We start from the raw sequence: 66,830 nt of genomic DNA, 5'->3' as shown, positions 1-66,830 counted from the left end.
GGGAGCTGTTCTGCTAGGTACTGACCTAACATTTGGTGTGCTTTCGTCGTAAAGCCTTTTTGAAATTGGACATGGTGGCTGGATTTACAACAAGTTTATCTTTAAATGGTGTAAAATACTTGTATGTTTAAGGAATTTTAATTATGGGATTTCTGTTGTTTTGAATTTGGAGCCCTGCAATTTCACTGGCTGTTGGCGAGGTGGGACGCTATCGTCCCACATATCCCAGAGAGGTTAAATATCAAGGCATTAAACCCCTCTCTTAAAGCTTCTTTATACCGAAACTATCTAAATCCGAACTAGTTTCCAAGTAGGCTCCTAAGAGAGTCTGTGTGCATGTCCTAATATGACTTCTGGAATCCCTTGTGAAAAATGCACATGGGATTCCCATTGGATATCAATGGGAGTTCATAGGACCCTCATGAACTGTCATAGAACACCCTATCTGAAGGAGATAGAACTGCAATATTGGTTGGAGGAAGAGGAGGAAGAGGCACCAAAAGGCAGGGGACTAAGGGAGAAAATAAAAAAGTGTCGCAAAACTCCAGATTTCTCCTCAGACGACGAAGAAGAGGTGAAGAAGCTGTCAGTGAAAAAGGTGAAGCATGCAAGACTTCAACTCCCTCTATTTAAAGACAATACCACAGGTTTGTCACATGTTCCACTGGGCACACACTGGTTGAATCAACATTGTTTCAAAGAAATGACGTTGAACCAATGTGGAATAGACGTTGAATTGATGTCGGTGTCTAGTGGAATGGGTGCTTAATAGATGTCCTATTTCTAATAAAATAGATCACTATAGATTTCATTAGTTTATGAAAAACAACAACAAGCTGTGATCTGCGTCTCTGAAATTCTAGGTTGATCTAAGCTTTGGCGTTCAGGTGGCCAAGGAGAAGTTCCTGATTCCTCAACAACAAAAAACAAGACCTGATTTGAGGTGCTCTTCACCAGGGAGGAGATGGTGTTGTTCTCCGTGTCGGGCAGGAAATCCAACATCCTTCAAGATTCTGTGACAAAGACAGCTTTGTCAAGCATCAAAGTGCTCCGCTCTTGTTGGTATGACTCTAATGAGCTACGCTTAAAATTGTTACAGTTTGATGTAGATCTTCTTTATGACGTTTCTTTCGCATTATTAACATCTGCTAACCATGTGACAACTAACATTTGCTTTGTTTTGATTCATGAATGTAAGAGCGTGCAGGTATATTATTAATTATTAACATCTGCTAACCATGTGACAACTAACATTTGCTTTGTTTTGATTCATGAATGTAAGAGCGTGCAGGTATATTATTCAAATGATGTACAGTACGTCATGATTCATATTTGTGTTTTATACTTTTTAGCTCATGTCCAGAGATGTTTTGAGGGGGTGGACAAGACCTCAATGAGGACTGCCAGTCCTGGTCTACAAGCTACAGGACATCGTCACCCAACTGAAGCCAAAAGCAGAATAAAATAAATGAAAACAACCTATTAATAAAGCATGTTGTTTTTGTTGTGCTAGATGAAAGCTAGGTATTCATTTCTAATCCTTTGGCCATGTTGAATAAATCTCATGAAATACACACAAAAAAATCCAATGAATAACCAATGGTAATAGTATAGCAACCCCATCCAATGAATAACCCATTAACATCCAATGGGAATATGAGATAATCCTATGAAACCCCAATGATAATCTTGTTAATTGAGAGTCCCATTTACAATCCAATCCAATGGGATAGTTCCAATGAGAATCCTATGGCATTTTCCCTTTGGGAATCCATTGGGAATTTTTATAGGGGATCCAGCACATCCAGTCTGCAACTAGCCATGGAGGTTTAGAAGACAGCAGTGCGCTTGCAAGTCGGGAATTGAGGAAGTACCGCCAAAGGTTTACAGCTAGTAATGTCGCACTAGCCATTGATTTATGAGCTAGTAGCTACTAAAACAGTGGTTGTCAAATTGTTGAATATTTCGACTGAGTCTGTGTGAACCAAAAAATAAACCTATTTATTCTGATACTGGGAAAGAAGGGGAGGTGTCCCTTTATTATCCGTGGATATTTCAATTGCCACACTTGGCTGATGGTCATTATGAAAAATCTGAATTTAATGATAGGAGACATGCAATGAAGTGGATTCATCATTGGCCGAATTATCAGTGATTTACATAGCACTAAAAATACTTGGATAAGAGTAGTTTCAGACGAGAGCCATTTCCTTCCCCAAAGCATACCCCTTTTGAGTCAATTATATCAATCAAGAAAAGCATTAGTTTTATATTTTATGGTGCAGTTATTTAAGAGGGATCTATATAAATGTTACCCTTTAAACATGGTCATGATGTATTTGATGGACTAGACATTCTGTCATCACGGCATATTACACTGAACAGAAATATAAATACAACATGTAAAATGTCGGTCCCAGGGCCGCATTAATGCAGGGGCTTACTGGGCCTGAAGCCCCTGGGTCCAGGCCCATGGGGGGCCCAAAAGGAAGGGGGAAAAAAGAATAATAACATACTGAATAAAAATGTAAAGGTTGGACGTTACTCCCAAATGATCTAAAAACACTTTGGAGGTGGCTTATGGTAGAGAAATGAACATTCAATTCTCTGCCAACAACTCTGGTGGATATTCCTGCAGTTAGCATGCCAATTGCACACTCTTGACATGTTTGGCATGGTGTTATGTGACAAAACTGCACATTTTAGAGTGGCTTTTTATTGTCCCCAGCACATGGAGCACCTGTGTAATGATCGTGCTCTTTAGTCCGCTTCTTGATATGCCACACCTGTCAGGTGGATGGATTATCTTGGCAAAGGAGAAATGTTCACTAACAGGGATATGAACAAATTTGTGCACAAAATTAGAGAAAAATAAGCTTTTTGTGCATATGGAACATTTCTGGGATCTTTTATCTCAGCTCATGAAACACTTTACATGTTGCTTTTATATTTTTGTTCAGTGTAATAAAATATAATAAATGTTAAAAAATGCTAAATTAATTAAATATATAGGGTATATATTATATATACAATATATCAGTATATGCAGTATATATTTTGTCTTTTATTTTTACTCAGGAGCTGCTCTCAGGAGCCCTCTTTCAATGAGTGTAGACAGCCTGCTGCTGCCGGCTGCCACTCTGCTAATCATCAGATGGGGGGAGGAGAGGAGGTAGGGGGCCCATGTGGGTAACTGGGGGGGCCCTGTCTTGATTGGGGAACTGATTCATAAAAATAAAAACTGCATAATAAATAAATGTGACTGGTCAATTCTGTTAGTCAGGGGCTGGGCCCAAGCCCGTAGGTGAGCTCTTGAGGCAAAATGTTAAATAAATAACGTTTTTTTATTCATTATAATTATTTATCCAACAATAGGAGCCCGCTTCCCATGTTCAAAATACACCAGAGATCATAATTTAGCCCCAGAGGATCAATAGTTTATAACAAATAACTGTGGATTCAGTTTTATCGCAAGAGCATACAGGTATCTGCCAAAATAAAGGAAACACCAACATAAAATGTGTTAAAAGAGTGTTGGGCCACCAAGAGCTAGCTGCCAGAACAGCTTCAATGCACCTTGGCATAGATTATTCAAGTGGACCTAAACCATGCCAGGAAACCCCACACCATGACATACTTCGTATCCTTTGTTTACTCAAGTGTTTCCTTTATTTTGGCAGTTACCAGTATGCCTACAGATGGGAATGCTGCAGTTTAGGCAGCATGCTTGTCAAATATACAGCTTGTTGCATTGTGGTCAAAGACATATAATCAATAGAAGGGTTTTGTAACCTCTTGCCCTGTCAACTTGACTGTTAAACTCATGGGTACAATAGCAATGGATGCTAGCCCTGACTTGAATAGGAACTGACATCTATGGATTATATTTCTATGGTTGGTTGCAGCTGTTGGTTAGCCTTATGGGATTTCAAAATACAATTGGGGGATAGAACGTACAGTTTGGAAAGCAAATGCCTACTGCTAAAAAGAGGAGACTAATCTGTCTGTAGAACCAATAGAAGGAAAACAATTCTCAACAAGTCCCAATTTTTAGCTAACAGCAGCACTGTTTTTCAAAGTAGCTCATCTTGAGATAGACTACTGCCACGACGAGAGCAACAGCCATCACTGTGAGTAGCCATTGGCTTCATCTTCATAATTAGGTGAGTCAGTGTGCAACTGGAAATTGTGTTTAGTAGCCTACTGTAGCCTATGATATACTGTATATATATGTGTTCTCCTAATATTGTACAATCTGAGTCCCGGGCCTTATGATTTCTTAATCTGGCCCTGGTTGGTCCCATGTTTCATGAGCTAACAAAAAGCTTATTTCTCTCAAATGTTGTGCACAAATTGGTTTAGTTAACATTTCTCCTCTGCGAGATAATCCATCCACCTGACAGGTGTGGCATGTCAAGAAGCTAATTAAACAGCATGATCATTACAGAGGAGCACCTTGTGCTGGGCACAGTAAAAGGCCACTCTAAAAAGTGCAGTTTTGATCATCTGAGACCAGCCACCCGGACAGCTGATGAAACTGTGGGTTTTGCACAACCAAAGAATTTCTGCACAAACTGTCAGAAACCGTCTCAGGAAAGCTCATCTGCTCGTCATCCTCACCAGGGTCTTGACCTGTTCAGTGTTGTAACCGACTTCAGTGGGAAAATGCTCAACTTCGATGGCCACTCGCATGCTGGAGAAGTGTGCTCTTCACGGATGAATCCCGGTTTCAACTGTGCCGGGCAGATGGTACACAGTGTGTACAGCGTTGTGTGGGGTTTGTTGATGTCAACGTTGTGAACAGAGTGCCCCATGAGGGTGGTGGGGTTATGGTAATGACAGGCATAAGCTACAGGGAGATATGTATACTGTAGCTAAGAAAGTAATACTAAGTGTATGTTGTGTAGGAAGATGTTAGTAGCCCATGTGCCTCACCCTAATAATTTGGTCTATTTACCTCTCTTAATTTCGTCTACTGTTCTGACTGTTCTACTGTAGTCTATAACCTGTTTTGGAGAAATGTAATTATTGAATATTGTAAGAGCTTTCATTGTCTGCTTATATGCCCCCTTTATTTACCTTACGGCTCTAACTTGGTGTACAGGGAGAGCCCTGTAAGAACGGCCCATGTTCTGAATTCTGTCCCTGTACATTTCAAAAGTGCTAAACAAATAGTTATATTGACTAATGTTACGTCCGTCCTAGCTCGCTCATTGTCTTAATCGAAATTACGGATGGCCTCTTATCCGCTTGTCGTCTCCTTTTGCCATAGTTTGTACATCTCAATTGTCAGTAGAAACCACATTTGTTTAAGCAAGTCCGCCATATCAGCTATGTTTTTTTTATTTAAAGGCTGTAAACGAGTCTGAATGAATTGTTTCGCTGCCGGACAAGGCTCTGCTGATAGCCAGGTGTAGCGGTGGTACGATGTTGGGACTTTGTGTAGGCCCTAACAGTTTGTGAGCACCGTTTGTCGCCGTTATAGTGCAATTAATGTATTGTTTAGTGTTGTGATGTGCAGTGCAGTGGCTTTGCTGGCCTGCATTCCACTTTTTTTGCCCCACCAAGAATTACATGCTAAAATCGCCACTGGAAATGAGTCTCGAACGAACAAATGAATATAACGACTCGTCCTGACCATACATCCTCAGCATGAAGGTAAACCCAGGGACTTCAGTACCGGGCAGAATGCTTCAGGAAACACTGCTTTGACAGTGGAAAAGTAGCTAAGTCAGCTAGCAAGGCACTGACGTCATTTTATAACAGAAGCAGAAATGTATTTTATTTAACTAGGCAAGTCATTTAAGAACAAATTCTTATTTTCAACGACGGCCTAGGAACAGTGGGTGTTCAGGGGCAGAACGACAGATTTGTACCTTGTCAGCTCGGGGATTCGATCTTGCAACCGTTACTAGTCCAACGCTCTAACCAGTAGGCTACGCTGCCGCCCCAAAAATAAGGGAGTACTATCTCTTGTAGTTGATGTGAGTTTCTCTCCCAAACAATCCCGTGTCCTAGTACACAGCTAATAGCTAACGTTAACCAAAGCAAGTAAGCTAGCTAGCTAATGAGTGCAACCGTAAATTACAGTAAATACAGATGAAGATGAAAAATTATCAGGCTTACTGTACAACTTACTGTATGAATTATTGTTGAAAACAAATCTAGATTGAAACTGTTGCTGTTAAAATACAAGTAATGATTATTATTCTGAACTTGAATAAATTGATTGAAGCGAGATGCTTTTTGAGGCAAACACACATAGTTCTGGGTTGCTCATCATCTACAGCAGGAAGCGGTCTCCTGCCTGACTGAGAAAGCAGTAGATGTTCTGATCCAGTTTGGCACCACATACTTATGCGAGTCAGGGTTCTCAACTCTGGCATACTTAAAACACAAGTACAGAAACAGACTCCGTGCTGAGCATGACCTCCGTGTTGCACTGTCAAAACATGAGCCCAGAATAGTTATTCCAGTTCAGAATAAACACATATTTATTGTATTTTAACAGCAACAGTTCTAATTTAGACTTTTTTTTCAACAGTACTTTCTACAGTACAGTAGGCCTAATCATTTCTCATCTGTTCTGTTACTTAGGGTTGCACTATCAAAAACTGAGCCTGTGTGTGTGTTTTCTGTTCTAAATCTGTGTGATGTGATCAATCAGTTTATTCCAGTTCAGAATCAAAATGATTTAATGTATTTGAACAGAAACAGTTCCAACCTAGACAGATATGAGTGTTTTTAATGGGAAAAACAAACACGAAAAGCTATTTATATGGGTATTTCATTGCATTGTTATTTGTTCTTATCTATATTGCTTTTGTTTTAGGCATAAGGGAGATTAAATGTACCAATATTTATGCATCGTTGCATGCTTCCATAAGTCCCAGGGAAACACAACACTTGTAATGTGGGTCTCAGGCTGAAAAAGTTGAACAACCCCCGGTGTAGAGAATAATTTTACCATCAAATCCACTGTGAACTATATTTTCCATAAGCAAAAATATTGTATTTTCAGCTGGTGTACAAAACCGAAAGTAAAAGACAAAAAAAAAATCAATTTGAGAACGGGAAGCATAGAAATAATGCAGATAGAACAGATCTACCACTTCTTAGACTTGCTTTAAATGAGACTGACAGATTGTATGTGCATTTGGTCGGGTTGTCCAAAAATTTCCATATTGCACTGTTTTAGTAGCATAATCCTACATCTCTAACCTGATTTGAATTCTTTACTTTGGACCTTAATTCATTTGGACCAGGCAACATGTCATCAGATCTAAACTGAAAAGGTCAGTAGCCTCATTTATCAAGGCAAGGTGGGGCCTGGAGGAAATAGTAGTAAATTACATTTTTTTTGTGTCTAATATCACCATGAATTAAAAAGGAAATGTTGCACTTCCATCATACTTTAGCTCCAGTTTGAGATCTATACGACGGCCTTAACCATGGTTTTGCTCTGGTATTTCCAGGTCATTTCATCCACTGTAGGGAGAGTTTATATTTGTGATGCTACTTTTGAGAAAAGGAACCGCTCACCCTTTTCATATCGGTCTGAATAATTGATGATCATTTGTTTTATTGCCATCAGGGGGCAGCAGTGAGCTGAAGAGTTTCTTCTCGAGAGGCTCTGCTGAACTGAAGAGTGAAATGAGGAGACACAGAGAGCTTGGTGAGTGGGGATTTAACCACTTAGTATAACCATACAGTATATGGTATGATGACAAGGGCAATTCAATGCTGTAGTGGAACTAAGTCAAGTTATATGCTCAAAAAGCAATAGTTACAAGAAGCATTTCGCTACACCCGCCATAACATCTTCTAAATATGTGTATGTGACCAATAAAATTTGATTTTGATTTGAATGTACAGATGTAGGATCTTAATTTGACCTATATTGTCACAGCAAAATGTAAACGTTTGGTCAAAGGGTAGCGACTAGCGGCATGCTAGCTGTTCCCATAGATTTCCAATCATTCAGCCAATAACTATTCATTTAAAAGCGCATCTTGGCAGAAAATATATATATATATATATATACTGTATACTGAACAAAATGATAAAACGCAACTTGTAACAATTTCAAATATGTCACTGAGTGACAGTTCATATGTGTAAATCAGTCAATTGAAATGCATTTATTAGGCTCTACTCTATGGATTTCACATGACTGGGAATACAGATATGCATCTGTTGGTTACAGATACCTAAAAAACAATGGTCCTCAGTATCTCATCAAGGTATTTTTGTGCATTGAAATTGCCATTGAGGAAATTCAATTGTGTTCGTGGTCAGTAGCTTATGCCTGCCCATACCATAACCCCACCTCCACCATGGGGCACTCTGTTCACAATGTTGACATCAGCAAATCGCTCGGCCACAAGCCGCCACACACATGGTCTGTGGTTGTGAGGCCGGTTGGATGTACTGCCAAATTCTCAAAAACAACGTTGGAGGCATCTTATGGTAGAGAAATAAACATTAAATTCTCTGGCAACAACTCTGGTGGGCATCCCTGCAGTCAGAATGCCAAATGCACGCTCCCGCAAAACTTGAGTTATCTGTGGCATAATGTTGTGTGACAAAACTGCACCTTTTAGAGTGGGATTTTATTGTCGCCAGCACAAGGTGCACCTGTGTAATGATCATGCTGTTCAAATTTATGCACAGCATTTTAGAGAAATAAGCTTTCTGTGCGTATGGAACATTTCTGGAAACTTTCATTTCAGCTCATGAAACATGGGACAAACACTTTACATGTTGCGTTTATATTTCGGTTCAATGTACAGTACCAGTCAAATGTTTGGACACACCTACTCATTCCAGGGTATTTCTTTATTTTTACTATTTTCTACATTGTGGAATAATAGTGAAGACATCAAAACTATGAAATAACACATATGGAATCATGCTGTAACCAAAAATGTGTTAATCAAATCTAAATATTTTTTACATTTGAGATTGCCTTGATGACAGCTTTGCACATTCATGGCATTCTCTCAACCAACTTCATGAGGTAGTCACCTGGAATGCATTTCAATTAACAGGTGTGCCTTGTTAAAAGTGAATTTGTGGAATTTCTTTCCTTCTTAATGCGTTTGAGACAGTCAGTTGTGACAAGGTAGGGGTGGTATACAGAAGATAGCCCTATTTAGTAAAATACCAAGTCCATATTATGGCAAGAACAAATAAGCAAAGAGAAATGACAGTCCATCATTCCTTTAAGACATGAAGGTCAGTCAATGCAGAACATTTCAAGAACTTTGAGAGTTTCTTCAAGTGCACTCGCAAAAACCATCAAGCGCTATGATGAAACTGGCTCTCATGAGGACCGTCACAGGAAAATAATACCCAGAGTACCTTGCTGCAGAGGATACATTAATGAGAGTTATCTGCACCTCAGATTACAGCCCAAATAAAAGCTTCACAGAGTTCAAATAACAGACACATCTCAACATCAACTGTTCAGAGGTGACAGTGTTAATCAGGCCTTCATGATTGAATTGCTGCAAAGAAACCACTACTAAAGAACACCAATAAGAAGAAGAGACTTGCCAAGAAACACAAGCAATGGACAATAGACCGGTGAAAATCTGTCCTTTGGTCTAATGAGTCCAAATTTGAGACTTTTGGTTCCAACCGCCGTGTCTTTGTGAGATGCAGAGTAGATGAACGGATGATCTCCATATATGTGGTTCCCACCGTGAAGCATGGAGGAGGAGTGATGGTGTGGGGGTGATTTGCTGGTGACACTGTAGCGATAAGCCATCCCATTTGGTAAGCGCTTAGTTGGACTATAGTTTGTTTTTCAACAGGACAATGACCCAACACACTTCCAGGCTGTGTAAGGGCTATTTGACCAAGACGGAGGGTGATGGAGTGCTGCATCAGATGACCTGGCCTCCACAATCACCCGACCTCAACCCAATTGAGATGGTTTGGGATGAATTGTAACGCAGAGTGAAGGAAAAGCAGCCAACGGTGCTTAGCATATGTGGGAACTCCTTCAAGACTGTTGGAAAAGCATTCCAGGTGAAGCAGGTTGAGAGAATGCCAAGAGTGTGCAAAGCTGTCATCAAGGCAGTGTGGATTTGTAAAAAAAAAAAAATTGGGTTACTACAACAAAAGAGTGATCAAATTAAGATCCCACATCTGTACATGGCAAATGTTTAGTTTAGTTTTTGAAACTGGATTGAGCTACTTACGTTTCATGGGTAGTTAGTCGGGGCCAGGGGTTAGTTAGGGCAAATAAATGGTTGTAAAACATTTGATTTCACCTCACTTTCTATTTGTCAGTGTGCTTGTTGTTGTGCAGATTTGTTATGAAATTTGGAACATGTATTTTCAGCATCCAAAGCAGAGTCCTGTCTCAGAGTGGATGATGCTGGCCAGAGTTGTTTGCAAGGTAATTGGTACTCTAATTGTGCAATGAACTTATAAATAGTGTTTAGGGAAACAATACTTTATATTGACACAATTATATTGTCTCAGAGTATTTTCTTCAAAGTGTGTTCGGGGGGGGGGGGGGTGTTTACAGCTTTAATTAACATTTTATGATCAGATAATATGCTCCGAGGAAGGACAGTAAGGGCCAAAAACATTAGCAGCATTTCAAATAAAAACTGATAACAGTGTGTTGACGCCTCTCCTTTTGACCAATCAGATAACAACACCTATAACACTAATAGTTGCATTGTCTCTAATGTTCTTGTCCATGACATTTAGATCAGTGACGTTCTGAATTGGTTCAAATTAGATTGTTATTATGATGGTGACCTGATTCCATAAATGAGGGGACAGTGATTTTTTTTTTGGGGGGGGGGGGGGTTTCCACTGACTGATGATAGGGGTGTGATGGTTTTCGAATGCAGTCAACTGGACAGGCTGAAGGTTCCAAGACATGATCTACTGGGCCTTGATCTATTGATTGATTGATCTATTACTTGGGCCTTGATCTATTGATTGATTGATTGATCTATTGATCTCTGATCTATTACTTGGCTCATTTAATCCCAATATGTGTTTATTTTTCCAATAAAAAAGAATCTTTGGAGAAAAACAACATTTTGTTTTCGTAACACAAACAAGTAATTTGCTGTTTGTCATTGTCGATTTCCCAGGCAGATAATTCATTTGGTTATTAGGCACACATTATGCCTCCGGAAAAGCTATACTTGTGCTCCAATCACATAATGGTGATTTGTGGAAAATGAATAGGGGGATTGTCAGGGAAAGTCGGGCTTGTTTTCCGATAAGGTCATTAGAAATGGTTTTAATTATTAACAGTGAAGAAGTCTAACATACACTGTATACACAAAAAGTATGTGGACACCCCTTCAAATGAGTGGAATGGGCTATTTCAGCCACATTCGTTGCTGACATGTGTATAAAATCAAGCACACAGCCATGCAATCTCCATAGATACAAACATTGGAAGTAGAATGGACTTACTAAAGAGCTCAGTGACTTTCAACGTGGCACCGTTATAGGATGCCACCTTTCCAACCAGTCAGTTCGTCAAATGTCTGTCCTGCTAGAGCTGCTCCGGTCAACTGTAAGTGCTGTTATTGTGAACTGGAAACGTCTAGGAGCAACAACGGCGAAGTGGTAGGCCACACAAGCTCACAGACCGAGACCGCCGAGTGCTGAAGCACGTAGAGTGTAAAAATCGTCTGTCCTCGGTTGCATCACTCACTACCGAGTTCCAAACTGCTTCTGGAACCAACATCTGCACAAGAAGTGTTCGTCGGGAGCTTCATGAAATGGGTTTCCATGGCTGAGCAGCCACACACAAGCCTAAGATCACCATGCTCAATGCCAAGCGCCGGCTGCAGTGGTGTAAAGCTCTGGAGCAGTGGAAACGGGTTCTCTGGCAGACGGATGAATCTGAGTTTGGTGGATCCCAGGAGAACGCTACCTGCCCCAATGCATAGTACCAACTGTAAAGTTTGGTGGAGGAGGAATACAGTTTGGAGCTGTTTTTCATGGTTCGGGCTACACCCCTTAGTTCCAGTGAAGGAAAATCTTAACGCTACAGCATACAATGACATTCTAGACAATTCTGTGCTTCCCACTTTGTGGCAACAGTTTGGGGAAGGCCCTTTCCTGTTTCAGCATGACAATGCCCCCGTGCACAAAGCGAGGTCCATATAGAAATGGTTTGTCGAGATCTGTGTGGAAGAACTCGACCGGCCTGCACATAGCTCTGACCTTAAACCCATCGAACACTTTTGGGATGAATTGGAACGCGAGCCAGGCCTAATCGCCCAACATCAGTTCCCGACCTCACTAATACTCTTGTGGCTGAATGGAAGCAAGTCCCCGCAGCAATGTTCCAACATCTAGTGGAAAGCCTTTCTAGAAGAGTGGAGGCTGTAATAGCAGGGGGGGCACTCCATCAATGAGATGTTCGACGAGCAGGCGTCCACATACTTATGGTCATGTAGTGTATGTGTTGCTTTGTCAAATGTAAAACAATGAATATATCATATGGTGGAGCATGACGTTTACTGTTTGTGCATAAACCCCCTTATAAACAACAAAGTTTACAACGTCAAAGTCCATAGCTCAAGGGAGGAGAATCGCTCCCCTGTTGCCTTGAGACACACGTTTAAAATAAACACGCTGTTATTCAATTCAGAGGAAGTGGAGTGCTGGCACATATCTGTGCTGTGGAGGGAGCATGAAATCCAGACAGATGATGGTGATCGTGTCATGGAGCCTGACGGAGGCATGGTTCTGCTGCCCAGTGTCAAATGTTTGTTTAGACTTGACGCTTGCGGCATTCAGGCGCTGGGTTCACGTGCTAAATGCATGGAGAGGTGTAAGGAAGCTGTGTTGAAAAGGGTAACTGCTTTGTCATGCTGACTGCGTTCTTCTGGACCTGCATCACATCTATAGCTATTTTTATTTATTTAGCAGACGTGACTGACAACTCAGTTATGACCAGTAGGCTACATTTAAGAGTGCACTCAAGCGCTTAATATTTAGTCAACTGGGCAAAACTGGTTGAATCAACGTTGTTTCCACATAATTACAACAACAAGAATCTACGCCATGACGTTGAATCAATGTGGACAACCGATTGGATTTGCAAAGTCATCAACGTAAGGGCCTTTCGTCTTTTTATCACCCAACTATTAACCTAAGTCCAATTTAGTTTGTTAGTTGTTGATTTCACATTGAATTCATGTTAGTTGACAAACTCAACCAAATGTAAATCAAATATAGACGTTGATCTGACGTCTGTGTCCAGTGGGAGAGATGGCTGTTGAAGATGGCAACTGCTGTGACAGATTGTTAACTCGAGAGCCTCTCACGAACATCCTTTCTTGGGTTACTGAAGGTTTGCCTATTTGTTTTTCAGGAAGAGATGGGTAAAACACAGTACTTATAGCAGTAGTATTAGCCTGGCAAGCCACTGATCCTGTAAGCTTACATGAATGTTTTCTGCATGGATATCCACCCGGCGAACATTCATGTACGCTTGCGGGATCGGCGGCTTGCCAGGCCAGGTGAGTAAGTCAATGTGACGTAATGTCAGCTTTCCCCCGAGGACCTCGCCAGAATGATTGATCTCCTCTAATTACCTGTCAGCCTTTCATGTCGTCAGTTAGTCCACAATGAATACAATGGCATACAAATCTGATTTGGTGAACCCGATTATTCCGCCTGCACTTTCCAGGAAAAGCTGTCGGGCTGCTATAAAGCAAACAAACAGTTCTAGTGAAGAAGAAGAAATGGACCCATTCGGGTCAAAACGATGCAGTTCCGTTAACTCTCGGACTAATTCACATAACAGAGGGTCATATTGGTAGTAGGTGCCCGGGCGCACCAGCTAACTTGACACAACTATGGGAAGCATTGGAGTCAACATAGGCCAGCATCCCTATGGAACACTTTTGACACCTTGTAGAGTCCATGCCCTGATGAATTGAGGCTGTTCTGAGGGCAAAAGGTGGTGCAAGTCAATATTAGGAATAAGGAAATGTTTGATATACTCAGTGTATATCTACGGTGTGACAGAGAACCCTAGCCAGCCCTGGAGACGAAGAGTCACCTCAGTGTTACCTGAGCCGTGTGGAGATGACACAAGCTCTTCTTAGATCTGGACTGTAAACCCTGACACTGTCTAAGGGGCCAAGCGAAGCCTCAAGCAGCTCAGTGCCAGGGCAGGACATACATACTGCCAAGGCAGCCGGGTCAATCGACAAGGATATTTTAGCATTGACGGCCAAAACCTCTGAAGCCACTTCACTTCCCCCCATTTGGTCCTTCCTCCTTCCCTCTTTAGTTACAGACAGTAGCAAGCAGCGCCCTTTTTAAAAATCTTCTTTCTTCAAAGTGCCCCGGGCCCGTGGTGTTGAGAAGCGATTAACGGCCATTCTTTTTAAAAGGTTAAAGAAAATTTGGTAAGCATTCTGGAGAAGTCACTTTTCGTGAGCATTCAGGCTCTGCCCAGTCTTTTACAAATACACCAGGAGGAAGGACACCTGCCTGTACTGTATGTGCTGATAGCTACAGAATTGAAAAGAGAAGGCCATAATCATTGTGAGATAAGTTCCCCTCAGCAGAAGGTATTGATTATTTGTGTGTGGTTAGATTTGGAAAATTCAATTAAAGGAGTTGTGCAAAGGATGAATAAATTCTCCCCCTTCCAACCCATACAGAGACTTTGTTATGTTTTAAATCGATGTTGCACTTTTTATATTTTCTTAGGAGGATAGAAAATAAATAACATTTAAACAGTTCTGCTTACGACAGAAACACATTTTAGTTTCTCAGAAACATTTAGTCACGGGCAACCCAACAACGTGTGGACATCTTCTGGGCAGTAACCGATTTTTACTGTCATTTTCCCATAAGAAAACCCTATATAATATGAATTTTCAGATGACAAAATGAGGAGAAAGGGGACGGCTCAGCAGTATAAAAATTGATCAGGCCATAGATGGGTCCATGTTGAGGAAGATTTGTATGTCAGCAGTAATGGGGTGTATTAAAGAAAGGATTCCTTAAATGTAATAAAAGCGATGAGATGGGCTGGTGTTTCCAGGGCCAGGGATAAGGCCCAGGCTTCACCACTATCTGCCACATCAATCCTCTCTCCTCCTCCTCAGACCCAATGCCACCTGTTTGGGAGGAGTTTTATGCTTTTTGATTTAAAAAAAAGGCTGCAAAAAGGAGCAGAGCTGTATATTATTTTAGTGAAACTTAAGCCTGCTTGCAGAGCTGCAGCCTTTAGTTCGATCGCCCCCAGAGGCTTCCTTCAGAGATGATTTCTGACACATGACTATGTCGTTGTATTTTCCAGTTCTCCAGTGAAGGAGAACTATGATTTTACGTTATTGTCAATCAATTAGGTGTGTATTTAAAAACAAAAAAAAATGAAGATCTTTATCTCACTGCTAAATCAAACCACTTGGGCCCTCAGATTTGTCCGTTTGGGATGTGAGTTGCAGTGTCAGTTGTAATTTTCCTCTGAAAGCGGTAACTGTATTTAATCTCTAAATGTGAAGTAGTATCTGATAACATTTTGTTCTCTACAGGTATTGTCTGGCAGCTCCTCTGATTTGATGAAATCCATAATGGCCTTTATAAAAGTAAGTTATTATAGAGCCTACAACTTTATCTCAAAGTGGTGATATTACTGTGTGACAGACAGCAGGGTTACGCTCATGTTTTCCTCTCTGATATCCTCCTGTAGGTTACCGACGGCAACTGGAACAGCTACTCTCTCCTCTTCCTCGGAGATGGCCAGTTGATGAATATAGAACCCGAGCTGTCAGTTGTGAGGCGGAGAGACGTCTCGGAGGTTTGCCTGTCAGTCATTGGGGGAACATGTCAGGAAGTGAAAAGGCAGCGTTAAGACATCAGACACATTTACATTGAGCCCTGTCTCCTATAGAAAGCCTCTCCCTCGCCAGTGACTAATGTTGATTCTACAATAACGGCCGCGACGCAGCGCTGCGAAAATCTTTTTCTTTCAGCGAGCAAACCCCCTTCGTCCTATTAGACCTGATGCTGTGTGAAATCCACCCTCACCATTTCCTCTAGCTACATGGAAAAGTAAAGAAACATGAATACGGGCTCCGAGGAGAGGCTACAATATTCACGTACGTGTACACACACTCAGGCACACACTTCAGTCTCCGGCTCTTTATTTGTCTGTGCCTGGGAAGGCCGAGGCCTCTTGCAGCCCAAGCGACCTAAGCAACAGCTGGTGTGCACAGACACATTTCCTATTTCTGCCCAAGGTGGATCATATAACTCTCACTTTATCACCCTTGGAGGCCATGTGAAGGACAAAATGAGCACGCCCATAAACAAAACTAATGTTTTCATTCTGGCCCTCTGGAGGTGGTAGAAGGGGCCCTTGGCGAGCCAACACCCCCCCACCACCACTCCCGCTAATCCAACCCACCTCCGGCTTGGCTCCTACCCGTGTCAACTTATACCTCGACCCCACCAACCCTTTCCTCTTCGAGCGTCCCACTTTCCTTCGGTCTCACCCCCCGTCTCCAGCCCACTACCCATCATGACACAGGCCACTTAGGCCAGCACTATGGCGATGCTTTGAATGTGGTGCATGAATTTATGAATTTATACAATTTTCTATATGTAATCTCTAGTCATAAATACAATAGGCCTGGTATGCATTTATGAAAATGACAGCGTTTTGGTAATTGTTTTTTTCTTCATCTGTTGTCCCCTTCCTCCCAGTCCTTCCACAGTAGTACTTCTAAAGGCACAGGCCTCTGGATATCTCGCCCTTCCCTCTCCTATCTCGAGTGTTATTGGCTGCAGGGCCAGCGGCTGCAGATACACAGCATAGCAGCCGGCCCTCAGTGACCCGATAACATTTATCGTTGTAATGGATTTTTTTTTATGCCTGTCATTAACTCACAGGCAGAGGGGGAAAAAGATTGCTTGTACCATTTTCTTTCTGTGGTATTTCGACTTTATGACATTATGTTCAGATATGTAATCTTCCTAGTTTTAGGGCCTGTCTGACCTGTCACTGCTTTCTGTGTTTAAATGCATAGCCCTTTGTGTGCTGTGTGGACTCTCCTTGTATCTAGCTATTGTAATGAATATTTTATGAAGCTAAATTAAAATGGTTGAAAGACATGGTTTGGCTAATTATTGTCTGGCTACGACACAGTGCAACACTATTACCGCCAGTGATTTAGCTAGCTGAAGACTTGGAGAAGGTGGACACTTTACGAGGGGCTTATTTGAAACTGCTTCCGACGGATATAATATATGTGCTGGCAATACGGCTGTAAAAATCGAGGTTCATCGAAAAGTCATATCTGAGGTGATTTAATTTTTCAAGAAAAATACAGTTTGTACAAAATAATTGTAATGATGGAACAAACATTTGGAAATATTGAAAAACAATTCAAGTTAAAAACAAAACATAAAAATGTAAGTTTGATGTACATAATTAGGCATTGACAAAACACCAACCATTCATGTTGACAGGAGGATTATCCCTACAATAAAGATTATACACTAGTAGCATTTCTCCATGAGTCCTATTGGTCCTTGGTGGTCAGTGACTGAGGCACTGTGCATAGTTTGCTTTTCAGTAAGTTTTCTTTCTACCGGGTAGCGACTACTCTGATTCTTACTCCCAGGTGGAGGCGGCTCGGCAATCTGGACAAGGTTGAAGTAGAAGAGGAGGCCCGGGAAGTGGTGGAAAAGAACACTGACACCAGGAGAGGAAACAAATCAGGCAGCCTGGCCAGAGGGGCCAGCGCCATGCTCATAAAGCACAAACCAGCCATGGCCACGATGGAGATGTAGAACTGCAGGAGAGATTGAGAGAGAGAGAGATGGAGAGAGATTTTTCAGGTCTATAGTTTTCTAAGGGAGTTAAGCCGTCACAGTTAGACCACGAGCCAAATCAGAAACTGATTTTGACATGCCATTCAAATTGATAATGTCCTAATGACATTTTACATGAATAGATTTTAGATTAATTAAGGGCTGGATTCTATCAGATCCGCGAAAGCCGATACCAGCATAGCAGGTTTTTTGGGGGGTAGTGTTGGAGGTGGAACTGGGTTAGAGCGGTCAAATCTACAAGTGTTATCCTGCATTATACCTAAAGCAGACATCGCAATTGGCTGCACGGAGTAAGTAGCACGAAGAGAAATCTCCATTCCAGTTCGAACACTGGAAGGTGAGACGTAATCTCCAACTCAATTAGGCTGGTAGACATCCTCATTACTTCATTTAATGATTTTCAATTTCAAATATTTCTGTATAGCCTACACTTTCTCGTTCTGAACTGCTAACGTGAGTGGGATGGGTGTGGCTTAGTCATAATAACTATTCAAAGTAGACAAGATCAAAAATAAAATGAGGCATTGCATGACGATCCCGCATCACAGGACACTCCCTCATCACAAGCTGACATTTATGTTGCCTCGGCCGGTGCGTCCCGAACAGAAAGGCAAACAGTGTTGGTAGCAGGATCAACATTAACATGTCTATTTGGGACCTACGGGCCAAGGGATCAGTGAGGGTAGGTTGCGTAAGCGTCTCCGTATGAGACCAACCCTATTAAACCCTAGCCCCAACTCCGGGCCTCCTTATTTATGCCTCTTGTGTAAATAAATATATCTAGGCAAAACTTGTGTTAATGACTCTATAAAAAGACACCACTTCCTTCTCGTGATCTCCCACACCGCACAGCACCGCCCAGTAGCGGTGTCACTGGCTACGTCCCAATCCCAAATGGCACCCTTTTCCCTATACAGTGCACTACTTTTTTTACCAGAGCCCTACAGTCAAAAGTAGTGCACTATAGGGAGTAGGGTGACATTTGGGATGCACCCCATTTCTGTCGCTAAGGGAGGGGAGGGTGCAGCTGTAGAGCTGGGCAGGGCCAGGAAGCCATGTCAGACGCCTGCATCTTAAATAAGTGATAAATAATACTTGGGGCCTGGCAGTGGCTTTCATCCCAGGCAGCTTACACAGCTTACAGTCCGTGGCACATTATATTTATTTATACAGTTGCAGAGATATGCATCTTCTCACGATGATGCAATTCAGGCTATGAAATTACTGTAGCTAGGTTTCCATCCAATAGGTGACAGATTTTCATGCAAATGTTTAAAAAATCTGCATAAAGAAAATATGCCCATTTCCCACCAGTGGTGTTTCCACCAATCAAACTTCGGTGCGTGATGACGTAGTCGACACAACATGTACTGTTTCACTTCATTTGTCATGTACGGAAAAAAACAATGTAAAGTTCTACGTGTTTCCATTGTACTAAAACATTGTTATATAGTTAAATAGCAAACTCTGGTCTTGACATGTGCATTCTAGCCAACAGCTTGCTGATACTGTGCGGGTAGGCTAGTCTACATGATGAGATTATTATGGATAAAAGACCGAATATTTTTTTTTTGTCAAACGGCAGTCAAGCATCGATCATCGTGTCACCAGAATAAGACCCTTGATATTTATTGGAAAGGAGCATCAACAACACGTTCACCACCCTGTGAAGTTCAGCGTAACTTATTTCATCCGTAGCCTAATAAACTGCATGCTTTCCCCGAGTCATAGTGGGAGGACCACACACCATATTATGCAGTGGACAACAGCTCATAATAATGTCCGGAACGGAGCAAGTGGAATGGCATCAAACACCTGGAAACCTTGTGTTGGACGTTTTTGATGCCATTCCACTGATTCCGCTCCAGTCATTACGAGCCCGTCCTCCCAAATGAAGGTGCCACCAACCTCCTGTGATATCATCGCGTGACTCCAAGTTTCACTTCGATATGAATGGTTATTATATTCATATTTGCGCATAAAAGACGTTTCCACCGCCATTCAGCACATCATTTATTTTATAGACACAAAAAGACCCCACCAATCTCCCTGTTTCCGTCACAGCTGTCGTGATTTGTTTGTTTTCTACGGTATGACTTTACATCAAAACTGTGGATGGAAACGTGGTTAGTGACAACAACCTTCTGAAATTACCATGAAATTACTGTGACAAAAACCTCCAGCTCATCTTCCCACCGGGTGGCTGTGAACATTTTTTTTTTACATATCTGAAGTAACTTGAGTAAGGTAAAGAAAATATTGGGCAACCCCTGCCCTACCCACTACTAGAACAGACAACATTGCAACTATCTGCCTGGTAAAGAACGCAATCTGTGTTGTCTTTGCAATCGGATAAATGTTTCGATATGAATGGATGAATGAATACTTTAGCATTTCCATTTCACAGAGAGACATAGAGGTGGTCCATGCTGGGCATACGGATGGGGCGGTGGTCGGGCCCCAGGCGCAGCTCGTCTACTGAGCAATGCTCCGAGGGCGGAAAAGCAGGTATACGCTGACGAACAGGAAGGCCAGGGAGGTGACCACGTACCAACAGACCTTCCTTCAGTAACAATGGCAGCATACTGCGGAGGAAAGATAGAGGGGCAGCACAAGAACAATGTAGTCTCTCAGAAACACATATCTCCATCCAATAAACTCTGACTATGCCACATAAAGACAGACGTGTGTTTACAATTCAGACAGCCGTAGTAGGGCCTTCTTAAATCCAACAAAACCCCATCTATTCATTGGCAAAATAAATGCCCATCACATTTCTTTTTTAAATACATACTTCGCCAGTTCAACAAAGCCAGCACATTCAGACGCTCTTACAATAACTGTGCTTAAGAAACCATTTGACTAAATTATGCAATTATGTCTTCAATTTACCCAAACAAAAGATGTATGTCTCCATCAATGGGTGGAGTGGAGATGCACAATGCGGGCCCTGTCAGTTAGACTGTACTAGAGTTGATACACAGAATGACTTGCTGTCCCTATACAAGACATGCTTAGAGGAGAGGTATGCTGGCAATGCAGTGTAATCCACAGACATCCCTATACTAAACCACACGCACAGCAATTAGTACTGCTGGAAGAAGTTAACGACAGCTGGTGAAAGTTAGTCCGTTTCGCTTCCTCTCCGACTGTTCCCTTCATACCGACATCATTTGAATCTTTACGTGACTCTTCCGGGAATAAAACCATCCATAGAACATCAACACAAACATTCATCTGACAAAGCATCCTATACTTTCCGAGGATTTGTCCAACAGCGATTTTAGGAGTTTACATTCAATGGACAGGATTGTACTTTTTTTTTTGAATAGTCTCTCCTATGACCTTTAACCTGGTCTGTTGGTCTGCTATTATTGGCCAGTATACTTTCTCCATCAGTGGTTCCCCCTACTGTAGCTTCTTACGTGAACAGGGAGGCCTGTAAAAAACAGATGGCTGGCAGAGGGAGGTCATTCAGTAGTAGGCAAACGTGGTCTAGGGGAAGACAGAAAGCATTGGAGGAGAACAGGTTAAACACCCCTAAATTATACACATTTCATTGAACAATAAACACCCTACGGGCCCTGGTCAAAAGTAGTGCACTACATAGGGATTAGGGTGCCCATATGGACGCGGCCCTTCCCTCCCCGATTGTATAACCACAGTGGTACTCTTTGCGCATCCAGTTACACTCCTTCCTATAGCCCCGAGAATTGATCAACCACAAACAGAGCCCTCCTCTGCTCCACATCCCGGCGTTCCTCCCTAAGCCATGGACATTGCTGATTGGTCCAGGGACAGACAGGTGGGAGATAGAACTCAATCGTTAACGCAGCAACAGATCAGCAAAATCTGGAACCAAATCCCACTGTGCAGTAAAACCTAGATAACCTATAGCGCTTAGAGTTGCCTGTTTCTGTTTTATATACTGCACTGCGGTTGGTGAGGTAAATGATTAGCAACCGCATGCAGGCAGGAAGGCACACACACACACACACACACACACACACACACACACACACACACGTGAGCACGCACACCCCTACTCCCCTCTACTCACAAGGCAGGCAGGATGATTGATTTTTCGTGAACTTGGAAGGAGAAGAGGAAGAATGCCCGAGAGGAATTTACCTCAAATGGAATCAAACATCAGAAAACAAGACAAGAATAGTCACTTACCAAGGGAAGTTCGAACTGCCAATGAGTAGTGTTCACCAATAGTTTGATTGACATAGGCAGGATAGCCAGGAGAGTGTTGGCCAAACTGAAAAGAAAACAATAACAGAGAAGAATGACGTAATCTATCATCATTCATAGAAACAATGCTATGATAAATCGGACCAAATAGTGAATGGCCCAGCCCAGAAACCTAAACCTCATGGTGAAACCGAACTGTGCGGCTGCTGGCTCGTTACACCCATAAGACCACCAGCTATGTGGGAAATGTATCAAATACTGGCCCGCTTAGGGCACCCCAGCATTAGTTTAACCCTTGAATTGTCACTCACTGGGGATAGACAGAGGAAGGGAGGGGTGAGAGGGGAGGGGACCAGAGGGGTACCTCCACTCCGGCTGAAGGGGTAGGGATAGGGTAAGGTAGGGCAGCACATGAGTGAGAGGTGAGGGCAGCTGTGTCATGGGCCCCATTAAGGCCTAAAGGGCCCCTGGGGAAAAGGGGCAACAGGGCCCCCAACATGGGGCAAGAGGAGTGCTTAGAGGGGTAATGGATGGGTGGGCTATGGAAGTGGGCTGGAGGGTCAGGGTGATTTAGAGTACAGTTCACAGATAATTTTCTGGGGTTGTTGAGAACAATTTAGTGGTATTCCACAACCATAAACCATCAACTGTAACAGTAAGGTGACCAGTGATACCAGGCCATAGAAAGACGTATACCCTTCCTCCCCTCACAACATACAGTTATTATAATATTCACCCATGACCAACAATATCTAGTGTTTTCATTTCTGTTAAATACGCTGCAGTCACAGAACTCCCAGTTAATCCCTGGTCTTAACAGTCTGGCAGGAACTTGTCCATCCTGTTCAGAGTGCACACCCCTAAATATAGCCCCACGGGTTATTCAAGCACACACCACCATGACGATGAGAGAAGGGTTCTATGACTGACTGTAGCCTCTCCTCATTCATGTGGACCTTAGGGGAGAATAATCTTTGACGCCACAGAAAAGTTAGCTGTATCTTGCTTTCCCCACCCCCCAAACAGAAATGGTTCAAATAGTTTATTGTGGATTTCCAAATCTGAAATCTCATCAGCAAATTGCCAACAGTTGTCAGAGGGCCGATAAAAGCCCATAGCAGCTGGTAGCGCTCAGTATTCAGAAGCTGCTCTCGCATATTATTGCAAGGGATAATCTTCATTTCACTCTGCTATAACACAGAGGCTCTCGTGTGAGGCTTCTCAGAGAGCGAGAGAGAGAGAGAGAGAGAGAGAGAGAGAGAGAGAGTAGGGACAGAAAGAAAGATAATGAAATGGAGTGAGAGAGAACGATAAAGAGATGGAGAGGGGGATTACCCGAGGTAGAGCTGGGTATCAGTGGACAGGATGGTCTTGATCTTTATCAGGCCGTTCAAGCTGCACCCATGTGTTGGCCACTTGATCCTGTCAACACACACACACACACACACACACACACACACACCTTTAAATACGAAAATAGCTCACTTCCTATACCGATATACTTTTTATTTTGAATGAAGTGTTGATAATCCATGTGAATCAAATACAATGTGTTACAAAACTCATCACAAGCCAAGTGTTTCAAATGTAGAAACTCACATATATGGTATTGCAGTATGCAATGTTTTGAAGAGAAGCAAACAAGTGGCGTTGCTCCAAGTAAAAATGGCCCAACTGAAAGTGCAATAAAAATCCCTTCTGTGCATTCCACAGTGTATTGACACAGGATATGCTTCGGGAAGCATTACCAGCCTCATAAATCGCCCTTGCCAGGGTCATGGGATGTCACTAGAAGCAATGCACTTATTTGTACACTTGGGGACAGAGGGTTAAATGTTCAAAAGATAATCACATTACAACAACTTCCGCATACTTTGGCACATTCACATTCAGACCACCCCATAGAAGACCACTGTAGTGTCACAGTGTCCACCCATCACACCCACCTAAGGCAGATGGAGTTAGGACCGTTGTGATTTAAGTGCCCTAGAAGTTGTTCTGGGATCAGATATTAAGGCCCCCTGCTGTTTCTGTGATATTAAACAATGTAGAAATGCAATGCATAGATCAGTGTAACCCAGGGTTTCCCAAACCTGGTCCTCTAGTACCCCAACAGCACAAATTTTTATTGTAACCCTGGACAAGCACACCTGATTCAACCTGACAAGTAATCATCAAGCCCTCGATGAGCTGAATGAGGTGTGTTTGTCCAGGACTACAACAAAAGTGTGTACTGTTGGGGGTACTGGAGGACCAGGGTTAGGAAACACTGGTCTAACCGTGTCTTGCGACAGTGTGGTCCCTTCTATAGTGTGAATTTCTACGAGGTCCTCTGGGCCTTGCTACAGCTGCTAAGAGCACAGCTGTGTGTGTGTGGAGGTTACGGACAGGCCCAGTCAGCAGGCAGGCCGTATTGCCGACATCTAGGCCTCATCTCTGCTCGAACACCCCCCCCCCCCTCCTATAGCCTCGCCAAATAAGTACCCTACCGGAATGTCCCCCCAATGCCGCCTGGGCTGAGTTCAACACATGAACCATGGGGTTCGGCAGCAAATGTGGGTTAATGCCGTTGGTGGCGCTCCTCACCTATAAGCCTCTGTGGAATGTCACAGGCTGCAGCATTTGGTGCCATTTTTGTGAAGCAGGAAAACTGAGATGGCCAGAGTGCTGTTTGATGGGTAAACTTACAACTTATCCTCCCGCCCCGCCCCTCCCCTCCTCACCCCCGATCCCCTCCTCCTCACCCTCCCACCACTTCTCGCCATGTCCGCTTTTCTTGGCCCAGCTTCCGCACAATTTCACAATTAGTTCAGAGAGGCTTCACCTGGAGCCCCTCGCACCGCGGCCCCGTAGGGCTATGGAGTCGCTCACACCCTGTGTATTATGTTTGTATCGTTTCATAAACAAACAACTGCCATGCATACTGCCATCCTGACCAGCCTCACAGAATTTTCAATTACTTCTCACTTCACCGCACCTTGGGTGCCACCTCCGGGAATGGGTAGGTCTACAGGACACGTCGGGCATAGGGGAGGTTTCAAAAAGCTGAGCCGCGAGCCTTGGCCTCAGCTGCCGACCCCCTCTACACCCCCCGACCCCCCCCTCATCCTCCTCCCCCATAACAGTGTTACTTTACCTCAGCACCTCGATCATGACTCGCTTTCAACAGTGCCGCGGAAGTGTTTGCGATGCTGCTCTCACTAATGTCCCCCGTGTGATCCATCATTGTCCGTTCGTCTTTAATTTCCTCCCCCCTCTCCTGCCCTCCCTCGTTCTTTCTCCCTTCTCTTCCAGTGTGGCCTCGCTGTGTGTACATACACACGTGTAAGTTCACTTATCAAGGACGCAGCGGTTTGGCTGACAACATTTTGCACAACGAATGGATGAACTCTGACACGGATAGCATTGGACCCTGGCACCACATCACATGGCTAAAACATGGCCCCACAATGATGTGCTGAAATGACCCTGGCAGTAAATTAGCTAGATTTATCTGTACCCCCCCACCTAGTCCCCCCCCCCGACCATTCAACATTGTATTCCTCTGTTTTCTACGATCCTGCATGGGATCCATTTCCAATTTGCTAAGCACAGAGGAATTGAGTGTGTGTGTGTGTATGCGTGCGTGTGTGTGTGTGTGAGTGAGAGAGAGCATGTAGGCTGTGGTTTAAAGAACAGGGGGCACGGCGCACCACTCCGGTCTATAAGGGGCAGCACTGTGTTAACTACCTGTAGGCTGTGGTTTACTCCGGTCTATAAGGGGCAGCACTGGCTACCTGTAGGCTGTGGTTTAAAGAACAGGGGGCACGGCGCACCACTCCGGTCTATAAGGGGCAGCACTGTGTTAACTACCTGTAGGCTGTGGTTTAAAGAACAGGGGGCACGGCGCACCACTCCGGTCTATAAGGGGCAGCACTGTGTTAACTACCTGTAGGCTGTGGTTTAAAGAACAGGGGGCACGGCGCACCACTCCGGTCTATAAGGGGCAGCACTGTGTTAACTACCTGTAGGCTGTGGTTTAAAGAACAGGGGGCACGGCTCACCACTCCGGTCTATAAGGGGCAGCACTGTGTTAACTACCTTAGCCCCCTCGTCTTTCTACCACCAACTGATTTCAACTTGGCAGATATTGTGGTCCCTCAGGTAAAAAACGCAGTTATCACTGTAGATCACGACAGTCTCCTAAACGATGGGTACATCCTAAATCAGGGCTATTCATACAGGGGTGGAGCAGCAGAGGTAATCCTCAAATGTTTTTTGTTTTTTGATTGAATATCACTAGCGACAACAGAATAAATCGATTTTGAATTACATACCTACAGTAGAAAACAGGAAAATATTTGATTTCTAATGATGTCAACTTAATAGCTAATTACACTGGAGTAATCTGACATAGGCTTTGAAAAAGCACCCGCGCTTCACTAGTCGTGGCAAGTGCTGTTGCTTTCTCGACCAAAACATGGCTAACCTTTATTTAACCAGCGGCTGCTATTAGCTAGGAATGTGTTTGGCGTTATATTACCTTTCTAATAGGCTATGTTAGAGACTACACTTCATCTTCCGATTATAGAACTGTGGGGATGTCAAAATAATGAAAAGCTATCTACCAAATATCGTCATATTAAAATGTTGATTACTTCTTCCCATTATCATTCACCTGATGATAATACAAGATGTTAAAAAAGTGTTTTGCTAACATATGATGGGGGGTCCCTGTGTTACCAGTTTGCCTGGGCAGGGGCAGTGTTGTAAATGAACTGAGTAAAAATATTTTGAAGTACTACTTAAGTCATTTTTTTGGGGTACTTTATTATTTATATTTTTTTTTACAACTTTTACGCCAATACACTCCTTAAGAAAATATGCACTTTTTACACCCATACATTTTTCCTGACACTCAAAAGTACTTGTTACATTTTGAAGGCTTAGTAGGACAGGAAAATGGTCCAATTCACACACTTATCAAGAGAAAAGTGTGGTCATCACTACTGCTCCCTGATCTGGCGGACTCAAAAAACTGAAATGCTTCTTTTGTAAATGATGTCTGAGCGTTGAAGCCCCTGGCTATTTGTAAAAAAAAGAGAAGAAGAAAATCGTACTGTCTGGTTTGCTTAATAAAAGGAATTTGAAATTATTTATAACATTTACTTTTACTTGTGATACTTAAGTATATTTAAAAACCAAATACTTTTAGACTTTTACTCAAGTAGTATATTACTATGTTCTATTAAGGTATCTTTACTTTTACTCAAACATGACATTTGGGTACTTTTCCCGCCACTGGGCGGGGTTCCCTAGGCAACAAAAGTCTGAAAACTCATGTCTTACATCCATCTTTATGTCAAAAGACTGGGCTGTGGATGAAGAACCTGGTTTGGTCACCACAACATTCCAGAACAGGGATCTAGATTCAGCCGTGGGACGATTTTGGTTGGAGAACCGGAACATAATTATAATTATTTGTTGCACTGCAAATTTCCCAAAAATAGATTGTACTTGAAAATAACAATCATTTGATACCTTGAGACACGATCATGTCTCTTGATTTATTTGTGGGAATACATGGTGAACAGGCTTCCTAAATTAAACACACGTTTAGCTGAAATCCTGGTGAATTTAGTAAAAGAACATTTTAACTAAAACTTTGGGGGGGCCAAAAAACATAATTTACTGTTGTCGACCCGTTCTAGAAACTTTAGGTGACTCACATCGCAGGATATTAGGGAAAGAACTTGACCCTGTGTGGTTCTGTTGGTAAAGCATGATGCTTGCAACGCCCGGGTCGTGGGTTCGATTCCCACGGGGGAACCAGTACGAAAATGTATGCACTCACTACTGTAAGTCGCTCTGGATAAGAGCGTCTGCTTAATTATGTAAAACGTCAACTTGAGAGTATGACTAAGTGGCTTGAACACTGAAACATGTTGGGGACAGTATCAATTACACAGTATGTACCTCGAAGAGGCCCCACTCCACAGGAAAGAGGCAGTACAGGGCCTGTCTGGGGTCAGACAGGAATGGCAGCCAGCAAACATCACCAGGACTGTTACAGTGATCTTTACTAGCAGGAACAACCTCGGTAGAAGGTGGGTGAGAAGACAAATGATAAAGTACACCGAACCTTGAAATGGAACCCTTATCTACTGCACCAGAGTCAGATTAACTTGTGGATACCATTTGTATTACTCTGTGTCCAGTATGAAGGAAGTTAGAGGTAGTTTCGCAAGCCAATGCTAACTAGCGTTACTGCAATGACTGGAAGTCTATGGGTATCTGCTAGGTCATTGCGCTAGAGCTAGTTAGCAACTTCCTTCAAAGTGCATGCAGACACATAAAAATGGTATCCACTAGTTCATCTGACTGAGGAAAATCCCGAAGTATCACTTTAAAACGGTCAAATACCCCAAACATAAACTCACTCGGGCACTGTCTGTACATTAACTCTAAATTAAATCCATGTTTATTTGTCACATGCGCCGAATACAACAGGCGTCGGTAGACCTTACCATGAAATCCTTACAAGCCCTTAACCATTAAGCACTATAAATGCACTTGTAAAGCAGTAAAACGTTCAAATGAATATTATCAACCGTATGCAGGGGCTGAATTTCAGCTCTCTCTCTGTTGTTCTCTCTCACATGTTCCTCTGAGATTGATGTAGCGGACACCAAAAAGACAACAGCTGTGTACCATGACTGTCCGTGCATCCCAAGTTAGTCAATGTATGTTGTGAAGACCATGCATCAGCTAAAAGTATTTCACAGTAGGTCAGCTGTAGAAGTTGTGTGGTGGTAAAGTTGCACACACAGGAATAGCTGAGGAGCTTGGGCATGGCGATAGTGTCATCTGGACATATCTTCCCCTACCCATCTAATCCAGCTATCCATTTGCTACCAGATGCCCTTGGTACATTGTTACTAGATAAACAAATGTGAGGACACTAGTAACAGTCATCCAACCGGATTGCCTCGCCTCAATAACTCTGCTACTCTGTTTGGGAGAGTGGCAGAGTAGACATAGTATAGGCTACTTCATGGGGCCATGTTTTGTCCACTGGCTACAGGAAGTTGTGGATTCAGAGTATTTCTTGAAAAAGAATCATTCTGACTGTGATTCAGAGTTAATGAAAATAATCTGATCTTTGATGCTTTTTTCCCCATCAGACTTGATGGTAAACTGATTGTCTGATTGATTAATTTTATAGAGTGAAATCATACATTCTCTGCTGGCTCTCAACACAACATCTTTCCACACACACAAACCTCCTTAGCCAGGGCTGTAAGTCTAAGTCAGCTAACTCACCCTCGGCCTGCCAGGTCCTGCTTGAAACACTTGCCCAGTGAGTAGCAGAAGAAGGGCAGGGAGTGGTAGAGCTCCATCTGTTTATAGTTGAGGGGCCAGGACGAAGGCCCAGGCCCAGACCCAGGCCCACCACACCCCATAGGGCCCAGGCCCAGGCTTACACTGTTGTATTTCACGCCAGGTTAAAGAATATAGACATGACGACACGGTTAACCCCGAGAACACGTGGACATTGGTCAATATGGATCGGGCCAAATTGAAATGTTTCCAACAGAAGAAACTATAAAAAGCATACGCATGACCATGGTAGTAATTGAAACAGAACACTTTGGAGATGATGGAGAAAGGATCAGTCCAAAGGGGAAGACACAACAGTTCACCCTGACACAAGACTGAATCCAAACATTATACACGGTTGATTGTTTGTGCATTTTACATTTACTGGACTTTACACAGCATTTGTCAATAGCGAAATCGGAAAATAATCCTGACACATTCAGAAACATTATAAAAAATATGACTTGAAATGTTGGAGTGGGTGCAAGATAAGAAGATACGATGACAAGGGTTTGAAGGACAAGTCTAAGTGGTGTTTCCAAGTGGCCACACACCTCTCCAAAGTGTACCCAGTACATAAGTCCTTTCAATGCACTTTTATGACTCAATGAAAGAGCCTTCAACTATCAGATGCTTTTTTGAGCTCTCCTAGCTTTGCCATTGAGGGACTAAAGGAAGCACACTTGTCGTTTTTTTTGGTCTGGAACACAGCCCTGTGTCCCCAACATCCCAAAATAAATCACAATCTGTTGACCGCTTATCCTATTGCCGACATGCTATAAAATACAATCTTACAGCATTATGCTTACCAAAGGCACATCAGACAAACAGATTGTAATTTTGGTGCGCATAGAATGGAGTCACGAGTGCATTCAAGTGTGTGTTTGGCGCCTCATTTTCCCCACAATACGACAAACACAGGCTCATTGTGTTCAGGACAACCCAGGGTATATCACCTGTCCTCCTTATAACTGTAGATCCATCACAGTGATGATAAAACGTTGATCATGTAAATGACATGAGTTTTCAAATATGGGACTGTTAACATTTGGGCTCAGGGGTGTGTGGTTTGCTTGTATGACGTCGAAGCAGTATTTATTATACTCCTCACTGTCTGCAGCAATTCCCTCATTCAACCTGACCTCTGATGTCATGTACACCATGTTGCTGTACAGCCGCTGCGATCCAACGTAGGAGCTTATCAATGACAACATTTTCAACCCGTATATGGGATGACAGGGGCTGTGAGTGGAAAGGGCTACAGTTCATAGAGTTTCTAACGCTGGTCAGTCAGAATCTGTAGTGCAGTGACAGAGACAGCTTTGGTTTTTAAAAGACAACTGGAAATGCCCGAGGTCGATGAGAATAAGGCCTGGATAGAGCAGGATACGGGACTGTAATCCTCTTCATTTTTCTAGTTCTACAGATTCTTTGCTTTTCTAGATTGAGTATCTTTGTTTTTCTAGTAACGTTTTAGTTACAAGCAAACAGAGGACATGTACATGACAGAATTCTGCCTTACCTTCTCTTGTTCGATCCTTCACTGAGGTAAAAAAGAAAAGAAAAATGAAGTAAAGCACAACGGCAGGAACATATATCAGCAGATCTGCAACAGGAACTGAGAAAATATACATGTATTATTCAGTCCCCAAAAAGATGAATATTAAGTGAATCATCCTATTCATTGTCTTCCGACAGGTGGCGTCTTCCGACAGGTGGCGTCTTCCGACAGGTGGCGTCTTCCAACAACTCTTCGACGCTCGTCCCTCAACCGACAGTTAATGCCGAGGGAGTCGTAATGCTATCTGATGTAAGACATTGCTTCCTCTTGTGATAAATGAATGACATACAGTACAATCAGTATGTATATTCTCAGACAGGATAGAAATGTGCAGAAAGAAAGCAAATTCTTCATATCGAGCCATGAAATGAGTCCCTTTTTTGCGTTCCTTTGATATTTTTTGGGTAGAAATAATGCACCAATTCTGTATTTTAAAAGCCTGATATACAGGGCGCTCCGACTGTATTGGGACAGTGACACATTTTCTGTTGGTTTTGTCTCTGTGCTCCAGAACGTTGGATTTGAAATGATACAATGACTATGAGGTTAAAGTGCAGACTGTCAGCTTTAATTTGAGGGTATTTTCATCCATAACGGGTGAAACGTTTAAAAATGACATCCCTTTGGTACATAATCCACCCATTTCAGAGGACCAAAGTATTGGGACAAATTCACTTATGTGCATTAAAGTAGTCAAATGTTTAGTATTTGGTCCCATATTCCAAGCACGCAATGATTACATCAAGCTTGTGACTCTACAAACTTGTTGGATGCATTTTCTGTTTGTTTTGGTTGTGTTTCAGAGTATTTTGTGCCCAATAGAAATGAATGAATGGTAAATCATTTCTAAACACTTCTACATAAATGTGGACGCTACCATGATTACGGAATGTCCAGAATGAATCGTTAATAATGACGAGTGAGAAAGTTGCAGTCTCACAAATATCATATTTGTGCATAATCATGGTAGCATCCATATTAATGCCCCTGAACAAGGCAGTTAACCCACTGTTCCTAGGCGTAGATGATGATATTGAAAACCACAAAGGGGGGGGGTTTAACAGCTGTTTGATACCTGTCCTTCAGTAGTCTTAGCTGTGGCTCTCGTAAACATCTTATGGGCTAAGCTTTCATAGCCTTGAGACGTGTGCAGTTCCACCCACTCTGGGTATATCCGCTTGGCTCTGCAGGGAAGCACATAGACATGGTGACATAGTGTTAGAAATAACTTGTGTGCGTGTGTGTGTACAAACAGACTTAGACATGAGCACAGAGTAGGCTATGTTAGGCTGTTAGGAGGGGGGGGGGGGCAGTCTAAACCCCAGCATTTCAAGTTGTTGAAGTACCTGGATGGATAAAGAAGAATGAGTTCCTTAGCTATTGCTAAAAACCCATACAAATGCAAGACAATAGCATAGGCTATTGGACAGGTGCATCAAGACCAGCCTACCATTCATAAACAGGCAGATTATATGTCACTTCTTGCCAGTGCCGTTGAGTTTCGCCCCTTACATAGGTGGTTTGCCAGCCACTGGAAATAAGATAAATATGTGAATATGCTGCTAAATGATAATATCTACTAGCTAGCTACAGCAATAATATGCAGAGGAAGAGAGCACAGTCATGCTGCTGAAGAGTGGCAGCAAGCTGACTCTCATATTTTTGTTCGTCTAATGGCCATAATAATTGCACCAAAATACCGGCTGCCTTTCACCACTCAAAATCAGCAATTTGATACGTTTACAATGACACGCTAGCTAGCTAGCTATGTTCGGAACTGAGAGCTGTCAGTGAGCACTGCAGGTGCAGCATTAGCACAAATAAAGCTAGCTAGTCCACTTCCTACCTGAATACGAGTTCAAGGATTTACAGCCCATCTCGCCGTAAAACCGAGCAAAACACAAAGGGATACAAGACTCCAGTTCTCCATGCCCGCGAGCATAAAATAGCTTTATTATCGGCAACAAAATGCTTTAATTTTCGGTGCATGTTGCAGATTCCTGCAGGATTGTTGTTTACACTTCATGGACACGTCAGAGCAGGCGCTGGGTGATGACGTCCCTCTCTTCCTCTGTGCCTTTTGGATTAGAGATGGATGATGCTGAATGAGGTCGATATATAGAATATTCGATCCTCATCAAAATTGGCATAAACCGACATGTTCACATCATGTGTCAAAAATGCACAGGTAAGAGGTTGAAAAAGCAGAGATAGTAAAGGATGTATCCATTTTATTTGATCATTTGTGATTTGGAGATTTATGGAACCAGTTTTCCACAAATGTCCTTTTAAAATGGCAGTGGTAGGCACACATGAGTTTGAACGCTTAGCAACCGTTTCCAGGTGTTGGTCCAAATGATAAACGAATGCCTAGTCTGAACATTAGACTGACTTATTTTCATACAAATGATTAGCCTGAAACGTCTGTGATGAGTGCTATGAAAGCCATGATTCTCTCTGGAGGATTGACATAAAGGAGAGAGGCTATAGACTAATCACAACAATATGTGACAACAATATGAGGTAATTTATGAATATCAAAATACTGTAGCAGATTATACTGTGTCACCAAGGTGCTTGTTGTCACCTTCAGTCCAGTTACTTTCTGCCAGAGGCACATCCTGTATGACCTTTCAATCCAGTGACATCTACATTACAACCATGTCTCTGTTTCCATTCTGAGGGGTAAGAAGGTATTGGATAAAACACATCACTTCTTTGTGGTTCACGCATCAATTATTTATAAATAATAATAACCTCGGACAACTGCTGATTTGCAATGACTTTCATTACAATGAGAAGCCTATAACTCATTGATGGCCATTAGTTATTAATACCCTGGTGTGCCAGCTTTACTTTGTCATTTATTGCTTAATCTCTGTGCCTTTTAAATATTCAGTAACTGCTGTATCTACATTTACTGTCTATGATCTGGCCTGGCTTGTCACCCCTGCTATAATTCTATATTGAAGGCTTTCCAGGTCTTGCCTGACCATGCACTGTGTCTGAACTGGCACCCTATTCCCTAATGCACTATATAGTGCCATTTCAAATGCAGACCCAGTCGTGGGTTATTCCTTTACCCATGTCTCGAATGCATAGAAAAGAGTAGGCAATGGTTGTGGAGAAGGAAGTGAAGCAATGCAGCCTTGTTCTTTGCTTGCCAATGCCACTTGAGTCTATATGTTTTTTTGACTATACCTATGTTTCCTACCAATCCAATAGAGTGGGAAATGGATGTGGAACGGAAACAGCTTAAGCTGGGGTACTCTTATCATCATCACCATCATCAGGGTGACCAATGACTGAAGGTGCTGCTGCTGGACTCTAGTGGACGCTTGTCTGTTTGCCCTTAGGGGATGAAGGGATCAATTAAGTAATGAAGTAACTCTATCCAATAGGTGACACTTGTTGTTGCCACAGCACAGTATTATGACAATAACAACATTGTAATGGCACAATGGCAGTGGTAGCTAAATGCAACAACCAGGTATGCAACCATATAATAATAATAATAATAATAATAATAATAATAATAATATGCAACCATTTTGTTTTGTTTGCACAGTTAATATAATTATTGACCATTTGCCATAGATAGTAGGTAATTATTGAAATGTATTTGTAGATTTCATTACACACACACACACACACACACACACACATACACATTCCCAGTAAATTGCACTTTGGATAAACTGAAATACCTTGGAAATGGATCAATAAAGTATTCTCATTTTTAAGAAACAGTGGGAAATAGGCCTACAAAACAGAGATATAATTTTGGGAATGTCACCTGGAATATTAGCTATGTGTCACCTGGAAAATGGATCAATAAAGTATTCTTCGTCGTATAAAAATAGGCTACAGAAATCGTAGCCTACATTCCCAACTGAAACACCTTTTATAGCTAATAAAGTAGGCAGTACAAAACAGAGTGATCATCATGGGAATCGGTCATTTGCAATATTAGAGGTCCGAGTTCCATATTAGAGCATTTATTTTATATGGTGAATCAATGTGTGTCAACCAGATGACACAGGCCAGTATAAGGCCCTTATGTGCAACTATATGGGAAATGTGTTCCTTGTTTTCTCTGTTGTAGGCCTAGTACATGTCAAATACAAACATTTAGAACACCTTTATACACAGACACAACTGTAAATAAACGTAAATAATAAGTGAGGCTATACTGTAATATTGCTATTAGTATTACTCAATCTTCACTCAAAATGCCTTGCTATATACTGTATACTCAGCTTTCATTTACAGTCCAAATTTGATTTTATATAGACCTACTGTATTAATGCAAGACTCTTTTTATTTGATTTATGTCAAGTATACGAGAGAATCTCTGTGGTGTTCCATGCTGACTGTGCTGTCAGTATTGAGAGAGTGTTAAAGGGGTTGTGGGAACCGCTTGTCCTCGCTATCCATACACCCCACCTGTGCAGGGCGAGAGAGCAGGTGCAGCTGCAAAGGTCAACGTCGTGTGTGATTGTGAGCCCCGCGCAATCTACTAAGCGCAGCAACTTTCAACAGAGCTCTATAGGATTTTTAGGCCACCCGAAAACGGAAACGCGTCCAAACATTTGTGCGCAGGTGATCATTCTTCCCGTGTTGTAAGCCGTTTCGTTGGAGAAGACGTGGCTATGTCAGTATGAATATTAGCCTATTCATCATATTTGACATATAGTAGCTTACTATATACCCTATCTATACGGCAAAACCTTAAAACCTTCAAAATGGCTAAACCAGGCTTGTGGGATGCGTCATTTCCATCCAAAAACGTATTTGATCGAGACCTGTAATAAATATGAATGTCTAAATACCAATTTGAAGTTTATTCATATAACTAATATCTATACATATTATCGTTATTGTTGTCCATAAATAGGTTATGCTTGTTTTTTCGTCTTAATTCAAGTCAAAATAGTTTTATTATAGTAGCTTATTTTTCATATCGGCTCCGATTTGTTTTTCTAACAAAGTATTATGGGAAAGACAATTATTTAATTGTGCACAATATTTAAAGACTTACATATTGTGCACAACAATTCGTCAAAGCAACCTGAGACTGCAACAAGAATAAAAAAGTATATTAACTTTGTCCTGGTATTTAAGCTTACATTATGCAGCCAATTATTTTGAGGATTGTGATTGTCAAAACGAGTTGGCAGCCCCTGTCAGTCTGCTTAAGGAGCTCTGGTGGTCCACGGTTGCAATACCCATCGAAGGTTACTACTTGACGTCAGGTATATAAAAAGCATGGGATCTATTATAACCTTGCACTTGTTAAAGAGTCAACTATTTCCCACCAGCTGCCCCTAAAATAGACACACTATTAAATCCCGTTGAATCCAAACAATGTCACAGTGTCCCTATTCCAAGATAAATAACATCTACCAAATCCCTCCAGTATAGGAACCTACTTATTCTAACAGAACAGTAGCCCCTGATGAAAGTCACCCATATAATGCCCCAGGGCAGATATTTAGGACTTGCCTTATGTTTCTCTGTGTTTAAATTGCTTTGCACAAGAATACAGGTGTCAATAAACGCCACCTAGCGATGTTCACAAGTCATTGCTGTTACGCGGTCATATGTGTATGTTATTTGTGTGTTACATTCTCAACAGTGAACACAGACCAGGCAGATCCGAAAAAGACAGATCCGGAATGGCTCCATCGAATAAAAGCCATATTCTTAACGAACTAAAGCCTACCGGTATTGCATGACAATATAGACTGTAGACCTATGTAGGCTTAAGTGTTCTCAATTGCTGATGTTTTTGTTTAGCTAGAGATTAATTGTTATACTGCCTGCTTAATTAAAAATGTATCACTCTTACTTAAGACATAATAGAGAACATGGTAATAATTATGATACACATACCCACATTGCGTCAGTCAGAGTTTTTGGGAAAATAACCAGCTTGCCAATTAAAATTAAACATTTTAATGAACAACCGTCGGTTGATAAGAGTTTGTTTATTAATGCACACATTTCAATGAGACATTACAGCCTAATATACCATCAACAATCGCCTATCGAAGTGATTGTAGGCCTTACAAATCTCCCCTCACAAGAAGTCCCAAGGTCTACATTTTTACTACAGTATTTTTCCTCGAAAGCCAGTAGACCTGGGCTTATATGGCATCATATTAGATATACGTCTTCTAAGAGAAGCCTCTGCATCGCTACGTCCTGTAAATCATCGGAGGTATGTGATATCAAATCGGAGCAATGCGCATAACAATGTAGTCTCATCTGAATGAATAAGAAGTCAGTCGTGGAATGGGCGCCCCGTTATCCAGTGTCATTGAGAAGCACTGCCTCAGCAGCTTCTTCAGACTGAAAGTGAATTCAAGTAGATAGCCCTTTCTCTGTTCACATGAGTATCCGTTAAAAAATACCCCCAACCCTTGTGCACTGCACCGGCCACACACACCATCCACCATTTGCTGTTGGTGTAAAACTGATTAGCCAGACACAACTGTGAAACTAAGTGTTACTTTTATAGTAGCGACATGCAGACATGTTTATATCTACTTAGTTTCTCTTGTAATAGGACACCTTAATGTCTCGACATCTGCACTGCATAAGCTTTCTCATTATGAAATCCAGTTTCATTTTCAAGTTAATAATGTCAGTGAAAACATTAGAAACAACTTATTTGATAATATAGTATTTTACTATTTTGAGACACCAAAATCTTTTGCAAACCGGCTCTATAATGCTTCTATGTTTGTTTCAAGTTTTACCTTTATATAACTAGGGAAGTCAGTTTTAAGAACAAATTCTTATTTTCAATTCGTTTTTTACCTTGTCCGCTCGGGGATTCGATCTTGCAACATTTCCGTTACTAGCCCAACGCTAGGCTACCTTCCGCCCCAGGTAGTGACAAGGAGGCAGAATGTTGAATCGAGCGTTCTGTGGCCTTATCATTTCAAGACATCAGAGTAGCCTAATTTCTGATTTGTGTTTAGGCCTATATTCTATTCCTGTTCAAATATATTTAATTGTTTTCACATCTGTAAATAAGCCATCATAAGGCACTAGCACAAATAGGCTATAATGATATAGTTATTGTCATGCGAAATTCTAAGATGATATCATAATAACAAGCCACAAACTACTTTTAAAAACAGTTGAATTTAGGCCTAACTGTAAATTGATATTGATAATGAAGGGATATTAAATTAAATAAAAATTTCCTCATTTGTAATATCAATAAGGCATATTTTATATCGATATTACATTTTAACTTTAGCTAATTACCTGTGTTTTAAGTTACTAATTTATTACTTGCTCGCGGTAATAAACACGTCACGACCCTCTCACCTAATTATCATAAGCATGGCAGTAGAAATATTGAACTACCTTAATTATTGGCCTTCAATTAAATGCACCGGTTTGCAATCTGTTTTAATTGTTAAATATGTTTACATTTTTATCTAGGCTATTTGCTTACAAATCCATACTGATAGTTTATCATATCCAAGTCTACGTTCAGATTATTTCCAACTATTAAAATGGTTTTAATTAGAGACGTTTCAATAGTAATTATCACACAGCAGAACTATATCAGATCATTCAAAAACTACATAAAGAAAATGAATACTGTTAATGCTTATTTTTTTGTGGATTTATTAACAAATGAATCCATTTTACAACACAATAGAGCTACATAGAATACATATATTTGAATTTATAGACAGACTATTTGTCCAGACTTAGAATAAGAACATGTTGTATCTTGTATGAAAAATCAAAGCAAAATAGTTAATCGTTTTGAACTAAGAGTGAGCTCCCATACAAAAGAAAATAGAAAATTAATATCAGGAACACTCGTCTAACTACAACTGTTGTACAGTTCAAACACCAAAGAGAAAATAGGTAAAAGGTCAAACAAGTCAAATTCTTTATTTTTTACAAATATGTACAAATATTACCTGTACAAAAAGCATTCCTTTTCTCTCTTTTTTTGTTGTTTTTACATGGCTACAGATTGGCGGACGTCAGAGTCCAGTGCTGCTTATATCGTGCTGTATACAGTCCCTCCAAGTCTCTAGAAAAATGTAAGTCTTTTATTGAGAAGGCCATTTGGACACTGCTGACGTTACTGAGGGTAAAAACTGTCCCGACATGATATTAGATGGCATGCTAAGAATTGGTGCAATAGCTGCTGTTGTCCTGGTTAGGCCATGTGCGCTCAACAACGCAGACTGAACAGTCACCGGAGGCCGCATGAAAGTCTGTGCACTCGAGGACGTGGATACCCCGATGATGTTTTCTATACTGAAAGACGGTCTACTGGAGGGCTCGGACTTGATCATAGACGCTGTGCTAAGGCTGTTAAGCTGCATCTGAAGGCTGGGGCTGAGCTGGGAGTTGAAGGCTTTTCTGTTCAGCTCAGCGGAGGACAAAAGAGGGACAGTCGGGGGGAGCATGGGACCTACCGGGTGCATGTAAGGGTACATCCCCGCTGGATGGGTGTAGGCTGGGTGAATTCCATAGTGACGTCCGTAAGGATTCCCAATACTGTAAGCCCCAAAACTTTGCATCATGAGGGCTGTCTGGTCCCTGAGAATATCTGGCTGGTGCCTCTTGAAACGTTTCCTCCTCCGGAGGAAGCTGCCGTTGTCAAACATATCTTCCGATTGTGGGTCCAGGGTCCAGTAGTTGCCTTTGCCAGGGTTGCCCGGCTCCCGGGGGATTTTCACGAAGCAGTCGTTCAGCGACAGGTTGTGGCGGATGGAGTTCTGCCAGGCTGGAAACTTCTCCCGGTAATACGGGAACCGGCTGCTGATAAACTCGCAGATCCCGCTGAGTGTGAGTTTCTTCTGTGGGCTCTGGAGTATAGACATGGTGATGAGCGCGATGTAGGAGTAGGGTGGCTTCACCAGGCTGTTTTTTGGCTTGCTGCTTATGGAACCCGACGCGCTTTCCGTGCCGTCTGCTTTGGTCTCTCCCTCCCCGGCGCTCTCGCAGGGACTCCCGGACCTCTCCTTCACTTCTATCTCCTCCACCTCCTCGGAGCGCTCGTGCATGCCTCCCTGGCTGTCGCAGTCGCTGTCCCGCTCCATTCCCTCATCGCATTCGCCGACCACGTCGATATCCACATCCTCGGCAGTGAGCACTGTCTGACCGGACATGTCGTTGGCACTGTTGCCACCAGACAGGGTCATCACAACTTACTTTACCGAGAAACAACCAGGGATCTAGGTGCGTGGGTGCGCACGCGGCACGTAGCGGTTAGATCAGATGTCGCCGGATTCTAAATGCAGGTCGGACCGGCCTGCCAGAGAAACTTAAACGTCTGAAAATATTTATCCAGTTTACTAGGCTACGAAGCGTCTTCTTCTTTAGGGTTTGGTGTGGGTGCGCTTCACGCCACGATGTCCTTCAGCCGCTATTTCATAGTAAGAGTGATTTTTGAGTGCGAAGTTTAGATGACAAGTGCTTTTAAAGCCAATGTTAAGGACTGTCTGAAAGATTACTTTTTCAGTTTAAGATATACTATCAGTCCTGCCACGTGATTGGGTGACGTCAGACGTCCCCCTGCTAAACCATGCAAACTGAAGTTGTTTCATGGATTTGTCAACAAAGGGACAACAGTAATGCTGCTTTCCACTTTCTGGCTGTGTTCGTCCGTCATAGACAATTTAACCGTAGCTGGGGGAAGCAAAAAATAAAATTGGCCTGCGTGATTGAAAAATCTGATGCGCATTAACTCGGGGCTGCGCTAAATCCAAATCTTAATTTTGCTTAAAACAAATTGCTTGTGTTGAAAGCTGCTGAATGAAAACGTCGACAGCTAAGTTAATTGAATCTCTTCTAGTTATTGTTGTGTATGCATTGAATATAATAATGTTATTTAATTGGGAAATAGGCTATTGGGCTAGTCTATAATGTTTACTTGCTCAGTACTCACATTACTTTATGCATTATTATTACTTTAGGCATAAGACTAATTTGGTAAAATACATACTTATTTTACTGTCTATAAGAAAAACTATTATAGGCCTACTAAAAATATCAAGTTTCACTTTCACGCTGGATTTTGCAAATAGAACCAGATAATGTGTTGGCAAATATTCAGTCGATGAATTCAGTGGATTTGTCAAAGGTGAGAAGGGTATTAGGCAACAACAATGGAAAATAATGAATAAAGAATTGTTAGCCGATTTTGCCAGAGGTGTTAAGACCTAATCATTGTAAGTGTTGTCATATGAATAAGTAGGAAATACGGGACCGGGTGAACGCAAAAGTTTCATTCACAACCATGAAGATGCGCGGTATATGTGGACTGTTCTCATGAAAGAAGATATAAACCAATAGAGAAGTTTCCTGCGTCTTATGAGAAAATGTTGCCCTATGTCATTGTAGCGAGCGGATGGGGCTGATCAGGAGAAGTATGTGTTATTACCATTCATGTTCTGATAATAGCGCGCAAACAGCCTGATGATGGTCGGACAAAAAGCACTGTTTATCTATTCAAAAGATGAATGGTCCATTGCTCATTTATTAGGTCTGCCGTTGCATGGTTTGTTTAGAATAAATTTAAAAGGAGAATCTTCCTATCTTACATGTTCTATGTGCACAAGCAATATAAAGTCCTATTGATTCGGTCTGAAACCCACCTCCTGCCTTAATGAAAATATATTTAATTGACAACAGAATCAATTATTCTTACCACCCCTCCATTAGAACTAACAAAAATGTGTAAATTACTTTACGATGGGAACGGAGTAGCAGTTAACCATGACAAGGTCTATTTCGCTCAGTTCAAAGCCCTTCGTCTGGCCTCCAAATCTAAACAGCAATTGATGTTGCAACTCCCTCAGACAGCACATAGCCCTAATACTTTGATTATTTGCGTATAAAACACTATTATGTAGACAACATCATCTTTATTTAGGTCTTAAAATGAAACTATTATTAATACTCAATTTGGCCTATTGTTAATAATAATATACCTAATTATAATACCTGAATGTTATAATTTTGCAATATTATTACAATATTATAACCATTATATTTATAGGCTATATTTTACATTGTTATCGAGAAACCGTCCAAATGATTTTATTTCAAACAATATGCTCTTATAGGCTATACGTAAATCGAAAATAGACCTTTACCAAGGCATAAAGGAAACCTATTCTACAATTTGAGGATCTAATATTAGGCTACATAATTTCTGGCATCATTAGATTCCTCATTCCCGAGCCTGTATTTTGTTATCGAGGGTTTGGATGATATTTAATCTGAAAACAGGCGCCTCGCTGCCGCGACCTCGGTCTTCTCTCTATCCTTTAATTCTCCCTGGCATTCTCCCTGGCTCGTGCCTAGTGGTGCACCTATGACGCGTCTGCTCCTTTTGTTGAATAAAAGTCGTATTAATTCAATCATATCGTTAATAATTGTGTCATAGTGAAAAGGGACAAGGCCCTCCGATTAGACATGCATTCAGCTAATCTTCAACTCTTGCAAGCATCCGGTGACCTGTGTGATGTGTAGTCTATCAATACTGGGCTATTTAGCAGATGAAATCACAGCACACCAACTCATTTCTATAGCCTATCTAGCTACCAATGACACCACACAACTATTTGCGTAACATGTTTGTTTCCCTTTTCACAAGGTAGTTTTTATGTTTATATCATATTGTTTTTTTGGGGGGGGGGGATACTTTTCTTTTTATTTGTGCATTATTGACTAGATTTGGGCATCTTAGAAACATTTAGAGACAGGTCTAGGCTATCCTAAAAGGCTCATTTTAAAAATATCCGACGTGCAGCATGGTTATTACGATATTACAGCAAAAAGGGGGTTCAAACCCCTCATCCCTGTGATCTTTCGAAGCCTCATAAATCCGCTTTTATACCTTCGCAGTTTAATAATAAAATGTAGCCTACATTTAAAGCACATGCACGGCTTAGCCCGACAAAAACCTTTTTAGAATAATAAGCTAACTCTCTCACTATGAACCATTAGAGGACGCAGCAGCGATAGCAGATAGCAGTTGACAGACCGTATACAGTCGCCGCGTCGCTGCGTTGCAATGTGATTACCAAGCAAGGTCAGAAACAAATGCCACCCTATACGGCAAAACCGTGTAGAATTTCTGCCTAATTAAATTGCTTAAATAAAAAAGATAAGGTTGAAATTGAAAGGTGTGGCAGAGAGAGAGCGAGAGAGCGAGAGAATGTGTGCTCTGAAGAAAAATACATTCCTAGAATGGAAACGGGAAGGGGTGTAGAAGGCTGCACTTGAAGCAAGAACGGCGCGTAATAGTTACGCACGGCTACATATTTAATTACGCACAGCCATATATTCCCGCACTGTACTTGTATACGCCATAATGCTCCATTATTTTCACTATTAATTAATATCATACACAATTAAAACATCCTAAACATCGAATAATGTGTTATTGTCTGCAGAGGAAAAATAATCAGAAGACTCGGCGCGTTCTTGGTGAACTGTGCATAATCGCTTTAGTGGTGGCTACAGAATCAAAGGATGCTCTCTCCTCTGTTTAAACCCTTCCCTTCCAGGAAAATGTGGAGCTGGAGCTGCCGCAGATTAAGGGCTATGGCTCCTGTTATTAGCCTGATGCTTGTGAGTCTGTTTGGCGTTCACCACGTTTCGTTTCAGCGTTTCAGACTGTATTTTGGAGATTTATTTTATCCAAGGTTGAGATTATTGGAATCAATCTAATCAAGATGGTTTTATACATCAATCTGACGTGAAAATGTTGGTTTGGCCCAATGACTCGTTTCAAAATATTTCCAGTTGGTGTTCTGGTTGATATAGCAGTGTATTGTCGATAAGGTTCATTTAACGATTTGTACAACTTGACTAGGCCACTGATCTTATATTTTTAAAAATTGGTCCATTTCGCTAATAACATGAGGGGCCTTTTGTCAGAGTGTGATACAACAAGGATGTAGGCGTTCAATGGGTACACAAAAGGTGCAGGAAATAACCATTGTTATAATGAAGAAGATTGACAGCAAAAATGCGAAGTTAGAATTTGTTCAAGTGTGCAAAGAGCTACTCCTGAAAAACAGATTTTTGAAAGGCAACTGATTTAATTAATTATCGGAGAGCAGTTGGGGGCAGCAAGCGAGTAAAACGGTATGATAAATTAATGCCATTGTTAGCGGTCTTTTAATTACGGCTATTATGTTAATTATTTTACATCACTGCCGAATGATCAGCTCGTCACGTGCCATTCTCTGGAAAACTGTTCTTTTCATCTAGGAAAAAGAAAAAGGAAGGTGTCATGTTATAGGCTACTTGAGTGAAGAAAAAAAAAACTTTTAATTTAAACGCAATCTCAAATTAAGATTTTTCACGGTAGACACGGCGATTCCCTCAAGGCTATAAACTACCCACCAGAAGGCAGGATCTCAGCCGTTCCTTTTTGGGGGAATTCGCCATTTCACCCCGTTGAAGAATCCACTCTATCAAGCTGCAACTTTCTGTCAAACAATATGATGTAGCCCATTTTTAACCGTCCCTTTCGTAGAATCATCGCAGAGCCTCGCACCGTCATAACAATGCATTAAAGTGGCCAAAACAGAGAATGTGTGTCGCGCTCTGCAGATGCGCCGGAATGATAACGACAAAATTGCTTTGGTAGGCCTATACAAAATACAACATGACAGGATGATACTGTTAACAGCCAAGAGGAAACAACATGGACAATCTGTAATATCACGGCCTGTAAACTGGTCTATGGCTGATTTATCGAATGGACACCTGAGTTAGAACACCTTAAATGTAGAGCTGGCAGCACTGATGATGGATATGAAAGGGATTTGCTATGGACACATGATCAATTGATCACGATAATATCACACATTACAATATGATTCTAGGCCTTCACTTTCGATGCATGAATTTGCTTCATATTGCTCTTCTTCCATACCTTTTGATAGATAATGTCCTCCTGGTCCCTAAAATAACAATTTTAAGTTGCATCATATTTTCAGTTATTTAGTCAATATTGTCTGAAATTTAAGTTCATTTCACTCAATTTGTGTGCATTGAAATAGGACATTTGAGTGTCGTTTTTCGCTTTATCCTCAACATTTGACAAATCCATTGACAGATTTTTGTAACGAAATATACACTGAGTGTACAAAAAATTAGGAGCACCTTCCTAATATTGAGTTGCACCCCCCGTTGTCCTCAGAACAGCATCAATTCATCGGTGCGTGGACTCTGCAAGGTATCGAAAAAGCGTTCCCCAGGGATAATGCCCCGTCTTCACTCCAATCCTTCCCACAGTTGTGTTATGTTTGCTGGATATCCTTTTGGGTGATGGACCATACTTGATTCACACGGGAATCTATTGAGCGTGAAAAACCCAGCAGCGTTGAAGTTCTTGACACAAACCATACCACTTTCAAAGGCACTTAAATCTTTTGTCTTGCCCATTCACCCTCTGAATGGCTGGCGCACACACACACACACACACACACACACACACACACACACACACACACACACACACACACACACACACACACACACACACACACACACACACACACACACACACACACACACACACACACACACGTCTCAATTGTCTCGAGGCATACAATCCTATATTTTGTCTCCTCCCCTTCATCTACATTGACTGAAGTGGATTTAACAGGTGACCTTAATAAGGGATCACAGCTTTCACCTGGACTCACCTGGTCAATCTGTCATTGAAATCAGGTGTTCCTAATGTTTTGTACACTCAGTGTACTCAAGGTTATTGTTATTCATTTTTGACTTCATTGCTGGGTAATCATTACTTTATTTTTATTTACCCAGCAGTGGGTAATTTCTTACTCTCTTGCTGGGTTATATTTTTTCTACCTTCTTTCTATTACAGAACCTGATCATTTGTAAAAGTACAAATACTTCTAGCAATAACAATGTTGCAACGTTAATACACAGTCTAGAAGAAATTCATAATGACATAATGGCCAATCATGACAAATTGTAGGTAAAACACAAACATGTACATTTTCAGTTATTCATTTCCAGATACAAACTGGAGTCATGCAAAAGATAAACAACAAATAAGGGACACACAAATAAGCAAACCATTTAGAAGCACAATTCATCATTTAAAATCACAGTAGCCCTGCCAATTAAAGCTGAGGAATGGGGCTGAAGAAAAGTAAACACTTGCACTTTCATTTATGTAAAACAACAAAGAAAACACAATGTCTTCTGCTCCAGAGCCATTCATGATGGTGAATAGTAGCGATTGTCCCCGGGAGTCAGAATGAATGATTGGGGTTAGAGGTCTTCACCGGTACACCCGAACCCGAATACCTGAAAACCGACCTGGGACCCGAGCCGGTCTGGGTCCAAAATTAAAACCTGTCCCTCAGGGGTGGATCGGGTCCTGTTTGATTATCATGGGGTCATGGGTCTATTTAACTGCAGCTGATAAACCAGAGTGGACCCTAATGGCCCCGACCATGGCTCTGCATAGCCTATATCATATTTATTTTACACTAATAAGGTGAATTTATTAACTTATAGAAGACCTATCCAACATATAAAGACCTAGTCATTAACCAGAAGAGCAACTTGGCTCATAAAGATCATTTTTGGTCACTCGGTTCCCATCGGGTCTGGTCTAGACCAGGAACTGTTAGGGTACAGGTCGGGTCTAGGTCGGGTTGTCCTCGGGTCCGTTCTGGTCTAGGTACACATTTTTGGACCTGATAAAACCTCTAGTTCTGCTCTCTAATTTTTCTGGTCGCCTGGTGGAGATATTCAGCCATGTTGGTTTCAAACCAGCGATTAGAGAATATGATTACAACATGTTGAACAATAATCAAGCCACACAACACTTTTTGCACAAGCTTGCGCGCACGCACACACACGAATTGTGGCCTTTCCTATTGCTCAGGGCCTCTTTTCCCAGTTGCACTGTAACTTAAGCATTATGAGAATCGAACCAGGTGCATCGTTATTTACAAACCAACTTTGTTTCCCAAACAAGCAAGTAGAGTGAATATTCGCTAGGTTCGTCGTTATACCACGTGTCGATATTTATAGGATCCATTCAAATCTTACCTAGAATTATTCCACAATAAGTCTACTGTCAACGGATCAGCTCCTAGAGAGATATTAGGCCTACCATCTATGGCTACAAATAGGTTATTGAGGCTGATTATTACGCCTACCCAATAATAACGCACCAAATCACAGATTGGGCACATCATTGCGCACATTTGATCAGACATCATGAAACACATTGAGGCAAAAAATTACAGACAGTAGCCTAGTTACGCAATACAACTCAATTGATTGAACATGACATTGACTTCAATATGATTGAAATAGCCTATGTATCTTTTAATGTGGTCATCTCGGTTTTCATTTGAAGCATCATTTTACCCTTCACTCGTTTGTAACCGTTGCAAATACTTTGGCAACTTTGTGATCGTAGACAACTTCTTTCCGAAGTTATCGGCAGTCACAATCAGACAGATAACCTAAACATCTTGATTCTATGTTTAGCTGAGAGATCATCTATGAATGAAGTGACGCGGAAATGCAAAAAAAAACATGTACTGAGTTTCTGCACTTTGGTTGCCCTTGGCGTGGTTTTGATCACTCATAGATATGCAAAGGTTTTTAAGAGCCATGCACGTTACTAACGAAGACTCCGGGAAACACCTCGGCTACTGAAGATACATCAGAAGAAGATTCGGTAACACGTTACTTGACATTCAGCGTCTGTTGTGACATATATTGCATTACTTTATGGCTGGTTATGACAGCTACATAAGAGCGTAAAATACCACACAACCTACCAGGTAGTTATTTTATAGCTAGTTATGACACCTACATAAGAGCGCCAAAACCAACATAACCTACCACACAAGGCAAAACATTCCATTACACTATAGTCTAAAGGTGTCAACAATATGTGTATGTTATATATACAGTATCAGTCAACATTTTGGACACATCTACTCATTCCAGGGTTTTTCTTTATTTGTACTATTTTCGACATTGCAGAATAATAGTGAAGACATCAAAACTATGAAATATCACATGGAATCATGTAATTAACAAATTAAAATATATTTTAGATTATTCAAAGTAGCCACCCTTTGCCTTGATGGCAGCTTTGCACATTCTTGGCATTCTCTCAACCAGCTTCATCAGGTAGTCACCCGGAATGCATTTAAATGAAAAGGTGTGCCTTGTTAAAAGTTCCTTTGTGGAATTTATTTCATTCTTAATGTGTTTGAGCCAATCAGTTGTGTTGTGACAAGGTAGGGGGGTATACAGAAGATAGCCCTATTTGGTAAAAGACCGAGTGTCACGCATAGGTGTAATAGGTGGCAGGGAAGTCAGGCTCAGGAGAGTCAAATGGAGTTTAAATATGGAATCTTTTAATAAAGTTCCACGAGTATGCTCCATAACAATAAATGTACAAACAAACAAAACATGGGTACGAAGACCCGACGCGCACCTATACAAACAAGCACACTACACAGACAACAAATCAATCTCTGACAAAGACATGAGGGGAAACAGAGGGTTAAATACACAACAGGTAATGAATGGGATTGAAAACAGGTGTGTGGGAAGACAAGACAAAACCAATGGAAAATGAAAAAAGGATCAATGATGGCTAGAAGACTGGTGACGTCGAACGCCGAGCACCGCCCGAACAAGGAGAGGCAACGACTTCGGCAGAAGTCGTGACACCGAGTCTATATTATGGCAAGAACAGCTCAAATAAGCAAAGCGAAATGACAGTCCATTAATTTAAGACATGAAGGTCAGTCAATGTAGAACATTTCAAGAACTTTGAGAGTTTCTTCAAGTGCAGTCGCAAACGGCATCAAGTGCTATCATTTAACTGGCTCTCATGAGGACCGCCACAGGAAAGGAAGACCAAGAGTGATCTCTGCTGCAGAGGATAAGTTCATTCGAGTTACCAACCTCAGAAATTGCAGCTCAAATAAATGCTTCACAGAGTTCAAGTAACAGACACATCTCAACATTACTGTTCAGAGGAGACTGCGTGAATCAGGACTTTATCAGCCTTTATGGTCGTATTACTGCCAAGAAACTACAACTAAAGGACAACAGTAAGAAAAAGAGACTTGCATGGGCCAAGAAACACAAGCAATGGACATTAGACTGGTGGAAATCTGTCCTTAGGTTTGATGAGTCCAAATGTGAGATTTTTGATTACAACTGCCATGTCTTTGTAGGTGAACGGATGATCTCTGCATGTATGGTTCCCACCGTGAAGCATGGAGGAGGTGTGAGCCAGTTAAATGATAGCACTTGATGGTGTTTGCGACTGCACTTGAAGAAGCTTTCAAAGATCTTGAAATTTTCCGCATTGACTGACTTTCATGTCTTAAAGTAATGATGGGCTGTCGTTTCTCTTTGCTTATTTGAGCAGTTCTTGCCATAATATGGACTTGGTCTTTTACCAAATAGGGCTATCTTCTGTATACCACCCCTACCTTGACACAACACAACTAATTGGCTCAAATGCATGAAGGAAATAAATTACACAAATTAACTTTTAACAAGGCAAACCTGTTAACTGAAATGTATTCCAGATGACTACCTCATAAAGCTGGTGGAGAGAATGCCAAGGGTGTGCAAAGGTCTTATCAAAGCAAAGTGTGGCTACCCTCCTACTTTTTTCCATTTCCGCCTGAAGACATACCCAAATCTAACAGCCTGTAGCTCAGGCACAGAACCAAGGATATGCATATTCTTGGTACCATTTGAAAGTAAACACTCTGAAGTTTGTGTAAACGTGAATTGAATGTAGGAGAATATAACAAAATAGATCTGGTTTAGATAATACAATGAAAAAAAACATACGTTGTTTTCTTTTTATTGTTGTATCATCATCTTTAAAATGAACAAGATAAAACAAACATTCAGATAGGATGATGGGGACAATTTCAGTGAAAAACACAAGAGGGCAACAGTACTTGTGCAAAGTTTCAGAATGATAACTTCCAAAATGAGTGTGCTCCAAAAAAAATGGAGAAAAAGCATGAAAAAAAAAATACATTTACAAAATAACACTTCCAATACTTGGAAGACCCTCAGTCCTCTACACAATATTATGCTGCTGATGCCAGGTGCCATAGCACATCCATGCCTGCAGAAATACATTTGGGCAGATGAACACCACTTGTGGCAGGAGCTGGATGAACCAGCTTCAGTGGGGGATGGACACCTTGGCACTGGGGGCTCCCATTCAGAGTCAGTGTCACTGTGAAAGAAAATGTTCAGTTAGAATAGTTTCACATATGAGCCCTGTATCAACAGGTATAATAAACATATATATATATATATAGAGAGAGTACAGGGAACATAAGGTTGAATATATTATTATCGACCTGCTAGATGTCTCATTTATATAATGACATTTCAGCTAGATCTACTGTCTCTATTATATTATGACAGACCAGCTAGATCTACTGTCTTTATTATATTACAACAGACCAGCTGTATCTACTGTCTCCATTTCACTTTGGCCATTGTTGTGGGCCTGCCCTCCCATCAACAGCCTCAAAGAGGCTATTTCATTCCACAAATAATATTTTATATTATTAATTTCAAACAACAGCATTAGCATGAGAAGAACTTACCAGTCCAAAACGATGTCCTCTCCGTTCAAAACATATTCCTCCATTTGGGAATCGCTAAATGAATCGTCCTCGATCAATTTCTTCGAAAATTGTGTGTACATCTGTATATTTAGACTTAGATTGAGCTTTCCCTGACTTAGTCGCCATACTGATTGATATATAAACAGCTGAATATGCGCTTTACCAAAACAATGCTGTGCGTAACATGCGTTGCTCCTTCCGGTATGAAACTTCAATGGCGAATTATCCTCTTTACACCGGAGTTTACGACATGGGTTGGTCTTCCAACACATAAACATTACATATTGCCGTTTACCTCAGCTCATTGGCTATCTACCCAGCTAGATTTCAAGACGATCAGTGGTCATTGGGTTAAAATACAGTCAATCAACGAAACAGCGGGAAAATCATTGGTGCACAATGATTTCATTACTTGTCTTCAAATTGGTTTCTTTCAGTCAATACATCCCGCGAAATGACCCATCAGGTTTGGTTGTGTTACAAACAAACCAGTTGATTGCAATGAAACCAAACATAACTGGAAAAGTCACATTCTATGTGTGTATTTACCTCGAGTGTGTCGTCGAAAATGGAATGAGACGGAATTAACGACACAAGCGGTTCACAAAATGTTTTGTGTTAGGCTATAAAAATGGATTTTATCAAACAAAAGACCATTCATTGTGTAACAATGAGCATTGGGATTGCAAACAGAGGAAGATCGTCAAAGGTAAACTATTTATTTTATTGCAGTTTGTGATTTTGTTACGCTTGTGCTGGTTAATATAGTTGTTTTTATGGGGCTCTATCCTCAGATAATCGCATCGTATTCTTTCGCAGTAAATCCTTTTTTAAATCTGACAACGCAGTTGGATTAGCAAGATTCTAGGCTTTCGAAACATGTGAGACACTTCTATTTTCATTAATGTTTAATATTACTATTTATGTAGCGATCACCGTATGTTGTCGAATTTCATCCCGCTAACGGGTTCGGTGCGCAGAGGTTAACAAGGCAAACCTGTTAACTGAAATGTAATTCCAGATGACTGCCTGATGAAGCTGGTGGAGAGAATGCCAAGGGCGTGCAAAGCTGTTATCAAAGCAAAGTGTGGCTACTTTGAAGAATCTCAAATATAAAATATGTTTGAATTTATTTAACACATTTTTTTGGTTACTACATGATTCCATATGTGTTATTTCATAGTTCTGATGTCTTTACTATTATTCTACAATGTAGAAAATAGTAAACATAAAGGAAACCCTGGAATGAGTAGTTGTCCAAACTTTTGACTGGTATTGTATATATACAGTGCATTTGGAAAGTATTCAGATCCCTTTGACAAAGCAAAAAGTTTAAAAAAGAATATTTGCAAATGTTTAAAAAATAAACTGAAATAGTATATTTACATACATATTCAGACCCTTTACTCAGTGCTTTGTTGAAGCACCTTTGGGCAGCGAATTCAGCTTCAAAGTCTTCTTGGGTATGACGCTACAAGCTTGGCACACCTATATTTGGGGAGTTTCTCCTGTTCTTCTCTGCAGGTCCTCTCAAGCTCTGTTAGGTTGGATGGGGAGGGTCACTGTACAGCTATTTTCAGGTCTCTCCAGAGATGTTAGATCGGGTTCAAGTCCTTGCTTTGACTGGGCCACTCAAGGACATTCAGAGACTTGTCCCAAAGCCACTCCTGCATTGTCTTGGCTGTGTTCTTAGAGTCATTGTCCTGTTGAAAGGCGAACCTTCGCCCCCAGTCTGAGGTGTTGAGCCCCCTGGAGTAGGTTTTCAACAAGGATCTTTCTGTACTTTGCTACATTCATCTTTCCATTGATCCTGACTAGTCTCACAGTCCCTGCCTCTGAAAAACATCCCACAGCATGATGCTGCCACAACCATGCTTCACCATAGGGGGATGGTGCAAGGTTTCCTCCAGACGTGACGCTTGGCATTCAGGCGAAAGAGTTCAATCTTGGTTTCATGGCAAACTCCATGCGGGCTGTCATGTGCCTTTACTCGAGGAGTGGCTTCTGTCTGGCCACTCTACCATAAAGGCCTAATTGGTGTAGTTCTGCAGAGATGGTTGTCCTTTTGGAAGGTTCTCGCATCTCCACAGAGGAACTCTGGACCTCTATCAGAGTGACAATCGGGTTCTTGGTCAACTCCCTGACCAAGGCCCTTCTCCCCAGATTGCTCAGTTTGGCCTGGCGGCCAGTTCTAGGAAGAGTCTTGGGGGTTCCAAACTTTTTCCATTTAAGAATGATGGGGGTCACTGTATTCTTGGGGACCTTCAATGCTTCAGAAATGTTTTGGTACCCTTCCCCAGATCTGTGCCTCAACATAATCCTGTCTCAGAGCTCTACGGTCCATTCCTTTGACCTCACGGCTTGGTTTTTGCTCTGACATGCACTGTCAACTGGGGGACCTTATATAGACAGGTGTGTGCCTTTCCAGATCATGTCCAATCAATTGAATTTACCACAGGTGGACTCCAATCAAGTTGTAGAAACATCTCAGGGATGATCAATGGAAACAGGATGCACCTGAGCTCATTTTTCGAGTCTCATAGCAAAGGTTCTGAATACTTATGTAAATAAGTAAGTAAGTAAATAAGTAAATAAGGTATTTATGTTTTTTATTTTTAATACATTTGGAAACCTTTCTGAAAACATGTTTTCAATGTGTCATTATGGGGTAGACTGATGAGGAACATTTTTTATTTAATCCATTTTAGGATAAGGCTGTAACGTAACAAAATGTGGAAAAAGGGGAAGGGGTCTGAATACTTTCTGAATGCATTGTATGTATTTAATTGACCTTAATAAATTATCATTATAATTGCGCACACATTAATGTCAGACATGTACCTACTCCGATGCTCTGTTGCTGATGACTGGGATGAATGCAGGAGCAGATTTCAGGACCAGGACAAGACACCTTATTTTTGACAGATGACTGATATATGGGCATGTACGTGATAGGCCTATCTGGCTTATATGATTATGACATTTATAATGCTTCTTGACAGTGTCTTAAAATGTATTTTCTTAGTCCAAGTAAAGTGAAACAGGATGGTTATAATGTTTCATGACAGTGTCGTGAAGTGTATTTTCTACAAGTTATTTCAAATATGATGAAAAAACATGACTAAAGAATTCATTAAAACATCAAAGGATTTAAGAAACAAACTTTTAAACAATAGGAAACCTCTTGGCAGGGACAAAACTAAATTTGAATAAATGTGGGTTTTGACACTTACATAGGTGTGATAACCAGCCATGATATAACGCAATATATGTCGCAACAGTTGTAAATATATGGGTCATGAAAGTGTTATGAACATATTATGAGAAGTTATGTCAGCTGTTATGACATATTATGACATGGTTATGAATATGTCATAAGGCGTTATGTCAAGTAAAGTGTTGCCGAAGATTCTAATGACATTCTTAACGCTATTTTAAGAAAACATTCCATAAAAAAACACTAGAAAACTTTGGTAACATTCAGAGAACATCTAAGAATGTTATTTTAAAACATATACATTCCGTTCTCAGTAACAAAACTCTCTCTATCCTCTATCTTGTTAAGTGTGTTCAGGTGTGTTGGCCGTGCCTACTAATTGACCCCACCTGATCTTTAATGAGTGCTTGTTTCCTTTGAAATGGGGTCTGTTTGAATAGACTAAAATGAACAGTTTTGTATGTGTAAAAAATAACATGGCATGCTAGCTTCACCTTGGTGGCTTAGTGGATTAATTCCAGCAAAAGATTATAGGGTCGAATCTCACTGATGACATGTCACAATAAAAAATAAAAAATGTGTTTGCATGAGTAATGCCTAAGGAAATTAATTTCCATGTGTCCTATCTGTGCTTGGAGTTAAAAAAAAGTTAACCCCAAATAAGCTAGCAGTGTTAATACAACTTCTTATTGAAACAGTGAGGGAAAGTTAAGTTAAAACCCTCATTTCTTATTGAAACAGTGAGGGAAAGTTAAGTTAAAACCCTCATTTCTTATTGAAACAGTGAGGGAAAGTTAAGTTAAAACCCTCATTTCTTATTGAAACAGTGAGGGAAAGTTAAAAAGTTAAAACCCTCATTTCTTATTGAAACAGTGAGGGAAAGTTAGTGAGTTAAAACCCTCATTTCTTATTGAAACAGTGAGGGAAAGTTAAGTTAAAACCCTCATTTCTTATTGAAACAGTGAGGGGGAAAGTTAAGTTAAAACCCTCATTTCTTATTGAAACAGTGAGGGAAAGTTAAGTTAAAACCCTCATTTCTTATTGAAACAGTGAGGGAAAGTTAAGTTAAAACCCTCATTTCTTATTGAAACAGTGAGGGAAAGTTAAGTTAAAACCCTCATTTCTTATTGAAACAGTGAGGGAAAGTTAAGTTAAAACCCTCATTTCTTATTGAAACAGTGAGGGAAAGTTAAGTTAAAACCCTCATTTCTTATTGAAACAGTGAGGGAAAGTTAAGTTAAAACCCTCATTTCTTATTGAAACAGTGAGGGAAAGTTAAGTTAAAACCCTCATTTCCGTTCTCACAACATTAATAAAACCTTACAGGAAAACTTTAAAGGAGTAAAACGTTCTCAGAACCTCACTGCAGGGGGGTTTGAACAGACCCACTGCTGTTGGAGATCACACATACTGACTCAAGGTAGTTTGGGGAATGGGTAGGGGAACTGGACAATAATAATGATGATACTAATAAGGATGTTTCCACTACCTCTATGCACTGGCGACCCGTCATTCAGGACAGATGGGACAGAGCCCCACCTGTTTTAAGCCAAACATGTTTTGAATGTCAACTTGGCATTAATACGAGTCACTTATCAGTTTGCAAACAATCTCCTTTTTGCATTATTGAGTAAGGCAGCTCCAAAATGCAGGTGTTTCAGCCTAGCTCAGTGCTTTCTGTGGTGGAGGGGCAGCCAGCGGAAAATACAGAGCGTAGGGGTTGGTAATGTTCTCTAGTTGCGCCGTGATTGGCTCAGTGTTCTGTCACTCATGGGGACACTACGTCACCCACCTTTAGTAAGGGTAGACATCAAGAATGTGAGCCCTTTGGGTGGGGTAAATGATCACCGTTCTTATGATCATTTTGACCCAACGGGGTGAGATCTTGCGTGGAGCCCCAAATCGAGGGAGATTATCAGTGGTCTTGTATGTCTTCCATTTCCTAATAATTGCACCCACAGTTGATTTCTTCAAACCAAGCTGCTTACCTATTGCAGATTCAGTCTTCCCAGCCTGGTGCAGGTCGACAAATTTTGTTTCTGGTGTCCTTTGACAGCTCTTTGGTCTTGGCCATAGTGGAGTTTGGAGTGTGACTGTTTGAGGTTGTGGACAGGTGTCTTTTATACTGATAACAAGTTCAAACAGGTGCCATTAATACAGGTAACGAGTGGAGGACAGAGGAGCCTCTTAAAGAAGAAGTTACAGGTCTGTGAGAGCCAGAAATCTTGCTTGTTTGTAGGTGACCAAATACTTATTTTCCACCATAATTTGCAAAAAAATGCATTAAAAATCCTACAATGTGATTTTCTGGATTTCTTTTCTCATTTTGTCCGTCATAGTTGAAGTGTACCTATGATGAAAATTACAGGCCTCTCTCGTCTTTTTAAGTGGGAGAACTTACACAATTGGTGGCTGACTAAATACTTTTTTGCTCCACTGTAAGAATTTGATACATCAGTAAAGCAGAACTTAACATTTGGTACAGAAACCTTTTTTTGCAATTACAGAGATCATACGTTTCCTGTAGTTCTTGACCAGGTTTGCACACACTGCAGCAGGGATTTTGGCCCACTCCTCCATATAGACCTTCTCCAGATCCTTCAAGTTTCGGGTCTGTTTCTGGGCAATACGGACTTTCAGCTCCCTCCAAAGATTTTCTATTGGGTTCAGGTCTGGAGACTGGTTAGGCCACTCCAGGACCTTGAGATGCTTCTTACGGTGCCACTCCTTAGTTGCCCTGGCTGTGTGTTTCGGGTCGTTGTCATGCTGGAAGACCCAGCCACGACCCATCTTCAATGCTCTTACTGAGGGAAGGAGGTTGTTGGCCAAGATCTCGCGATACATGGCCCCATCCATCCTCCCCTGAATACGGTGCAGTCGTCCTGTCCCCTTTGCAGAAAAGCATCCCCAAAGAATGATGTTTCCACCTCCATGCTTCACGGTTGGAATGTGATGTTCTTGTGGGTGTACTCATCCTTCTTCCTCCAAACACAGCAAGTGGAGTTTAGACCAAAAAGCTCTATTTTTGTCTCATCAGACCACATGACCTTCTCCCATTCCTCCTCTGGATCATCCAGATGGTCATTGGCAAACTTCAGACGGGCCTGGACATGCGCTGGCTTGAGCAGGGGGACCTTGCGTGCGCTGCAGGATTTTAATCCATGACGGCGTAGTGTGTTACTAAAGGTTTTCTTTGAGACTGTGGTCCCAGCTCTCTTCAGTTCATTAACCAGGTCCTGCCGTGTAGTTCTGGGCTGATCCCTCACCTTCCTCATGATCATTGATGCCCCACGAGGTGAGATCTTGCATGGAGCCCCAGACCGAGGGTGATAGACCGTCATCTTGAACTTCTTCCATTTTCTAATAATTGCGTCAACAGTTGATGCCTTCTCACCAAGCTGTTTGCCTATTGTCCTGTAGCCCATCCCAGCCTTGTGCAGGTCTACAATTTTATCCCTGATGTCCTTACACAGCTCTCTGGTCTTGGCCATTGTGGAGAGGTTGGAGTCTGTTTGTTTGTGTGTGTGGACAGGTGTCTTTTATACAGGTAACGAGTTCAAACCGGTGCAGTTATTACAGGTAATGAGTGGAGAACAGGAGGGCTTCTTAAAGAAAAACTAACAGGTCTGTGAGAGTCAATTCTTACTGGTTGGTAGGTGATCAAATACTTGTGTCATGCAATAAAATGCAAATTAATTACTTAAAAATCGTACAATGTGATATTCTGGATCTTTGTTTTAGATTCCGTCTCTCACAGTTGAAGAGTACCTATGATAAAAATTACAGACCTCTACATGCGTTGTATGTAGGAAAACCTGCAAAATCGGCAGTGTATCAAATACTTGTTCTCCCCACTGTATTTACATGCATGTTTTTAGCCATATACTTTGTGTGTGTTACAGGCTTATACTCCCCTAAAGCAACAACACATGTTGAGTAACAAAAGGCATTACCTAAACGGATCCATATAGAGTCCAAAGTCACTCACAAGACCATCAGCATTTTATTTCACCCCAGCTTTCCCTTCAAAGATGCAATTCACGACTTTAAGGACCACACATTTAAATGGGTTTAGAATATTTACTGAAGAAATTGAATGGATGTGAGAATGAGGATTCAGGAGGGGAATGGGACCGGATGAAGCAGAGGGCTGCAGATTAAAAGCCAATTTATGCTTAATCTGGAAATGTGGAACAGAGGCTCCATATGTGTGATGCAATCGCGAAGACTCCAGAGGCTTGCTGTGGCCAAATCAAGCATTGCTGTGCGCCTTCCACATTTTGTAACAATGCTGAGGGCTCCATATAGCTCTGCATTGACATGATTGGTTGAAGGTAGACGCGGGTGGCTTACATCCTGTATAAAACACAAATTCACTTCCATGACAAACATGGATACTTTTGTGGGAAGGATAACAAGTTTACAAAAAATAAATAAAAATTGATACGCATTTCAAAGACACCTAAATTAGTTTGAACTCCTGGAAAGAGATCGGGGACGTAATGGTGATACATGCTTTATAAACAAACAAACTCCCGTATAAACAGAAACTCACTACCTTAAATTGATAATTTTGAGGAAAGGCTACTAGAAAAAATATCTTTATGATGAGGTTTAGGGATTTCAAAGACAACAATTTGTTTGAACTACTGGAAAGAGATCGGGAAGGCAACGGGGATGCGATAAAGAAATCGATAGAGTTAAATAAACGTTAAATCCACGTTAACAGTGGATATTTGTCAAATCCGTCATTGTAACAGGCCCACAATGATTTGGATATATTTGGCTGTTTTTGATGCGTAACATTTAGAAGTTTCCAGATTTAAAAGTGACTACTAAATGCTAACTCCCATTCATATAAGCTGGTAGCATAGCTAGCATACAGAAATAGGTGTTGGTAGTTAACTGTAGTTTAAAAAAAACCTGTAATGCAGTTGATTAATGACATGAACATGTATTGGAGTTGACATCCGTACAAGCATTATACTCCGTTTTCTACCTCAACATGTGAAATACACATAAACAGCCTAAATGTAGGCACATTTTTCTAGGGAGCAATGGTTAGATTTGCATTGGGATGCTGGTGGGAAAACGGTGCAGTCCTCCTACGTCATGCGCTCTTGGGTGAGCTATTACGTCAAGCACTAGGAAAATGACACCACATCTCAGATGAGGTAAGGTCTTGTCTTTTAGCTAGTTGTTTGTAGATTAGCCCTGAATCATTGCGAGTGGTGCGGTGCAGACGAAATTATTGGATGTTTAGGACAGCGCTCCTAAGCACAAGACGTTTGAGCTCTTCGACTTCTGTACAGCCACTGCAATGCAGTGTCCTGCAATGCAAAAGAGAGGACTGTTAGTTTGGTCAGGGGTGTAAATCTTTACTCCAAACAGTTCCAGTTTGCAACGAAAAAAACGAGTTTCTATTGGTTGAGCAAACAGGGAGGGACCTACCTTAAATCTCTCCAACAGAAACGCGAGTAGAAACTGTTTGAAATAATGATGACATTTAAAATGTAAATCATTTAGCAGATGCTCTTATCCAGAATGCCTTACAGGACCAATTAGGGTTTGCTCAAGGGCAGAGCGACAGATTTTTCACCTAGTTGAATCAGTTACTGATCCCATTGCTCTTAACCACTAGGCTGGCTACCTGCCGCCCCAGGTTTAAGTAAGGCGGTAGTTGTGATTAAGGAGAGTGAGGACAGGTGTGGAGGCTGATTAGCAATGAGCTGATGCTTGTTGAGGAGCTCTGTTCAAGTCAACTAGTTAAAGTGTTGCAAACAGGCATGGAGGCTGGCTGATTGGCAATTAGTAGCAGCTGGTGCTTGTTGAGTTGCTATCGAGCTGCGTTCAAGGCAACTAGTTTAGTGTTGCTTTCAAGTCTGGCCCTCTCCTGAATTTTTGTTCATTCTTAACACCATTCAATGATCTATTCAACACCCATGTCTTCTATGGCCTTTGTCATTAACCAATAATTATACTCTATTCAGTCCCATATAACTTCACTGGCTCTGTACTTTTACAAATTCCTTTAGGCTATAAATACTAATGAAATCTCTTTGCTTAATTAGATTTTGCTGGTACACTTGCAGTTATGGCTGAACTTTCCCACGAGAGGGGCTGATTGAATGGCTCTCCAGTCCGTATGGAAGCGGGAAAACATTCTGCAGAACCGGGGAGATCATTTCCATAATTACCCCTGTCTATCAGCCCTAATGACCTTTGCAACAATAAAAAAAAATCTATTGTTAATTCCATCTCATACTGCTGACATGCAAGCGATTCCTATCTTTTACATGTTTGAGGGGGTTCACAAGATAACAAGTGTAGGCCTACTTCTTTTTCTTCTTTCTCCCCCATTTCAGCTCCAAAGAGCAGTCGATTCAATTAGCCCCGACACTTCACAGCCAGGGTCGAGACTGGGGCTGCTGACGGAGGGTATAGGCAATGAAAGAGATCCACTTGTGCCTCCCCATCCACGCCTCATCCCCTATATGGACCAAAGTTGTATAATTTATGGGCCTGGGAGATTTTTTAAAGATGGATCTTCATAGCAATCCATATTCATGTTGCGTTTTGAATGGTGGGATAGAAAATGAAGTACAGAATAATTAAAAAGATCACAAGTCCCCCCTCGCAGGTAATTATGTCTAAGTCCCAAATGGCACCCTATTCCTATTTAGTGCACTAGTTTGGAATAGGGCCCAAAGCAGAAAGTAGGCTTACTACACTGAAGCTGCAGATGTTTCCCTTTCATAACACAAAGCACATTGGCCAGTGTTAATTAGTGTTGCTTTTTCAGTGTAACATTTCTCCTGTTGATTCAGGTGTTAAATGATCACTCAGTGGTGTAAAATAACCGCAGTGTTGGTGTTAATAACCAGAGTTGAATCAAAACCACACCCATCATTGTCATATTTCCCAGTGTGCTCTATTGTAAGTTGTTTAAAAAAAATAGTTTGTTCCTGTTTACTGTCTATCCTGCTGCCGAGTCACTTTATCCTACAGTGCATTTGGAACATATTCAGACACCTTAACTTATTCCACATTTTGTTACCTTAAAGCCTTATTCTAAAATGGATTGATGAGGGGGAAAAAAACAATCTACACACAATACACCATAAATGCTGTCACCACCATGCTTCACCGTAGGGATGGTGCCAGGTTTTCTCCAGACGTGATGCTTGGCATTCAGGTCAAAGAGTTCAATCTTGGTTTCATTCTCAGTCTTTAGGTGCCCTTTGGCAAACTCCCAGCGGGCTGTCATGTGCCATTTTACTGAGGAGTAGCTTCCATCTGGCCACTCTACCATAAAGGACAGATTTGTGGAGTGCTCTAGAGAGGATTGTCCTTCTGGAAGGTTTGCCCATCTCCACAGAGGAACTGGAGCCCTGTCAGAGTGTGGCGGCAGGGTAGCCTAGTGGTTAGAGTGTTGGACTAGTAACCGGAAGGTTGCAAGTTCAAACCCCTGAGCTGACAAGCTACAAATCTGTCATTCTGCCCCTGAACAGGCAGTTAACCCCCTAGGCTGTCATTGAAAATAAGAATTTTGTTCTTAACTGACTTACCTAGTTAAATAAAGGTACAAAAAAAACACTGTTGCCAAAGAAAACAATACTAAAGCACACATTTACTGATAGAAATATAAGCAAAATTGTTATATGCTGTCATTGAAAATAAGAATTTTGTTCTTAACTGACTTACCTAGTTAAATAAAGGTACAAAAAAAACACTGTTGCCAAAGAAAACAATACTAAAGCACACATTTACTGATAGAAATATAAGCAAAATTGTTATATGCAAATTCATACTTTCTCATCTTTTGGTTGCTAGAGATGCAACCCAGTTGTTTGTTCAATATTTATGGACGCGACCCAGTCATTTGTCCTTTATGGGCAATGTTTTTATCCCTTGCTAGCTAGCTAGCCAACTAGCTAATGTTACAGCTACACAGTCACAACCTCTGTAGCCAGAACACAAAAAAAATATTTTCTCAAATTCTGTGCACAAAGTTCTTTACATTCATGTTAGTGAGCATTTCTCCTTTGCCAAGATAATCCATCCACCTGGCATATCAATAAGCTAATTAAACAGCGTTATCATTACACAGATGCACCTTGAGCTGGGGACAAAAGGCCACTCTAAAATGTGCAGTTTCACACAACACAATGCCACAGGTGTCTCAAGTTGAGGGAGTGTGCAATTGGCAAGCTGACTGTAGAAATGTCCACTAGAGCTGTTGCCAGATAATTTATTATTAATTTCTCTACCATAAGCCGCCTCCAACGTAGTTTTAGAGAATTTGGCAGTACGTCCAACTGGCCTCACAACCGCAGACCACATGTAAGCATGCCAGCCCAGGACCTCCACATCCGGCTTCTATCACGTTTCAGGTATGACCCAGATGCAGACAGTGTCGAAGAAACAAATGTGTATTTATTATACAGGGGCAGGCAAACGACAGAAACAGGAGCAAGAAACAGACAGGCGCAGGGGAACAAACACTGGTAGGTTTCCACAAACAAAACAAACTGGCAACAGACAAACAGAACACAAGTCTAAATACACAGGGGATAATGGGGAAGATGAGCGACACCTGGAAGGGGGTGGAGACAAGCACAAAGACGGGTGAAACAGATCAGGTTGTGACAGCTTCTTCACCTGCGGGATCGTCTGAGACCAGCTACCCGGACAGTTGATGAAACTGAGGAGTATTTATGTCTGTAATAAAGCCCTTTTGTGGTGAAAACCTAATTCTGATTGGCTGGGACTGGCTCCCCCAGTGGATGGGCCTATGCCCTCCCAGGCCCACCGATGGTTGCACCCCTGCCCAGTCATGTGAAATCCATAGATTAGGGCATAATTCATTTATTTCAAATGACTGATTTCCTTATATGAACTGTAACTCAGTAAAATCATTGAAATTGTTCCATGTTGTGTTTATATTTTTGTTCAGTATAGTTTGTTGCTAGCAAACCTGCCAATATGATAACCAAATTAAAAATACCAGTTGCTGAAAACCGCTGACCAAACTAGAAACATGGGTGGATTTGAGAGCATAGCACCACTTGCATCATGACTGCAACAGTAGGGACCAGAGACATTTATTTTCATCACTCACCACGTTAGGTCATCAGATGCTCCCCAAAAATGTTTCTGAAAAGACAAATACACTACATGACCAAAAGTATGTGGACACCTGCTTGTCGAACATCATGACCATTAATATGGAATTGGTTCCCCCTTTGCTGCTATAACAGCCTTCACTCTTCTGGTAAGCCATTCCACTAGATGTTAGAACACTTATTTCCATTCAGCCCCAAGAGCATTAGTGAGGTCGGGCACTGATTTTGGGTGATTTGGACTGACTCACAGTCGGCGTTCCAATTCATCCCAAAAGTGAATGGACCTCGCTTTGTGCACGGGGGCATTGTCATGCTAAAACAGGAAGGGGCCTTCCCCAAACTGTTTCCACAAAGTTGGAAACACAGAATTGTCTAGAATTTCTTTGGGTGCTGTAACATTAAGATTTCCCTAAGGGGTCTTGCCCAAACTATGAAAAACAGCCCCAGACCATTATTCCCCCTCCACCAAACTTTACAGTTGGCATTATGCATTCAGGCAAGCAGTGTTCTTCTGGCATTTGACAAACCCAGATTCTTCCGTGAGTGATTCGTCACTCCATAGAGCGCATTTCGACTGCTCTAGAGTACAATGACGGTGAGCTGTACACCACTCCAGCCGATGCTTGGCATTGCACATGGTGATCTGAGGCTTGTTTGCGGCTGCTCGGCCATGGAAACCCATTTCATGAAGCTCCCGACAAATTATTATTGTGCTGACGTTGATTCCAGAGGTAGTTTGGAACTCAGTAGGACAGACCATTTTTATTTTATTCTTATTTTTTTTCACCTTTATTTAACCAGGTAGGCCAGTTGAGAACAAGTTACCATTTACAACTGTGACCTGGCCAAGATAAAGCAAAGCAGTGCGATTAAAAACAACACAGAGTTACACATAAACAAACGTACAGTCAATAACACAATAGAAAATAAAGATGTTTCTACTTACGTTCAGTGTGTGCGAATGTAAAAGAGTAGGGAGGTAGGCAATAAATAGGCCATAGAGGCGAAATAATTACAATTTAGCATTAATACTGGAGTGATTGATGTGCAGATGATGATGTACAAGTAGAGATACTGGGGTGCAAAAGAGCAAGAGGGTAAGTAATAATATGGGGATGAGGTAGTTGAGTGTGCTATTTACAGATTGGCTGTGTACAGGTACAGTGATCGGTAAGCTGCTCTGATAGCTGATGCTTAAAGTTAGAGAGGGAGATATAAGACTCCAGCTTCAGAGATTTTTGCAATTCATTCCAGTCATTGGCAGGAGAGAACTAGAAGGAAAGGCTGCCAAAGTAAGTTTTGGCTTTTGGGATGACCAGTGCAATATAACTGCTGGAGCTCGTGCTACGGGTGGGTGTTGCTATGGTGACCAGTGAGCTGAGATAAGGCAGGGCTTTACCTAGCAAAGACTTATAGGTGACCTGGAGCCAGTGGGTTTGGCGACGGATATGTAGCGAGGGCCAACCAACGAGAGCATACAGGTCGCAGTGGTGGGTAGTATATGGGGCTTTGGTGACAAAACGGATGGCACTGTGATAGACTACATCCAGTTTGCTGAGTTGAGTGTTGGGGGCTATTTTGTAAGTGACATCGCTGAAGTCAAGGATCGGTAGGGTAGTCAGTTTTATGAGGGTATGTTTGGCAGCATGAGTGAAGGAGGCTTTGTTGCGAAATAGGAAGACGATTCTAGATTTAATTTTGGATTGGAGATGCTTAATGTGAGCCTGGAAGGAGAGTTTACAGTCTAACCAGACACCTAGGTATTTGTAGTTGTTCACATATTCTAGATCAGAACTGTTCAGAGTAGTGATGCTAGTCGGGCGGGAGTGTGCGTGCAGCAATCGGTTGAAGAGCATGCACTTAGTTTTACTAGCATTTAAAAGCAGTTGGACGGAAGGAGTGTTGTGTGGCGTTGAGCTCGTTTGGAGGTTAATTTCTGCATGAAAAAGCTTAGCTTTCCTAACTGACTGAAAATATTGTTTCCTGACTTCCCTGAAAAGTTGAATATCGCGGGGGGATATTTGATGTTAATGCAGAACGCCACAGGATGTTTTTGTCCTGGTGAAGGGCAGTCAAATCTGGGGTGAACCAAGGGCTATATCTGTTCTTAGTTCTACATTTTTTGAATGGGGCATGCTTATTTAAGATGGAGAGGAAAGCACTTTTGAAGAGCAACCAGGCAACCAGCGTTTTAGGGAGCGTTTGACAGTGATGAGGGGTGGTAATTTGACTGCGGACCCATTACGCATGCAGGCAATGAGGCAGTGATCGCGGAGATCCTGGTTGAAGACAGCAGAGGTGTATTTAGAGGGCGAGTTGGTCAAGATGATATCTAAGAGGGTGCCCATAGTTATGGATTTAGGGTTGTACCTGGTAGGTTCCTTGATAATTTGTGTGAGATTGAGGGCATCTAGCTTAGATTGTAGGACGGCCGGGATGTTAAGCATGTTCCAGTTTAGCTCACCTAACAGTACAAACTCTGAAGATAGATGGCGGGCAATCAATTCACATATGGTGTCCGCGGCACAGCTGGGTGCTGAAGGGGGTCTATAACAAGCGGCAACAGTGAGAGACTTGTTTCTGGAAACGGGGATTTTTAATAGTAGAAGCTCAAATTGTTTGGGCACAGACCTGGATAGTATGTCAGAACTCTGCAGGCTATCTCTGCAGTAGATTGCAACTACGCCCCCTTTGGCAGTTCTATCTTGTCGGAAAATGTTATAGTTAGGATGGAAATGTCAGGATTTTTTGTGGCGTTCCTAAACCAGGATTCAGACACGGCTCAGACACGGCTCAGACACGGCTAGGACATCCGGGTTGGCGGAGTGCTAAAGCAGTGAATAAAACAAATTTAGGGAGGAGGCTTTTAATGTTAACATGCATGAAACCAATGCATTTACGGTTACAGAAGTCAACAAATGAGAGCGCCTGGGGAATGGGAGTGATGCTGGGGGCTGCAGGGCCTGCGTTAACCTCTACATCACCAGAGGGGGAGTAGGATAAGAGTACGGCTAAAGGCTAAAAGAACTGGTCATGTAGTGCATTCGGAACAGAGAGTAAAAGGAGCAGATTTTTGGCGTGCGGAAAAATAAATTCAAGGCATAATGTACAGACAAGGGTATGGTAGGATGTGAGTACAGTGGAGGTAAGCCTAGGCATTAAGTGACGATGAGAGAGGTTTTGTCTCTAGAGGCACCATTTAAGCCAGGTGAGGTCACCACATGTGTGGGGGGTGGAATAAAAGGGCTAGCTAAAGCATATTGAGCAGGGCTGTAGGTGCTACAGTGAAAGAAGACAAAAATCACTAACCATAACAGCAAGGCATTTTGACATTAGGGAGAGGCATGTGTAGCCGAGTGATCATAGTGTTCAGTGAGTAGCTAGGCAAGCTGGAGGAACGGCGATTCAGATAGCTAGCATGGCCTTGAAGCCCAGGAATTGTCTGATGGATCTCTTCGGCTAGCAGGGAGATGAGCCTAGCTCCAGGCTAACTGGAGCTTGCTTCTGGACAGAGACGTTAGCCAGGAGTAGCCACTCGGATAGGTTCAGAGCTTGCGGTAGGAATCCGGAGATGTGGTAGAGAAAAAGCTACTACTACTAGCTAGTAGCTAATTAGCTGAAGGGGGTTCCGGTTCTAAAGTGTAATAAATAGCAGACCCGTACCACATTGGGTGAGGCGGGTTGCAGGAGAGGCAGATCCCTACCACATTGGGTGAGGTGGGTTGCAGGAGAGGCAGATCCGTACCACATTGGGTGAGGCGGGTTGCAGGAGAGGCAGATCCCTACCACATTGGGTGAGGCGGGTTGCAGGAGAG

At 41.6% G+C, this 66,830-nt stretch overlaps 1 protein-coding gene and 1 long non-coding RNA gene across 4 annotated transcripts; both read right to left on the bottom strand.

Moving 5' to 3' along the window:
* Positions 1-17,312: 17,312 nt before the first annotated feature.
* On the bottom strand, positions 17,313-33,010 carry LOC115145338 (uncharacterized). Of its 3 annotated transcripts, none has more exons than XR_010459464.1 (6): positions 32,820-33,010; positions 32,049-32,157; positions 30,935-30,955; positions 23,389-23,475; positions 22,036-22,120; positions 17,313-21,351 (listed from the first exon to the last, which is right to left on the bottom strand). It is a non-coding gene; the product is annotated as an uncharacterized LOC115145338 (long non-coding RNA). The 3 variants fall into 3 exon arrangements; XR_010459463.1 differs by having other exon boundaries at positions 17,313-17,816; XR_010459465.1 differs by lacking the exons at positions 30,935-30,955; positions 32,049-32,157; positions 32,820-33,010 and adding an exon at positions 28,009-29,472 and having other exon boundaries at positions 17,313-17,816.
* A 4,405-nt stretch (positions 33,011-37,415) lies between these two features.
* Positions 37,416-40,446, bottom strand: LOC115145337 (forkhead box protein D3-like). The gene has a single exon (XM_029686830.2). The coding sequence runs from the start codon at positions 40,162-40,164 to the stop codon at positions 39,064-39,066; it is 1,101 nt and encodes a 366-aa protein (XP_029542690.1). The 5' UTR covers positions 40,165-40,446; the 3' UTR covers positions 37,416-39,063.
* Between the last annotated feature and the right edge of the window lie 26,384 nt (positions 40,447-66,830).

The sequence above is a fragment of the Oncorhynchus nerka genome, linkage group LG17 (assembly GCF_034236695.1).
Source record: "Oncorhynchus nerka isolate Pitt River linkage group LG17, Oner_Uvic_2.0, whole genome shotgun sequence".
Taxonomy (NCBI): domain Eukaryota; kingdom Metazoa; phylum Chordata; class Actinopteri; order Salmoniformes; family Salmonidae; genus Oncorhynchus; species Oncorhynchus nerka.
This window is presented reverse-complemented; position numbering and strand designations above follow the sequence as displayed.

Bases quoted from the DNA above. Each gene is read 5' to 3' on its own strand.
- LOC115145337 (XM_029686830.2), bottom strand. From the start codon at position 40,164: ATGACCCTGTCTGGTGGCAACAGTGCCAACGACATGTCCGGTCAGACA.